We start from the raw sequence: 70891 nt of genomic DNA on the forward strand, positions 1-70891 counted from the left end.
GTGTGAACCTGAGTTTTGTTGTGCGTAATAACTTTATGGCTTAGCGTCTTTGTGCTGCCCTTCTGATCCCAGGCTCTCTGTTTTGTGCTTTTTAATTTCCTCTTTGTCCAAACACCTCCAACTCCAGAAATGCTAGAAATGCTCCTTGCTTCTGTCTCTGCCTCAGGGATCAGGAAATTTTTCACTGTCTGGCCAGCATCAGCCTTCCCATCAGGGCCTTTATTAGTGTGCTGTGTATGGAATTTCCAAAAGGCTTTTGAGGTTTTCAACAAAAGGTCCTAGAAGGAAGAAGGCCTCAGAAAAGCTGAATGGCTTAAGGTAGATTCCTACCTTTCTACCAAGCCTTGTCTCCCAAGGAAACATGTCAGAATTTGCTCAGCATCTGTGTGCATCAGAGCGCACCCACACAGCCCCGGCGCCTCCCCCTGCCCCCAGTGCAGACATTAATGTGCACCCCGCACAGGCACAAAAGCGAGTCACCTCCTCTCCCTGAGGGCTCTGTGCAGGGAGGAGCAGATCCCAGAGCGAGATCTGTCCTTGGAGGTGGCCCAGACTCCACTCCACTATTTCCCACCACTATCCTGCTGCTCCAGGGCCGGAGCCCATCTGATGGCTACGGAGTTTCCTTTTTGTGTGACTCTAAGTGGCTGGCCAGAATGGAGCTGGGAGGAAGGCTAAAGTCGTTGAAAATGGAGGATTAGCAAGAGCTTGTTTTATATTCAGAGGAGGGGAGAGGGCTGGAGCTGCTTTCTGCCCACAGCTATAGACCCTGATGGCAAGTGGTAAAGCTTTTGTCCCTGCCTGGGGAGGGGAAGAGATTGATAGCCAGTGCCCTGGCACTGTGAGATAGGAGAGAGCCACATTGCAATTATGGCGGCCCCTCGTACTGACATCGCAGCCCCAGGGCTTTGAGAACTAGGTCCTGCTGCTTCTGATTCTTGGGCCTGCTGCCCCTTCGTCTGCAGCCTCCAGCTCTGCCCCCATTTGGTGTTGGGCCCCTGCTTTCTATGACTTCGATGCTGTCAATATGACTTCATGTTTTCGTGACGCTGAATAATGCACAATCCATGTTTGCTTACGCAACAGGAGGTTGGCACGGCCTTAGGAATTCTGATTTCATAGATAAGAAAGCAAGGTCTTCAGCCAAGATGACCCAGACATTTATGGGCAGAGTTGGAACTTGAACGCTTGTCACCAGACACTGGAGCCTATGCCGTGTCTATGACTTTAAGTTGTCTCTCCCTGCCAGCATCCTGCTGTAAACCTGGTCTCACTCACCTGTCCACTGGCCGGCTCAGTTATGTTCAACAAACATTTATGGAGCATCTTCTTGGTGCCAGGCACTGTGCTAGATGTTGGAGATGCAGAGATAAAAAATACAGCTTTCACGTATGCAGTGTGCATAGATAATATACTATGCCTGGTATGCTGCTTGGCACTTAGGAGATACCTAAATGTTAGCTGAATAAATGTTTGAATGAATGAATGCATGAGTGAATGAATGAATGAATCCACTTTCTTGCCCTTGGTGGGTTTAGAGTCCAGTTAGGAGAAGAGAGTTGTGGGCACCTAATCACGGCATGTTCTGATGTAGAGAAGCATGTCTGGATCACAGAGACCAAAGACAATGAAAGTAGGAACCAGGGACCTTGGAGCAGAACATGGAGCAGAGCAGTACTAGTAAGGATGGAGAGGAGGGGACAGATGTGAGAACTGCCAGGGAGATTTAATCAGTGTGATTTGGTTAATTGGCTGACTCTAGGAGATGAGAGAAAAGGAGTCCTGTCTAATTACTTCCCTATTTCTGGCTTGAGTTACTCAGTGGATGGTGGTGTCAGAAACTGAGACCAGGAATTCCAGAGGAAGAAGATTTGTATGTGTGTGTGAGGTGACATGGGGCTGGGGGATAGAATGGGTCAGGAAAAGAAGGGACGATTGTGTTCTCGATTTTTATTTTTATTTTATTTATTTATTTTTTTAAAAGATTTTATTTATTTATTTGAGAGCAAGACAGTGAGAGAGAGCATGAGCGAGGAGAAGGTCAGAGGGAGAAGCAGACTCCCCATGGAGCTGGGAGCCCGATGTGGGACTCGATCCCGGGACTCCAGGATCATGACCTGAGCTGAAGGCAGTCGTCCAACCAACTGAGCCACCCAGGCATCCCGTGTTCTCGATTTTTAGATGAATGTGTATTTGTTGTGTCTGTAGGATACCTGAGGGGGTATGTTCAGCAATCCACGGGCCATAACAATTTATATAATTAGAAGACGGTCTGGAATTAGTGGAAAATATTCAGAAATGATCAGTATACCTGATACAGTGGGTCTCTGAGCAAGGATGAGATTGCTCAGGAGCATTTAAGGAGAAAAGTGCAGGAAACCAAGGCTGGAGGGCAGGAGAATGTCAGCATTATGGGGGAGCAGAGGGGGGGCCAGCAAAAGAGACCAACGGGAAGACCAGTTAGGAGAGTGTAAGGCTAAGGAGATCAAGGGGATGGAGGTACCTGGACTGAACAGTCACCATGACAAATGAAGCTAAGAGGTCCATAAGGGTAAGGACTCTTGGACCACTGAGCCTCACAATATAGAGGTCACTCTTTCAGCAAAATGGTAGGGATGGAAGTCAAAGTGTAAAGGTCTGATGAAAGGGTAGGAAGTAGGGAAACAGGAAATGTTCTTCGGTAGTTTTGCTGACAATATGAGGACCCCTCCCCTACACCCAGGGAGAATTTTTTTTAAATGAAAGTATTTTTATTTGTAAGTGTAGAATAGCACGGGGGAAGGACAGAGTAAAGATAAAGGGTTGGTGAAGCCAGGCAGGTGGGAAGAGGGGCTCAAGTCCAGAGGAGAAAGGATCTACCTGGAGTAGACACATCTGTGAGTGGTGGGTAGAAAGTAAGCTTGTGTGTAAATTTGGATAGACTCGCAGGAGAGGAGACAGGGAGAGAGGTTGAGATATTTCATACTTGAGGGCTTGATTATCTTGGTGAAACAGGTCAGGCTTGGGGTGTGTGAAGGATTGTGCTTGTTGCCCTCTCTTTCCCTGTACCGTGGCTTCCTGCCCTTCAGCTGCTGGCCTCTGGAAAGCTAGTTCATAAAAACCAAGTTTGCTGTTTAAGGCTCGATTACAACAGGAATGGGAAAAGTTTGGGGAGGTAAACAAACAGATCATCATTTGCAGCCTCGTCTGGGGTTGACTTACTGCCCTAGATTCCAGATGTGCGGGTGGGCAACTCAGGAGTGGGAAGAAAGGATGTAGTGGGATTCAATCCCTGGAGCTCCGGGCTGGAGTCCTGGCCATGCCTTAAGAAATGTGATCTTGGACAAATTCTTTAAAATTTAATTTCTGTAGGTGATATCTAAGAGTCATACCCATTCTAAACCTCTACGGATTTTGGCACCTGCTTCCTGGAAGTCAAATAAAAGGCTTTTCTGAAAATGGATTTATTCATGGGGAAGAAAACTTACAATACAGGAAATAAATACCCATTCAAATTGCCTCTTTCTATATTTCAGTTTCCTTACACTAAAAGTTTACACTTTGTAAGCTCATTTTACTGAAGCACATATTGTCAATGGTCACACTATTTATAACATTTTTATGCATAATTTCAAAATACACAAGTTAAGAAAATAGAACAATGAGCATCTGTGTACTACCTCCTGCCTCCCAGCCTAGATGATTTTGAAGCAATTTGCAGACAGCATAGCATTTCAACTCTAAATATTTCAGAATGTATCTCTAAGTAAAAAGTTGCTTAAGAAAAAAAATAACCTCAATGTTGATATCATACTAATAGCAATATCTAATCAGTGCTCAAATTTCCCCAAATTATCTCATGATATTTCTTATGGTTTTAAATTTGAATCAGGATCCAAAATATATTCCACATACTACATTTGGTTGATGTGTTTCTTTAAATACATAGATATATATCTAACACTGCTGACCACTGTTGGAGAGACAGTCCTGTAATTCCTATATTCCTATAATGTCTCCTGATTTTGTGTTGTTTTGCCCCATCTTCGTGTGCCATTTAATTTAGGAGGCCTAAGGAACAATTTCAGTTTAGAATCCAAAGTCTCTGAAGTTTAATTTTAAAATTCCTTCTAGACATACTTAAAAGGAGAAGCATAAAGATAGTAAAGAGAGAAAAGAGAGAGAAAAAAAATAAAAGGCTGCAATGAGTAGCAAGGAGACAAATGATGGATTGAGAGGAACAAAAGACAAGGAAGAAGGTATCAGAGACACATGTCACCCCCTCTACGCCTAGACGCCTAGACATTTGAAAATCCTCCCAAACGTGTTTCACTTTTGTTTCACCTCCGCTAGCAGATAGTAAACATGAATCTTTAAATAATAACATTGTTTTTATTTAGTACATTTTCCAAAGCAGTTTATCAACTAGTTGAGCAGGTGTCATCCAAATAATCTTCTATGGGAAGTAGGGAAGGAGCAGGAATTCTAATTCCCATTTTACAGATGACGAAGTTGATGAGATAGCTAATATGACTGGCTCACACGAAACACTCATTTGCCATTTGCCAACCATTGCTTGAATCCCTCAGTTAAGCTGTATAACAATCCTTTAACAAGCCTACGGCAGTGGCACCATAATCTTCCTCTTACCTGTGATGCAAATGACTCAAGGAGAGTAACCATAGTCACAGATCTGGAAGATTACAGAGTGGGGATTGAAACTCAGCCTAGTCATTCACTCTTCTTTTTTCCAGGTCAGTCTACTTACCACTAACTCAGCAATCTCTCTCTTTCTCTTTTTAAAATTTTTTTGCATATACTTGTTTGTTGGCAAAATTCCCTTTAAAGAGAAGCTCAGAGCATCACAAAACATAACAGAGATATTCCTCCATTTAGAATGGGGTTATGTCCCAAAGAACTCATCATAAGTTGAATATCCGAAGTTGAAATATCATAAGTTGAAAATGTGTTTAATGCACCTAACCTACCAAACATCATAGCTCAGCCTAGCCTACCTGAAACATGTTCAGAAAACTTACATTAGCTATCGATGGGTAAAATCAGCTAACAGAAAAGGCCATTTTAAAATAAAGTGTTGCATAGCTCCTGTAATTTATTGAGTATTGCACTGAAAGTGGAAAACAGCAGGGTTGTAAGTGTACAGGGTGGTTGTAAGGGTATCAATTGTTGACTCTGGTGATCAGGTGGCTGATTGGAGCTGGGGCTCGCTGCCACGGAGCAGTATCACAAGAGAGCATCCTGAGATCGCCACATATCACCAGCCTGGGAAATAGAGCAAAAGGCGAAATTCAAAGTGTAGTTTCCACTTAATGTGTATCACTTTCTCACCATGGTAAAGTCAGACAATCATAAGGGAACCCTGATAGGTGGAACGGTCATGAGTGGGGGACCGACCGTGGTAGGGTATACAGTGGACTAGAATTTGCAAGGCATTTTCCTTCCCAGAGACACTTTCATTACTTTCTTATAACCATTCTGAAAAATAGGCAGGTAATTGTAGGTTTTACAGAAGAGGAAATTGAAATTCAAAGCTCTTCATTATGTTAGTGATTGCATAGCTATCTAGTTAAGGTAGTGTCACAGAGCTAGTTAATGGCGGAGTTAGGACCGGAGGCCCTTTCTTCCCATTCCAGTTCCTGTGCTTGTTCAGTTCTCTTTGCAAACCTCATGGGCGGACACCTTTGACTGCTGACTTCTTTCCACTACCTCTCTGATGTTCCTTGTGAGAAGTTGAGCAGACTTATTACAAATTAAATATCCGGATGCTCGAACTGATGAGCAGGAAATGAGGCTGTTAATACTCAGAGGAATGAAATCGAGACTTTTTTTTTTTTTTAGTAGAATTTTGGGCCGAGTGGCCTCTTTCTGTCCTTCCTTTCCCTGTGTCCTTCCAGTCTCCATGGAAACCCCAAATCAATGCAGCATATGTTGATTCATGTTTCTGCTGTTACTAGGAAGCTACAAAGTGGAAATTGCTTTTAAAAGATTTGTGGAAGAGCTTTAGCATGCTGACCAGAATTCAAATCTAATATCTGAATGACTGTTTTATTAAAAGCTTTTAATATGGTACTGTCCTAGGTGGTATGTTGATTAAATAAACACACAGGGGGCGTTTGGCAATAAACCTCCACCTCTACTAACATGGCTTTTAAAAATATTATATTGCAGACTTTAATTCCCTTTATCTTCAATTTAATTACATTTTTGTGGCCTGTGTGACAATGCCAGGTGCTCCTTTTGCTCTTGATTAATTCTAGCCTGCCCTGACCGGGCTGTGGGGAACAATAGTTTCCAAATGCCTTAGGTACCCATGCTGCTGCTCCTGAGAGTCATTAGCATTAGACCGATTTCAGACTTGACCCAGAGACCGAGGAAGTCTAACATGTTTCCACCATAAGAAATCCTCAGTGATTTTTCAGATTTTTTTCATGAACTCAAAATCAAATGCAGCTGACATTTATTAAACACCTGCTTCATACAAGGCAATGAGAATTGATAGCAAGAGAGTAAGTCATAGAGTCTTTGTGGAACACGTAGTCATTTTGGGAGGATCAGAAAACATAAATCACAAGGATATCCTACACACTATGTCACGGGCTGTCAGAGAGTCACGCAGCAACGTGGTGGTATTAGGATGGAGGGATTCCTTCTGATTGAGACCGTTCTGAAAAGCTTTGGAAAGGAGAATTTTTATCTCGAAGGTATTAGGTTTAGAGAAGGAATTGGGAGTTAAGAGGCAGATCGGGGGGGCAGGGGGAACATTTTGGGCAGGGGGGCAATGGAGAATCAGGTGTGTGTGTGCATGGGTGTATGCACAATGGGATACAAGACTGGATAGCTAAATGGGACCAAATTGTTAGAATGTCAGGCAGGACAAATCGTTACCACGAAGTCCATCAAAAATTACTCTATGGACCATTTATGGTACCTGATCAGTGGGTAACTCTGGTAGTAGTGTAGTGTGCCAGGAGTTAATGGGGCTGGGGAGGCGATGACATGGGGGCAGGAAAACCAGCTACTTAGGAGGGGGTGGATGAGACCTACACCATGGGAGGTGCCCGGTAACCTCTGAGGGGCCGTGTCAATGGATGGGGGGGGGGGCGGATAAAATTGAGAAGTGTTTCAGAAATATAATGAAAAGTTTTAAAAATCAATTCAACAGGGCAATAGAGAAAAAGAAATCAGAAATACCTATACTTATTACCCGGAGGGACTAGGACAGTCATTTCATGATCAAGCAGAGGGAGCCCGGCAGGAAGGGAGGACTTGGAGGGAAAAGTGGGTGTTTCTGACACAGTTGCATCTGCAGAGTCTGAGAAGGATGGAATTGTCTAGCTGTCCTCTGGAAAAGCCAGTCCGGAGCTCATGAGAGGCAGGAATGAGCATCAGTGCCAGAGAGATGCAGCAGCCCAGGCCTGGGAAGGGTGGGTTTCCCAGGAGGAGCAAACCAAGAACGGGAAGTGCTGAGGTGTGCGGGGCAGCCTGGGAAGCGAGAGCAGGGCTCTTAATGCCTGCTTGGCTGGGAAAAACCATGTGTCACCGCCAGCGGAGATGTCCCGTGCCCAGTCTCCAGCCAGAAACTCAGGAGTAGTAACGAGAAAAGAATCTAGAGCTCTGTATTCCTGGGCCAGGGCTAGAAGCCCGGGGACACAGAATCCAAGGAGACGAGTGTGTTTCTCACTAGCATTCCAGCCTGCTTGCCTTTGCGTCTCTCTCTCCTTCGGGAAAGGAGACCACGCCAGAATGCTTACCCTCTCCGTTCTGCTTCATCCCAGCCTCCCCACCCCTCCCCTGCCCAGCCCCTCGAATTCCTTATGCACCTGCCTCTGTGGAAAGGAAGATTTAACTTAGAAGCCTCCCCTGAGAGGGGGCCAGTCCTAGGTCTGTGCTTCTCAAACACGGGTGCCGTGTGGTTACGCTTTGGTGTTCAGGAACATTTTGGTTAAAAAAAAAAGTCTTAATTTTTTCTTTCTACTCGTGCCGCATGCACGTCCACGTACTCTTGTCCCTCTGCTCTTCATATTCCTGCCCTTTCTTGAAACTTTGTTAATGATTTTATCTTTCCTTAAACATTCGGGTTGGTTTATTGACTTCCTATGACCATATTATTTCTCCAAAAGCTAATCGAAGATTCTAATACCTTAATATTAGTCAGCCTCCACCTGAGACTTGGGTCCCTCTGCAGCCCTGCCCTATCCCCTCAGCGCCTTTCAATCCTGGTTGCCAGATGGGACAGCATGAGCCTCGGAGGGGCCCTTTATCTCACCATTTCAGCACTGGACAAGGAGTCCCGTGAGGGTACCACCTTTGTGTTAAAGCGAAGGGCAGAGCAAGCGTTGGGAACAGGAAGCTTGGTAGCAGGCACCCGCTCTGCCACTGTAACTGGCTTGACGCTGTTTCTCCATCTGTAAAATGGGGTTGATAAAGATGTCAGTCTTGGAAGTTTGTTGCGAGAGTTAAGTAAACAGCAGTGCAACGTTTAGCCCAGTGCCTGGCACATAACGAGGGCTTGTTGGACAATGGCTCTGTGCATGAATTGGAGAGGCTCCACCTTACCGTAGAACCTAATCTTGGATTAGGGAAGTGCTTGTCAGTGGGCTTTCATTCCCCGTTTAACTCTGAACCTGTTTTGTACAGCGCAGTGTATGAATAAAATATCCAGAAGCAAAGGATTCGCTAACATCAGCATGCAAAGCAGGGGTTCCGAAGAATGGGAAACATTTCTTTGGCATCTCATTTCATAACGCTAAGTTCCCTTTACCTGACAGAGGCACACTGTGGACACTTTGCAAGAGAGACAATGAGTCACTGTGGAGGCAGCATCAGACTTTTTATTTCATCCCCTCATAACGCAATGTGGGGTTGCGGCAGACTCATGTCACTGCGGGAATACAGGTTATGCCACCAGTAGATCTGCCAGGAATTCTGGGTCCCGGCATGACGTGGTGGGAAGAGCTCCGCTGTAAGAGTTCTGAGAAAACAAGTCTGGTCCTTGAGTTGCCTCAATTTTCTCCTCTGTAACTCAGGGATAATAATAACCTCTCTGGCTCTGGAATAGAGTAGTTGATAACAATACGTGAATATGCTTTCTACGTTATAGGAGGTTAAACAAATGCAATCTAATATTTTTAGTATCAAGCCATCACTTTCCCTGGAGATTTCTGATGCCTCCAGCAAATGCCACCTTCTGGGTATCCAAAATGACTTGTGGTAAAGATTAGATGCATTCGGAGCTAGTTTCTGAGTGGGAGCAGGAGACTGGAGTGGAATGGGGAGAAGGGAAGCTTTGTCCCAGGGCAGGGATTTGCAAACTTCAGATGCATCAGAATCACCTGGGAGGCTGGGCTATGTCCCCTGAGTTTCTGATTCTCTAGGTCTGGGGGTGGGGCCCAAGAATTTGCATTTCTAACACATTCCCAGGTGATGCGGACGCTGCTGGTCCAGGGACCATACTCCGAGAACTACCGTACTAGGGCAAGCAGGAAGGGACAGTCCTCCTTCTGGAACTGAAACAGGCAGTGTCAAGATCCATGTGGGTAAGGTGGTTTGGAAGAAAAAATTGCGGAAGACAGAAAAATTAGGGATAATGTGCCGATTGGACAGAACAAAGGGAAAAGTCTCACTCCATCAGGAATGCAAGCAGGGGGAAGTTGCTAGGTGATGGATGAGGGAGAGAGGTGAATTTCCACTAGAGGAAAAGCCAGGAGCACAGAGTTGGAAATATACATGTTTTGAGGAGGCAGAGGAGGTGGAAATTTCTCATTAAGAAGTGAGGAGTGGTGTGTTTGGTGCTGGGGGGTGGGAGTAGAGACAGACTAGGGGAGAAATGCCTCGGTGGAGTCAGGGGGACAGCTGAGATGTGGCAGAGGGGGTAATTGCAGGGCTGTGTGGTTTGGCTTGGTAGTGAAGCACAATAGAAATTGGGAGAAAGGGGGTGGAATTTAGATGTGTGACCTGCCCCGTAGCTTTCTTGCTCTCTGCATTTATCACATCACATCACACCCAGCAAGACAGCCCCCCTCCTCCTGGCTCATTAGGAGATTTGATTCGGCTTGGCTCCTGCTGTCAGCAGCTGTCTGGGGCAAGATCTTTATGCTCCCTGCTCCCTGAGCAGCAACCAGCCTTCAGCCTTCAGCAGAGCTCATTAGAAGAGGGCCCCCTGGACACTTGATTTTCAGCTCATCGGTGGCCGGAAAGAGTTAATACCTACGGCTTCGCAGCCCCCTGCACAGCCTCTGGGTGCAGAGAGAGGCAGCTTTGGGCTGTGGGGACTTCTCCCTGAGCTGCAGCCCGAGAGCAAGGAAGCAGGTTAGTGAAGAGGAAGGTGCGGGAGGAGTGCCAGGCGAGCTCTGCTCAGGGGCACCTCCTGCATCCTGCCAATGAGCACGGGCGTGCAGACTGTGCCCGGGAGCTGAGCCACCGCCCGCTGGCTGTAGGCTGCCTCAGTATTTACTGGATGTGACAAGCAGAGAGAAGAGCTTTCTGCGGGGCCGCTTGCTGCCCAGCTCAAGTGGTGGGAGGTGTGTTGTGCATGCATGCGTGTGTGTATGTGTGTGTGCACGCACGAGTGTGCCCGTGCATTCGTGCACGCGTGTTCTTCACCCAGCAAGGATCTGACTGCTAAAAGATAGATCTACTCTTTCCCCAGAACTCCTTAACCCGCAGCCTCTCTGACCACCCAGTTGGCAAAGACCCGCAGGCCATGAGGACTGGTCAAAGACAGTGAGTATTGCATTTGTTTTTCTCTTTGCTCTTCAAGGTGCCCATGTGGGCTGATTGCATTATCCATATTTAATTAACCTGCCTCTCCATGCATATTGATTGCTTTCTCCCCGCTGAGACTCTTAGTTTCTCTTCCCCTCTTTAAAAATCTTTGCTCTTTGCTTTTAACCTTTGTTTTTTGTTTTTGTTTTTTTTTTCCTTGAGTACCCGCTTTCCATTATGTCCCATCCTGTCTGCCCCAGAGTCACCTGTCACCTGATGTCCACCTCACAGGGCACATTGCCATGGGCCTTCCCGGGTTCTGGGGACCCCAAACTCCATCCCCACCAAAAGTCAAGGGCCAGATGGAATTAGAGCCCCAAGGTGCTGGGATGAATGAGGAAGCTGGGGCCACAGTCTCCTGCAGATTCTGATTGAATTGAAGTCAAGGCAGAGCTAAGTGAAGGGATGGGGAATGGCCTGGGGGGCGGTGGTGGGCAGCACGGGATTCGGAGGGAGAGAAGCGGGCATGCAAGCAGTCCCGGCAAGCCAGGATGAGCTAGCCGTGGGAACGGGAAGAGCGACAAGGCAGTGACTGCAGGCCTGGTAATGCCTGCCCCAAATGACCTTGCCTGCTGTGTCTGTGGGGAGTCATCCGTGGTTCTGTTCAGCACCAGCGTGACGAAGGCCCCTGGCACGGGCTTCCCCTCCTTCGGGTGATAGACCACAAGCAAGAGAAAATGAGGCATAGGTGACCCAGTGATTTCTTGTAGCTGGAAGAGAACCTTAAAGCTGGGAAAAGCTTCGATTTCCTGACTCCTGGGCAGGCAGGTGGATGCCCCCTTAGGACAAAGGTTAAGGGAATGTCAGTCTGAGCTCAGTCTCCTTGAGGATGAGCTTTGACACAAAGTCTAACTATTTTTATGTATTTGTTTATCGATTTTTAGTTTTAACAAAGCAATCTTTTAATTTTACGAATTTTGGTATTATTAGAGAAGGTATTTAAAAAAAAAGCTTTTGTGAAACATTCCGTGTAATAGCAAAATAATTTAAACAGAGTAGATCGAGTAGGGGCCTTATCTATCTAAATTAGGTTTCTTTTAAAATGGATTCTATGTTTGGTGTCAGGGTTCCCCGGGGGAGCCCTTTACGGATAGGCTGCTCTCTTCATGTGTTTCTTCCTATCATTTCTGTGGAACAAAGGGTTTGAAGCACTGAGAAAGGGGACCCTCAGGAGAGACAGATGATCAGTCACCAAGCCCTCAACCTCAGTATCCCCTTTCCTGCTTCAGGTCAGGAATGGGCTAGTCCCCAGGCTGCGGAAGGAAGGTCGGTGGCCTCCATCTGGGCAGGAGAGAGTAGCTTGTATATTCATTTTTCCAGCCTGGGCCTGAGATCCTGCAAAGGAGCAGGCCTGTGCAGTGGCCAGGGGGCCTGACAAGTCTCCCTAGGAGTTACTCTACTCTTCCCCCCTACTCACACCCTCCCAACGCTCCAGGATGGGTTCCCTGAGAGGGAGGAGAGAATCAGAAGAGCAGCCAATCACGTAATTCTGGAGCAAGTGCTAACCCCCCTCCCCCATCCGTGGCTGGCTGGTCAATTGGGCCCCGCTGGAATGAGACAAAGAGAACAGTAATTTTTGGCTTGCCGGGCCCCAACCTTCCTCCCCTGGGGCACATGCCCCATTTCACTGTCCATGGCCAGTTCTTGGGGAACTAGATGCTCCTGCCCCACAGGCGGCAATGCGAATCCAGCCAGCAGGTCCTCCCGGCTCACCCTTAGCCAGTCACCCTCCCTTAGGACAAGCAGGCCCGTGTGGGGAGGGGCTGTGTCGGGGGAGGCATTCTGCCAGCAGCCGGCTGTCTGAGAGGATCTGTAGCACAGTCAGACCAGAGAGGGCCGCCCCCCTCTTACAGCAGATTCTTTGATTTTAGGTGAGAGGCCGCGAAAGGGTAAATCCCTGTGCCCCGCAGTCCTATCTCCCGCCCTGACGTCCCTGCACATCGGCCAGAGGGTTAACCGTAAGCGGGTGCCTGTATGGCCGCTTTACTGATGCCACGCAGGTAATGATGCTCACCTGTCTCCCCGCCCCTGCCCTTCCCCCTCCCCGCCCCTTCCCCCCCCCTTGCTGTGTGAGCCTGCCCCAGCCTTCCACTCCCTTGGGTGGTCCGTCCCCTCAGGCCATCGGTGTGGCTGATGCTCTCCTTCCTGGTGCCCTTCTTGCAAGGTTGTGGCCTTGCAAGCAGAACCTACGTCAGGGCCAAACCCCCCCATTGACTGCGGGACTCAGGGGGTGGCCCTGTGTGTGAGCTTGCATTGAACCATTTAGGGACGGCTGTAGGGTCCTGGAACAGGGAAGAAAGATGAGGGCAAGCTTACTTCTTTTTGCTTTCCCTTCCTCCCTCCCTCCTTCCTTCCTTCCTTCCTTCCCTCCTTTTGAAGTGACCTAAACCTTTGACTCTCACTTCTGCTCCCATTATTTCAAACCTAACTAACAAGGTTATAATTCAGATCTCAGCTACACAAGATGGAAAATCAAAACCATTGGGCCCCAAAGAATATTTTGTGGAAGATTTTTTCAAACTACTGGGGAGAACCACCGTTGTCTCGGTAACGAGTATACCCTTTACACTGGCCCCCGCTGAATGTTGTTAGATGGTGTGTGTGGATTTGCTGTTTTTTTGAAGTCCTCTTAATTGTTCTTGGGGGCCTCGACCTGACTATTATGTTATTGATGATCCTGGGGCACCAAGGAGTAAACTGGCTTACTGGAAGTTGGGTTTTGGCCTTGGTACAGCCCAAGCAAGACCTTGACTTGAATTCACGGAATGTGGTGACTCAAGGGCCCTTAATCAGTTGCTCATATGGCCTGGTGGTGGAGCGAGCACCTTGTGATTTATAAGAGTGAGTGGCCAGGAGGCTCACCATTGCAGGAGAGAGAATGGCTATCACCAATGTTTGGAAATGTCACAAAATCGATGGCTTCATCATGCGCTTGGCTGAGATAAGAGGTGGGAGCACAGGACGTGCAGGCCCGGTTTTCTGCAGGAGAGGGGATATTTCTGGGAACTTGGATGTTCCAGCTTTAAAAGGCGCTCAGAGATGGGCTGTGGAATACAAATGTTGTCCATTCTTGCCAAATATAATACCATCCCAGTAGACATTTCTTGGATAAGATTTCTGTGAATAACTAGCTTGGGTCGGGGATGAAAACCCACTTGGAGTGAGAGGAAGATATTTAATTGTGCGGCCTCTAGCGTCTCAGCCCAGGCCCAGGATTCACAAACCAGGGGAGGGGAAAGTCAGGCTGGAAGGACTTCCTTTCCACACGGAGAATAACATCTCTGGGACTATTTCCGTGGCACATTGTTCCCAGTGTGCACGTGGCAGTGCCCTTTTATAAGTCACGCTTCAGTCCTGGTTTGATTACACCCAACTCTTTCCACTTACCTTTGCTCTCCATGGGAGGAGCTGCCATGGTTAAAGGTCAGGGGTCAGTAAACTTACTCTAACAGGGGCCAGAGAGTAAATATTTTGAGTTCTATGGGCCCTCATGCTGGAAAGCAGCTTTAGACAGCATGTAAATAAATGGGTGTTGTTGTGTTCCAGTAAAACTTTATTTACACAAACGGGCATCTTGCATGGCCATAGTTTGCTGAACTCTGGTTAAAGGCAAAAAGGGGCTAATGTTGGAAGTCAGAAAGAGACAGTGTAATTCCTCATCGGACCTTCCATAACAGGTAACATGTAAATGTCTGGTCTTTAGGAAAATAAGAAAATATGAGAATTTTATAAACATACATGTTAGAGTTTTAAACATGCTGATTGAGAGAAGCCAAAATAGAAATAGGAATATGAGAGCTTCGTTAAGTAAATAAAAGAACGGAGAAAGGGGCCTGGTTCTTAACTGCTGATTGTATCAGCTGCTCGGGCCCTCACCTACAGGTGTTAGTCTGCTGCTCTGTAGCCGTTCATGCATCTTTATCCCCAGGTTTGGGGGATGAGTAGGGAGCACCTGAGCCACAATCAGTTCGCCTGAAAACTTCATTTGTGCTGGGAGAGGTTCTGTGATACGCGCCCCTGTATTACGCAGGCAACCCTCTACTCTCCGTGCGGGCGCCACTTTTGGGGCTTTGCAGTTAGGAGCTGCTGCTGCTGCTGCTACTCTGCCCTCCTGATGGGAGAGCGAAATGTGGATTGTTATTTTGTCTTCACTGTATTTCCTTTCCCTACAGAGAATCCTAATTTAGAAATTCTTCCAAGCTAACGACCTTCATTGACTTACTATCAACTTGAATGTGAGCTTTGAAAGAGCATGAGGCCTCTAGGGGCAGGGTACCTATTACTATTCCAGGAGTCGAGTTAGGGAGTGAGGATACATCCCTTGATCTTCTAGGTATTTCTCCTCTTGTTCATGAAACCTTTAGGGACCCCCCCCTGGGGAAGGATGGGGGGCGGGTCAGGGGAGGCGGCGCAGGCCCCTGCAGCAGCAGCTCCTGGGGCCCTTTATAGAGCTGACAGCCACGATCATGACAGTTCCCCGTCCTTCTGCCCCTGTGCTTGTTGCAGGAACAAAGGGATGAGGACCCGCCTGGGATGCCTGTCTCACAAGTCAGACTCCTGTAGCGATTTCACAGCTATTCTTCCCGACAAACCCAACCGTGCTCTAAAGTGAGTAGTTTGGCCACACGGCACTGCCAGGGCGCTCCCCATGGGGCGCCCACCGCTGGGCTGAGGACCTGTTCTTCTCTAGTGAGATGTTGGCCAGATGCGCAGAGTGACAGTAACCCCCCGCCCCTCTGCGGCTCCTTTTATATCCCCAAGTGCATGGATGAGAATTTTCCTTTTCAAAACAGGAACCCTCTTTTTTCCTTTCAAGAAAACCGTATTATCCACCACTCTTACAAAGCTGTGGTGAACGACGCTTCTTGGTTCTGCTTAGTTGTCAGTCTGAGCTCTCTGTTTGGAAACAAACACTCAAATACATTCTATAACTCTGCTTAGGTTCAGAGAATCTGGGTTCAGTGCCTATACTGGGCGAGGACTGGGTTCGATGAGGTCATAGATGCACCTCATTTAACCCTCACAGGGTTGGGGGATGGGGGCACCTCGATCCCCATTGCAAAGGTGAAGAGATTAAGGTCACAGTAAAATACGGAGTCAGGAGCTCAGCCCACCTTTTCTGACCCTAAGGCCAGCTTCTTTCTGTTGTTACTCTGACGTGTCTATAGCCTGTGCTTTTTCAGCTTGGTGTTTTAGACTGAAAGCCAATACACAAATACCCAGAGCTCCAGTGCTGAGGTCTGCCATCATTTCCTTGAGTGTACACGTTTCTGGCAACAGACTTGCAGGAATGTGGGTGGTTTTCATTGGCACCCTGCCCCCCGCCCATCATTGTTGAGATTTGTTTTCCGGAGCAAATCCCAGGGGTCTGCTGATGGAGAGGGAGGGGCATTTCAGAAATATTTAAGAGAGATGTTTCTTCTTTCCTAGGAGACTATCCACAGAAGAAGCCACGAGGTGGGCAGATTCCTTTGATGTGCTTCTGTCCCATAAGTGTAAGTAGAATTCAGGCTTTGTCGTGCCGCAGCCAATCATCCGTTTAGCCAAAGAGGCACCAAATACCCGCCATGATCCAGGTTCTATCCAGGTTCATGTCCGGGTCCCCCAGACAGCTCCAGTGTCTGCGCTCACAGAGCTTCCTGCTTAGGGCAGTATATAGATAACAAGATGTAATTTAAATGTAGTGGGAAGAGGGCCTTCTTTTCTGTGTTCTGGATTGAAAGGATGGTCCCAAGAAGCCTTCATGTTTTCAGCAGTTTCAGCAGGAAAGAATTTAGTTTGGGGAGTTGGAGTGATGGGCTCAGTGGAAATGATGGTCCAGTGCCCATCCTAGATCTTGTTTATAAAATTAAATGACTCCCCCCCGCCACCACCACATGTCTCTGGAAAGTCTTGGTTTACTCATCCATCAAATGAATAATATTCTGTGCATTTTGTTAGTCACTTGAGTTGGTATAGTTTTGTGTTTGTTTGTTACTTCTTACTTTGGGCGTTTACTACCCTGGCTGTAGCTCACTCCTCTGTTTCTGGCTGGCTGTGGGTTTTACTAGAATGCATTTCTGCTATCTCTCCTCTTCTGTTTTCCCAATACCCGCCCCCCCCCCAAATTGCAGAAATAATCATGCGTATTTTCCTGTGGGAAGGACACTTTGACACTGGCCAAACTTTTCAGTTCTTGCTTTTTTCTCATCACAAGCAAGTCTGAATTCATCGGGCTTTAAAATCCTAGTGCCATGAAATACATGGGAGAGGGAGAGCTGGGGCAAGGAAGAGAGAGGGTCTTTTGCAGAGTAAAGTTTTCACGCAGACCTTCAGTCCTCCTTTTAAATTCTCCCTGTCAATACTAGAAATCCTGATTGATCTGGGAGCTAAAGGGTTGCTTTTAGCTTGGAGTCTCATTTCTCCTTAATTGGGGACATGATTCTGTACAATGAGGTTAAGGGCATTGGCTGGTAGTCAGACCTATGTTCTTGATTTGGACCCAGCTCGGCTACTAGATAATTGAGTGGCCTTGATGGAGTCTCCCAATCTTCAGATGTCCTCAGAAGTGATTTTGCTTTCCGCTGGATCAGCACTTCCCTCTGACTAGGCCCCTGATCCTGATACCGGTTACCAAATGCTCTTGAATACATTTTAAAATGCAATACAAGATCTAAGAATAAGCATATATTTGCAGCATGTAGTTTTGCGAGACAAATAGTCATTTTAGTGTTCTGCGGATTACACTTAGGAAGGAAAACAAGGCAGCAGAAATACAGTGTGTGTGACATATGGCTTATGTCACAAACAGCAAGCTTATGTGGTGACTTTGCCAAGGTAATGGCATATGTACAATGATAGTTAGGGTTTCCCAGTAAGGCTTGTTCTTTATGGGGCCATTTTTGACTTCTTTTCTGGAGTCCCGGTAGGCTAAACAAGTGTCGTTATTAACTTAAGCCTTCTTTTCTGGCTGCATTTGCTTCAAGGTCATCTTGGAGTTTGGTTTTTATTTCAACCTCATGACTGACTCACTTAGTTCAAGTCCCTGAGGCTGTTTCCTCATTCTGAAATGGTGATAGAAATACCTGTGTGCTACCTGTCACCGGGGTCAGGGAATCTTCATAAGAGGACACCTTCAGATGATTTGGGGTTCTCTACTTAAAGGTGTTTTGTAAGAATATGGCCGTATTTAAGTGATGGTTTTATTTATAAAATGCAAAATAAACATGCCTGAAAAATAGGTTTGCAGGGACGCCTGGGTGGCTCAGTTGGTTAAGCGGCTGGCTTCGGCTCAGGTCGTGATCCCAGCATCCTGGGATCGAGTCCCACATCGGGCTCCTTGCTTGGCAGAGAACCTGCTTCTCCCTCTGCCTCTGCCTGCCACTCTGTCTGCCTGTGCTCGCTCTCTCTCTCTGACAAATAAATAAAGTCTTTAAAAAAAAATAGGTTTGCAAATTTCGCCAATTATTAATGCTGAGCCATTATAGACAGAGTTTACGGTGGGTCAATCAACAGATGCAATCTTGGGGTATATTTGGAGTGCTGCTCTGGCAAGACCTGGAGATCTAAGGGCTTCCATGTTATGTGATTCAGTGACTTGTGACCTGAAGAGGCTTGCTTCTGCTTCTGTGGGGGATGGCTTCAGTTTCCAGGACCTCTTCTGAGACGGGGATTCCACTAAGGGCTTACAAGCTGACACCAGATTGCTTCTTTGTCCCAGACCGCTGCAGAAATAGGTTTTTTGAACTGTGAGGTTCTGTGATCCGTCTTGGAGTCTGATGTTCTGTTTTGATTTCTGTTTCGTAAGGAAATAAAAAGCCAATGGAGTGCATGTGTTTGAGAAGAAAGGGACCTGTATTCATGGGTCACTGGCAGAATTTCAAGGTTTTAGAGCTTGACTGCTCTCTCCCTGTGAAGGCTAAGGGAGGAGTCAGAGCCAGGTTACCTTGAAGGGTGTTGACAACTTTCGTAAAGTCTAATTAATTTGGGCTAATATTGTGACTCAATTAGGGCTGATTAAGCTTTTCCAAAGGGATTGCATGTGTGCTGGTCCCTTAGGAGGGACAGTGGTTGATCAGAGGTGTGCAAGGCTTTCAATTAAGATAGCAAAATGTCCTAAAAAGTAAAGAAAGGAGAATCACTGAATGAGCTTCCAGAAAAAAAAAAAAAGAAAAGAAAAGAAAAAAAACGTGCATTAGTCTAGAAACCAACCCCCTGGTAATCCTTTATACCTAGGCAACTGTCCTCTCTGAGTTTTCCATTTCAGATAATTCAGATCATTATTTTTGTTCCCATTCTCAATTTATAGAGCATTTTTACCCTCCCTGCACTGCCTGGCTGTTTTGGGCCCTCATTTATTTAAAGAAAGGTGTATTAAGTGTTTATTATGTTCGAGGTCTGTGCGAAGCAGCTGGCTGGGGGCGGGGGCACCGAGAGGAACAGGAGAGCACCTCCCTGGTGGAGAATGCAGCCTTCGGAGACGCGGACATGCATACAAATAACATAAAAAATAACCCAGTGTGTTGCCTACAGATGAGGGAGCTTCAGGATTTCAAATAGAATCCCGACATTCGGTGCTCCTCTTTGGTCCCGTTCTGTGGGTATTAGAAGTCCTCACCGACCTGACGGCAGCAGGGCTGCTTTCGGTGTAGAGCCTGGTTTCTACTTAATTGGAGAAGATGCTTCTGTACAATTAAGTTACGAACGTTAGCTGGTTGTCAGACCTGCGCACGAACGATGCTAACCCCTCTGTTCCCAGATAGCTGGGTCGCCTTGACGGAATCCCTCAGTCTTCTGGAAAATCTGGTTCTTCATCTATGCAATGAAGGATCTGGAAGAGGATGTCTCAGGCACTGGATCCAGTCCTACCCTCTTATTCTAGGATGCTGAGACGGGGCCATTAGCAGACACCCAGGCAGGTGGTTTGAGTCAGCGCTGCTGCCTGCCGGGTTATGTAAAACCCCTTCAAAGCTGAGATGGTTCAAGCAACCAAATGAGGGGCGAAAGCACCTGTGTTGGGAAGCTTTCTCTCCTTGACAGGGTCCTGCTGTGTGGGGAACACTTCTCAGGCTCCAGCCTCAGGAAAAGAAGAAAACAAACTTGTTTTTTAAACTTGAGAGCGAAAAGAAATCTGGAAAGCAAATATTCAGAGCAGTTTGGTTTCCAGTCACATTTGCTTATAAAGCTGAAGAGGCATGCATGGAGGTCCGGGGGATAGCCACTTGCTGAGGGCTTTTTTTTTTAATTTTCTTTTTAAACTAAGAAATGAAAAATAAAATTGAAATTGCTGATGACTTTATTAGCTAGCGAAGGATTTCTAATGTGGGTTAAGTTGGCATCTTTCTCCTGCTCACCCAGGGACAGTTAGACTTGGTGTCTGAGCTGTGCACTTAGGCTGCTCCCTGGTGTGTGTGTGTGTGTGTGTGTGTGCACTCACCGAGAGGCCTTCCTGTGTCTGTAGCTTATACCCAGGAGAAGGAAGGCTCCCAGCTTACGGGAGATGTGTTTTCTGACAGGTTGCGGGTGAGTGGGCACAAAATTGTCTGTCTTCTGCTTCGATTTCCTCATGAGGCTCAGGCATATGCTTGTTATTTGTCCTGCTTTTAGTGGGACATTCAGTCCTGAACTCTGATCCAGTTCAAACTCTGAATCTCCCTCCTTCTGTCCTTCCTCCCTCCTTCCTTTGTGGGATTTTTTTTTTTTTTTTAAACATAAAAGTTAGATTATTCCAGTTTGAAGAGGAAGCTGTAGACAGGGTTCCTTCCCCTTCCTCTCCCTTCTTTCAGCCTGATCCCACACCTGGGTGACAGAGCACTTTCCCCTGGGCCTCCATTTGGTCCTTGGCTTTGTTTCATTGTTTGCACAGAGCATGGAGTTTCTATGCTGACCTGTCCCCACCAGGCCCAGGGACTCCAGATTAGTGGACTAGTACAACTGAAAGCTCTTTTGCACTCACAGAATTAGTATCCATCTCTGCGAAAAGGAGTCCAATAAGGAAGCTTTTAGTTTTTTAAAATTAGGGATAATGATTGAGATAGAGAAAAATATAACAACTTGATCTGGTCACACAGCAACCAAGCAGAAGACCTCAAGCAAGCAAAAACATGAAAGTTACGAGCAAATGAAATTCCTTAATTATTCATCCAAATGGTCGTTAGCTTTAGAATGTAGAGTTTCAACTATCTAGTTCCCACTCACTGCATAGCCCTCCCCACCTCCTTCGCCAAGCCCCCCAAATCCTAGAACAGTGTTAGTGCAAGTGTGATCCAAAGAAGCAGCAGCTGCTGGGAGCTTGTAAGAGATGAAAATTCTGGAGTTCTGTCTCAGACCTGCTGGGTCAGCATCTCCGTGGCCTAGGGGCACAGTAAATTTTTCTCAAGCCCTCCAGTAATATTAATGCCCACCGAAGCTTGAGAAGCACTGCTCTAAAACCTAAGGCAGTAACGCGATGAATCTGGAATATCTTGGTGAGGCAGGTGGACTGTGCTTTCCAAGAAACTCACTGAGCTCTGGATTACAGCCTTCCAAAGTCCTGAGGTGGCACGTCCCTTCGATGGCATGTCGTCCGGGTATTGCCAATACCGGCTATGTAGCAGGTATGGTGGACGGGGGTCACAGTAAAGAAACAAATAGAGCAAGTGTGTTTTCTGGATAAATGGAGGCTAAGGGTTAGAGAGATGGGAGGTCTACCCAGGTGGAAGAAGCTTCTCTTCCTCCTTGCCAACCTGTCTGCAGTGCTAGAATTTTTACTTGCCCCCAGGAATGTGGGTGCATTTAGCCTTTTAGAAGAAGTGCCTGGAATTGATAAGACAGTAACTCTTCCATGCCTGCTGCAAAATTGAATGGAAAGCAACTGGATGGGCCTCCAGCACCCATTCTGTCGCTTACCAGCCGTGTGACCTCCAGCCAATGACATCGCCTCTCTAAACCTTGCTTTCCTCCTCTGTAAAAGGGGCATGATAAGACTTGCCTTGCACAGTTGCTTTGAGGATTAAATGTGATTGTGGTTGTGAAATGTGAAGCATGATAACGTAACGGGGGGAGGGGAGGGCTCCATAAAGGAGACCGGTTTTGATGATTTTGGTTATAATCCAACATTAAATACACTGAGAAAACATGGATTCCTGTTTGCTGGAGGGCATCAGCTTCTTTCCCCAGGCAGCTGGATGTTGAACACAAGGGAGTGGGGACTGTGTCAGAATCACAGGGGGGCTTATTCAAATTCGATAATACCTCACCCCACTTTGCCTCAGGAGCTTTTGTCCTCCCTCCCTCATCCCTTTCCCATTGCCCCTCAGGCTATGTGAGAGACTCCCTCTGGGGATTCGGTTTTCAAAAGCTCTGCAGGCAAATCTGGTGTTCCCTCTTTGAACCTCCCTGCCATGTTCCTGTGTTAGACCAATTCAACAAATATTCCTGGACTTTTTAGAATCTTTTAGGTGATGGACTAGTGCACCTGGAGTTTTATAATACTTCTCTTGTATTGAAGGAGTCATTTGTGAATGCTTTTACTCTGCTAGGGACCCCTTCTCTTTTGTCTCCCCTTCAATAGAAAACTCCTTGCTAATTTCTCACGATAGCTGCAGATACAGATTCTAGTTTGACTTTTTGTGGTTGTTGTATGATAACATCTTCTGCTTGACAAAATAGAAACGAACATTGGAATAGGGGTTGTAAGACCCACGCTGTCCCCTGTCTGCTGCTACCATGTCCTAGGAATAAGAAGTCACCCAAACTTAGAGCCTTGTGTCCCGTGTAAGGCTTGATCCTAGGGTCTTTCATGTCCCTTCTGACTCAAAGAGCCTAACAGCTGTCAGGTCCTACAACTATTGTAACATACCATCTTGCTGTATGTACGCTAGCAAAGTGAAGATCATTGAAGAAAATTATGTTAATCATAAGACTGAAGTATAATTAGCATGGCAGTTGCTTCCAATAAATGTAACTGCAAATAGTTTATTCTCTAAATAACCTCCTTACCTAAACCTTGCTAAGCCCCTGTGATGTGTTTAAAAACCTTTATTTTATAGATAACACACACAAAAAAGACTTTGATCCTAATGCTGTTCTCATCACAAATTTCAAAGTGGTGAACTCAGTTCTGAATGAAAGAGATTTTTGGCTTCACCATCAGTATATGTAACCTGGGTTTTATAAATATATTTTCCTTTCCTATCCTCTGTCTGACCTTGGAACCAGTTTATTTTTTTCCTATCGATCAGGGATGCAAGAGGACTCTGGTCTTTTGGATAGCACTTTAGTAAACAGAGAGGTTTCCTGCCACCCCCCTCCCGCCAAATCTTTCCTGTGATCTGGTATTTTTCCAAGACTGGGAATTGAGCGAGACTCAAACCCACTCCCATGCCAGCTGAATCAGGGCTCCCGGACCTTGAACTGTTTACCTAAGCCACCCTCCCTGCTGCACCAGCTGCACTGCTCATTCATAGTGACCCAGTTTCTTCTCTTATGTAAGCACCCTGCATCCCAGAACCGAGAGGGAGAATGCCGGCGGCAGGCAGCATGTGCGGCCATGGGGATGTTCTTGGAGATTGTGTGCACGCTCAGGGGGATGCCAGGATTCTGCTGAGCGTTCCAGGAATTCTGGACACAAGCCTTTCCCTTCCAGTGACTAGATCGACACTAATTTCAAAAAATATGTAATGTTCATAGAGCCTTGACTTCTTAGCATGCCGTACAAAGAAAACCAAAGTGAACTGAAAGAATGAAACTAAAAAAAAAAAAAAAGAAAAAGAAAAAAAAGGCAGATCCTCCTGTCTCTCCCATCTCCCAAGAACCCTTCACCTACTACCTTTAAGTGACCAGGGTTGTTTCAGGCAATTAGGCATGTTTACTCTGAACGATGACTCCAGTAAGCCACCGAAGTCCCAAACATGCACGGAGCGCTCCCTGAGGGTTGGGCCCTGCGTGTATTAACTCATCTCACCCCCAAAGCCCCCCCAGAGCTGCTGGGATCTGCATTTCACAGATGACAGAACTGAGGCATGGAGAGGTTAAGCATGGTGCCCAAGGTGACACCGAGCTAGTTATGGGTCCAAGCCAGGACAGAAGAGCTTCAGGACAGAACCCCAGGCAGAATAGCATCAGGGATCAGAGACAGGTGACTCTTCCCAGCTTCTTGGAATCTGTGGAGGTGCTAAGGGGGGCCTCCAGTCCCCTAGGTATCTGGGAAGGAGCAGGTTCTGGGGCACCCAGGGGCCCAGGTGTTATGCCCCCCAAAATGGGTCCTTGATTAAAGGAGCGAGACTGGAGCAAAGCGAAGGTCAAGCAAAGCTTTATTTCACACCAAGCATCAAGAATCTAACCAAATGTTCGGGGCTGCGCCTCTTAAAAGAGAGAGGACCCTTCTCTCTTTCACAGACTCGCTTTTAAGGGCAAAGGCCGTGCGGTCGGGCCTGGCCAGCACAGGTGGCCAATGAGATTGTAACACACAGAGAAAGCTGCACAGTCATGCTAGGTGACCAATTGAATTACAATTTACCCTATAGTAGACATCTGACCCAGCCTATCACACCTTGGTTAGAATTGGCGCCCAAAAGGCTCCCAAAGGGCGTGGCCCATCCTCCTTGGTAGCTAGGAGACAGTATGCATCCCCCACCAATGATCGGATGTCTCCACCTGGCCTGACCCACCCTTGTATCTGGGCTTTGTTACCTGGGGCTGGTTTCCCCCGACTTGTTTTTAAGTACGTTCCCCGGGGGTGGGGGGGGGCAGAGTCAATTTAAGTTTTACAACAAAATGGCAGTTCCACCGGGTGGGGCGCTCTGGCTGAGTAGGCCTTACACGGGCAGAAGCGCGAGGCGGGTCGCAGGGAGAGAGAGGGAGACAGTGCTCACAGCCTTTCAGAAACAAATGAGCATCCTTCATTTTCAACCAGCCTCGGTGTATGCACAAGCAGAAGGGAAGAGAGGGTCCTGGTGGAGAGAAGGAAGGGGGAAGAGGGAAGCAGGGGCCAAAAGGGACGGAGGACCGAAGATAAGGATGAGGGTTGAGAGAGATGCTGACAGAGAGAACCAGACAGAAAGTTCCCTGGGAAGAGGTGGGAGGGGTTAGGAGGAGGAGGAAAGGATCTGGCCGAGAAGAAATGCCTGTGGTTCTGGTCCCCTGCGATTCCTTTGCTGGGTCCCCTAAGCAGGAAAGGGGGGGCCGGGTCTGGGCCAGGTGGTCTGTCTGCAAAGGCAGCTGCGGCCACCCGCTCTGGGAAGGGAGGGGCTCCTGCAGCCTGGGGGCGGGGGCTCCACCCGCTTCTCACTTCCATGTTCTCACGTGAAGTTTTTCTTTGCAGGGTGGCCCTCCCCACCCTGTTCCGCTGCAGGCCTGGGAATGTAGCAGACTGGGGAGCCAGGGGGACGAGAGGGCAGGGGGAACAGAGGAGAGGGCTGTGGACGGGCACGGTCTGTGTGGGGCTTTTGTGAGCTTTTTCTTTGCCACAATCTGCCCTCGAGATGCGGCGGCTTTTCAGGTGCGGACCTTCCCAGGCCTTCTCCCACCCACTTCCCCATCTCTCCTCAAGCCCTTCTTTTGAAATCCCTGACACATTTTCTGAAGCCAGCCGTGGAAATGCAGGTGACCACATCTTGGGTTGAGGCGCCTGAGAGAGCTCGAGGTCTTTACAGGGTCACTCAGCGATGCTTGGTTAGAGTGTCCCCAGGCCACCATTGGGGAATGCGCCAGTCTGCTTTGTGTGACACCCCTGTGCCTCAGGGAGGTGGCCCTGCCGTGGGAGAGAGGCAGAATCCAGGTTGTTGGTAGCACCTAGTGGCCTCAGTTGTCACCGCAGATGAGGTGATGGCAAGTGTCCTCTTGCAGGAGAAGCTCCAGCTCTGTAAGCCAGACGTCACATTTGCCCTACTGTGATGGGTTTTTAGTGTGATTGCTTGATTTGGGGTTTTCGTCCATCCTTCCTTTGGAGGGAGAGCTAAGGTGGGGCTCTCCGGTGATCACGAGGGGAGACACAGGCAGTGGGCTCTGAAGTCATCCGGATGTGTGTGCAAATCCACTGTCCACCTCTTACTGGCTGAGTGACCCCACACATTGAACTTGAGCTCTCCAAGTCACTTTCCCTCGTAGCGAAACAAATTTCTGTGAGAGCTAACATGTGTTGACTTCTCATAGTGAGCCACAGGGCACTTAAACGTGGACCGCTTCATTTCGGGCTCATAACAATCTGAGGGAGTAAGTCCCAGTATAATTCCCATTTTCCAGATGAGATGAGGCAGGCTTCAAGACATTAGGACCCTTTTCTGAGGTCACGCATATTCAGACCCAGGCTGTCTGACGCCAGGACCTCTGTCTTGACATTAGGTGGGTGTGAGGATGGAAGGAGTTGATACGCGTAGATTGGACAATAGAGAACTTGGCCCGGGGTAAGTCCTCCATGTGTGGCGTGACGATGTGGCTGGTGGGGAGGGTGGGAAGCAGTTGGCTGAGAGCTGTGTCTGATGCAGGCATGAGTTGGAAAGGGAGCACAGAGCAGAGCACTAATGTCCTCAGGGAGAATTAATCAGATCCATCCCCCTCACTTTGCAGTTGAGGCTGAGACCCAGGGAAGTTGAATGTGTTGTCCAAGGTCATTGAGCTAATTGTGGGTCTGACTCTGATCAGAACAGATGCTCCTAACTGGGACAGTGGTGCTTCTGTACCAGGTGGACCAGCAGGGTTCCATAGATTGCCTCAGTGAAGCCAACAGGTGATCATGAGCTGTGTATGAGTTTGCCACACATTTTACTTCAAAGCCCCACCCCCGCCTGAGTCAGTCTCCACTGCCTCCACGGTCATTCAGTTGAATTCTGTTGCCCATGTCCATCTTTGTCTCTAGGTTGTTCTGCTACCCCAAGATACTCCTCTGCCTTCCATGGTGACTTTCGATTTCTCCCCACCTCATCTGTTGTCATCATTTCTGGAAACATCTCCATCCGTGGAGTTACTCATGGCCCCCTAGTCTTGGGTTGAGACGGCACCCCCTGCCCTCCCCCTCCAGCCATTGCTGGTGTAAGCATCCTTTAGGCCCTGCTATCAGGCCCAGCCAGGGACTGGACCACCGACTCCTGTAAGAACGTTGGCTTTGTAGCTTGGTATCCACGCCACTTACTAACCATGTGACCTCGAGCGACTGATCTCACTTCTCTAAGCTTCCTTTATCTTCTACAAAATGGCAATAATTCAAGGCCTATTGTATAACGTTGCTATCCAGAGCAGATGCCTGTGGCTCACAGAGCATTTAGTGTGATGCGTGGCCCAAAGTATGCAGTCAAGGCCCGCAGTGGTTGTTTCCAAAATTCCTTCTCTAATGTCAACCGTTTTTTTTTTTTTTTTCAGCCTCCTGTTATCCTTCTCCCCTTTTCCCATGTTCCAACTTTTAGATCCTAAATCCCTGCTGTCTCTGGGTTCAAGCTTCATTTGCCAGCCTGAACCTGATGGTCCTTTCTTTGAACGTTGGGCGCATCCCCAGAGTAAAATGTCTTGCTCCATTCCTGGTGCATCGTAGCCTTGTCCAGGAGCTGGAACCTAAGACTTCACAAGTCTTTGCCTGTTTCTCACCCTATTCCTGCTCGTTCTTCCAGAGTAGCTGTTCTGCACCCTTCCCAAACCTCTCTAGCACACACTGGACTTAAAATAGCCAACTAAATATTTTTAAATTGTTCCTCAATGTCTGTGACAGTAGACTAGCTTTTGAGTTCTGTGAGGTGGTGACGTCATCTGATTTACTCATGCCATATCCTCAAGACTAGCGCATGGAGGTAGACCATCTTCACAGGGACTTCACCCCAAATTAATGAAGATCGAGGCTGTTCAGCTTTATACATCTCAGAGATGCCCCTTCCCTGAGCAGTTCTTTCTATCTTCATCCACCCCACTTTCTTTTTTTCTACTTTTGACTTTAAAGAAGACAAGTTCTCCTCCCTCTTCTTGGCCCCCTCCTTGTCTAGGATTTGCCCTCCCCAGATATATTCTTTTGATTCCTTCATCTTTTTCTTCCCTTGCTCTTTTCCTTCTGCCTGCAAATACGTCTGAAAAGATCTTGCTTTGGCGTCATATGGACCTGGTAGTGAAACTTGGCTCCTCTTGCCAGCTGTGGAACTGGGACACGTCTTCGACTTCTGTAGGTAAGACTTAATGTCTTCATTTGGAAAACCAGAGTGCTACTATGTATGGATCAGCATTGTTGTGAAGATAAATTGAGCTGGTGTTTGCAAAATCCCCAGCAAAAAGTATGGCATATAGTAAATAAATAAAATTTCCTGCCCCAAATCCTAAATAAATACATAAAAATAAAACCCTCCATCCCTAGGTCCCACCACCTTCTCCAGCTAAAACCAGGCAGGAACTCCTTCATTTTCCTGCACCCAAACTAGAAACTTCCCTGTATCAACATGTAGCCCTTTCTCTTCCTCTCCGTCATAATTCTCTTCTCAGGCTTATTTCTGTACTTTTTGAGGGGCAACATTTGATCAATTAAACTCTTTCTTTCCTTTAATTTCAACTCCTTCTAGTCGACCAGTCTTTCCTGATTAGATCAGCTTTCAAACACACTCAAGACCATCTTACAAAAGAACAAAACAAAACACAAACACACACAACAACAACAACAACAAAACCAGAAAACCCCAAAACCTTCTTTCCTGACTTCCTGTTTCCTTCCAGTTATGCTGTCTGATCTCTCTCCTCCCCATATTGCCAGAAACATCTAAATGGACTGTTTCTGCTTCCTTTCCTCTTATTCACGCCCACGTGCACCCCCGTGCCCAGGGCCCCCATCACACCACTAGAGCCTCAGCTGCCCATGGTTGCTGAACCTTATACCAAATCTGACAACCGTGTCTCAGACCATAGCTCGCTTGACCTCTGGGCAGCACTGGACACACGGCTGTTTCTTCCTTCCTGAAACCTTTGCTTTCCTGGCCTTTTGTAGTCCTGTGTTATCCTTCTGTCTCTCTGGCTCTTTCGCGGACCTCTTAATGTGTCTTGTAAGTAGGCTCGATCATTGTTTACACTAGTCTTCCTGAACTCTTTCTAACAACTCAGACATTCTTAATGACCGGCCTTCCCGGTGTGGCTCTCCCTTCCCGTGATTCTCTTCTCTGTCCCTCCCGTCCCTTCTTTCACAAAGCTTCCTGCTGCTCCACTTCACCTCCCAGCTGAGAAGCTTCTCTCCCTCCTGCAAGTCTTCCCTCCCATCCTTAGATCTGGCTCAGGCTTCCCCGCTGGGTGCTTTCACAGCAACCCGTGCTTCCCCTGCCGTCCCACTTATCACGTACACCATAACTACCAAATTATATTTTCTTGGCTCAAATGGCCCTTTCACTGCAAGTTCTGAGGGCTTCGTTGTGCCTGTTTCTAGCACATCTCGCAGAATGCCTGGGCCCCCTAATGGGTGTGTGAATGAGCAAATGAATGAACGGAGGTGGCGTCATGGCTATGTTGGGTTGGGAGTTTGTATACGTTGTATTTTTAATGCTACACAGTCTTACCTGTTCGAACTCTGTCAAGGTGTTCTCCAAGCATCAGCTTCTTCCCCTGCAAGACTGGGAGAAGTACAGCGACATTCCTGAGAGTGCTAGCAGGTGTTCTCTCTTTTTCAATCCTCACAAAGGCCCAACAAAGCGGAGACTTCGATGATGGGAGATCATGTCTGTCTCTTGTTTTACATGGGGTTGGAGAGTTGCCCTAGCGGTGTTACCGTCACCAGCACCATCAGGGGAGGCAGAAAAGTAGTTTTCTTGATCTGTAACTGGAGTCAGGTTGCTCACAAAGTGCCTGTTTCTGCTCGATGAAAACAACACAAAAATATGACACAAGCAACAAACTTCAGCTTTGCCATTAGGAGTATTTGCTCTCTTCCGGAGAGAGAGGACGTCCTGCCAAGTTACTCTTCCAAGCCACTTTGAATTTACTCTTTTCGATAAATGCACAGTGTTTTCGGGTTCTCCCCCTGCCCTTCCCACAAGAGAAGGCTTTTGGCCTGTGGTCCTCATGTCCTCCCTGCATTCACTGATCGCGTCCATTGGCTCTTGTCATGTGTGAACCGGTCACTGCTCAGAGACTGCCTTGCTGGACCAGCTCCGCATTGGCTCTCGTGGGCACTGAGTCTCCTTGGAGCTTGCACAGCTTTGGGTGGTGTTCCGTCCAGCCTCTGCCCTGTGGCCTCTGCTACAGGGGCCCCTTCTGCAGGCAATGGCAATCTCCTGGAGGGCAGGCGAGCTCTCAGATCTGAGTTCCTCAGAGCCTGTGGAAACTTCTGGAGTCCATCTGTAAGAACTTGGAGGAGAGAGGTGTGGCAAAAAAGAGCATCCACAGGGCATTTTTATGGGCAGATTTTTATGACCTGTTTTCTGATGTATTTGTATATTAGCAGTTAAAAAAAAAAGAGGTCGTTAAAACTGAGTGAATGATTCTCTGGTCATCTCTTTGCCTAATCATTGCCATGTTAGTGTTTTACGCTCTCTTCGATTCCCATTTTATCTTGGGTTTCTACTCCCTCCTCAGGGTTTTAAACCCAAGGTTGGAATGAGGGTACGTGTAGTCCTGGGCCAAACTCTCCTAATGGTCCGAACTGTGCTACTCTCCTCTTCCTTCCCTGGCACAGGAGCAATTTTATTTCCATCCTGCCTGATGGGAAACAACCTCACATCATGTTCTGCTTTCTCCATACTCCTTATCTTAGAGAACTATATGTCTTGTCTCAAGGTGATCATACGTCCTTGTTTTTGTCTGTGGTGAGCATGGTTTATGCTCCTTGTCTCTGTGTAATTAATAGGCACGCCCCCCTTCACTCTCAACAATGTACTGGCTTGGAGGGTAAACTTCATGGCTACCCTACTTATGTTAAAGACTTTAAACTCAGGCCTCCAAACTGAGATTTCTTTTCAATTTAAAGTTTAACTTTGGGAATTCCATCAAAACCCTTTTCTCTCAAGTTCCTGGCTCTTGCAACTAAGAGTCTTGGTTTTTTATGACGATTGTTCCAGTGTAGGGCACTACCACATCTATTTTGAAAGACAAAGATACCCAATGACTTTTTTTTTTTTTTTAAGATTTTACTTACTTATTTGACAGAGAGAGACACAGCGAGAGAGGGAACACAAGCAGGGGAGAGTGGGAGGGGGGAAAGCAGGCTTCCTGCCCAGCAGGGAGCCCGATGTGATGAGGGGCTTGATGGGGGGCTCGATCCCAGGACTCTGGGATCATGACCTGAGCTGAAGGCAGACACTTAATGACTGAGCCACCCAGGTGCCCCCCTCCCCATGACTTTCTAATTAGAAATGAAACTGGTTCACAAAGGTAAAGACAAACATTTAAATATGTTGATAGCAGGAGGCACCACGAATCCCTGGGTCGATCCTGGGCAGCTCGTTGTCCTGGGTCACACCTGTGGGCCTTGGATGCCCAGGTGATCCCCTCACTCAGAATTTAGAACTGTTGACATATTGTCCTCTTAACAAGTTTCAGAAAAGAAAAACAAAACAAAACAAAACAAACAACATTCTTGACAGAGTCATTTTTAACTTCCTTCTAGGCTGTGTCTTCCCATCCCCTGAGGACAGTCTGTAGAAAGAAATAGCTCTTATTTGAGTAGAGGAGAATGTGTTGAGGGTTAAGACAATTTAAAACCTATATTTTAATATAAAAACATTAGCTGAATGTATAGGCTATCAATGGATGTTGTTTTCCAAATCTACATGGTAACCCTGCTCACCTTATTCTGATTGGAAACTCTCCTTGGCAATATGCATGACATGGATTTTTAAAAAAAATGAAAAAGATGTGTTCATTGTTAAATCATTTGGGAGGAAAATTATAATTAATCTAAATTAAAACATGTAATTTGATAAGCAAGATCCTTTAAAACAAAGTATCCAGAGGCTAAACCATTAAAACATAGCACCTCAAAAGTTTTTTAGAAGAGGCTAGGAACCCTGTGAAGGTAACAGAATGGCTTTAGTGACTGAATTTCAGTGTGTACTTTCAGGCCTTCTTCTGGTGGTAGTGAAGGATTTGTCCTGAGGCATTCACCCCCTCCTGTAGTTAGTCTTATGACAGGTTGTTTTTTTCAGGGTGGTTAACGTGGATTAGGGTAGGAAATGCATTACAAATATTACTTTGGCCTAATTAGAAACACAGGTTCACCAGTGGACTCAGGGGACAGAGGACTCTGCATTAAAGGACAGGCCGTGACCACCAAAGGTTGATGAAGAGTGACCAGGGCCTCCTATAGTCATTATTACTATGGCTTCCTCAACATTTCTCCCTCCTATCACTGCAATCCTTGAGCCCCAAGTAGAGCTTGTCTCCAAGGGTACCTGTGTGTTTAAGAGGTAGGGTCTTCAAGCAGATGTGGGGCAGTGGGGCTTGGACAGTCAGGGCTGGTCTCACATTATGGCTGCCTTTCTCTCTTGCTTCTGCAGTTCATGAGCTTAAGCCCCTTCCTATCTGTCTTCCTTTCCCCCTCCACATCCACAGATGGGGTGGCTGCGTTCCGCGCCTTCTTGAAGACAGAGTTCAGCGAGGAGAACCTGGAATTCTGGCTGGCCTGTGAGGAATTCAAGAAGACCAGGTCAACTGCAAAGCTGGTCTCCAAGGCCCACAGGATCTTTGAGGAGTTTGTGGATGTGCAGGCTCCGAGGGAGGTGTGTTGGTGGTGGCAAGAGTCTTCTATCCATGGCTCCTGGCCATCCATTGTGCTCCTTGTGTGGGTTTGAGCCAGTCTTGATGAGTACTGTCTTCTAAACTGAGCCTTACCTCTCTGATGGCTCTTAATGGAGGGGAAAAAAAGGATCACTTTAAAGGTGCAAAGCCTGGGACTTCTAAAAAATAGTTCTGCAAGGGAGTGTTTTAGCTGTCAAGCGTGTGCCTGTAGGACCTGTGTTTCTATAAGGATTCTGCAAGGATAGATGCCGTTGAATCCATGTTAGTTTCCTAGTGGAAGGCAGCAAGCCTTAGTGGGAGGAGCATCCACTTGTTCCCAGCTGTGTGATCTTGGCCAAGTTAGCTAGTCTGTCTGAATCACATTTTCTCCAGTGTAGAAGTGTATAATACCCCGTATCATTCAAGACTACTCTGAGTATTAGGGATAAAGCACCTAGTCAACATTTGTCACTGCTCCTTAATGAGTAATTACAGTCATTTCTCTTATCTTATGATAACTTATTATAATAATAAAATGAATTTCTATGTATGGCTGCGCTGAGTTATAAAACAGAATTTTACTTGGGAAGGTTTTATAGAAGAAAAATATTTGCTATCTATGAGTTTTGGTGCATTATATCCCTGAAACTCTTCAATTATCCTTTGACTTGAGACGTAGGACGACTTTGGCCAGTGGCCAGGACTTTGTAGGCTCCTTATAATACTGCTTGGAACAGAGATGTCCATTATAACCATAGTCTCTCCTCTCAGTGCATTTGTTTCCTTAGTAGTTAAGAAAGAACAAGAGGGCAAGCTTACTTTAGGGAATCCACATTAATACTTACCTTCAGTGTTACTCTTTGCCTGGCATGGTGAAGACTCCTGGCTTAGGAATTAAGTGATTTGGGGTTTTGCCTTGGCTCTGTTACCAACTCTCTATAGTACTTTAACCAGCTTTTCAGTATCTCCTTTCTTCAGTGTCCTTATCTGTAAATTGGGATGAGGAATATTGGGTCTTCAGACCTCTCAGGATTCTTGCTGGGATCGAAGGGGATGACCTCTAAGAAAACAGTTTGAAAAGAATGAATAAGCTTACATGTGTAAGACACTGTCGTTAATAATTATTGCGTAGCTAGGAGCAGCTGCCAGGCATCTTGGCCCTTGAGGGCCTGTGACCATGCTTTCTGTTTGTGTCTCCAGGTAAACATAGACTTCCAGACCCGAGAAGCCACGAGGAAGAACATGCAAGAGCCATCCCTGACTTGCTTTGATCAAGCCCAGGGAAAAGTACACAGCCTCATGGAGAAAGACTCTTATCCCAGGTTCCTGAGGTCCAAAATGTACTTAGATTTGCTGTCCCAAAGCCAGAGGAGGCTCAGTTAGACCTCAGATGGGGACTCTTGGAGATCACTGGCTTTTCCCCTCCCTTTGCTGCCAAGACCATATTCTAACATGAAATGTCATAGGTGTTCAGAAAGCAATGGCACTTAGGTTGGGAGCCTGGGGATGAGAAATGGATGAAATGCCATTCCAAAGTAAGATCCAGTCACCAGAGCTTGGACTCTATTCCATTTACCCATGTTTGTGTTTCGGTTAGTGGTAGCACCTTGCTGCTGTTACCCTTTTATTGGGTCAGCAAATTGCCCTCCATAATGCCTTGGGTCATTGCCACTGAGAAGGCAGATTTGCTATGCTGGGCTATGTGTAAATAATGCAAATGCAATTTTCACCACTTCCACACCCTCCTCAGTTAGGATTCCTGACTCTAACGTGTACCATACCCCTGTGAGGAAGAGCTTAAAGACTCTGGCTCATGTTTGTGATTTGCTGTCACAATGTAATGGCCAGTCCTGGGTGCTGGGACCTCACAATGGAGAGAGGTCTCTGGGGAATCCCAGGTCTCTAGCACTGTCATTAATAGGTGGCCTTGGCAGAAGAGGCAAACTCCATGGCTATTTCTTCCATTTCCATTGGACCAGTATGAGAAGCTGTGATCACTGCCCATCTTAGCCTAGGAAATTCACAAGACTTTTTTACCCTCACAATTCCAGGGAGGGTCTTGGGAGATGTCTTTCATGAGTTCTGGTGTGGAGCTGCTTTTAAGAAGGATACAGCTTGCAAATCTTCTTCAATTCTACCAAGAAGTATTCCAGAAGTCAAATGACCAGGGAACATAGCACCAGTAGACTTTTGTGCAATTGGGCACCATATATCCTTTCCGTTGCTTACTGTATTCTCTGCCCTCACCTCCCTGAGGCATCACACATCATGATCTCTTAGACTGACAGACAGCTTGACAAAGGGAGGTGAATTCCCATAGCATGGACAGCTCTCATGGTGCCTAATACTTTCCTTGTCTCTCCCTGTCCCCCCTTCCATGCAGGTCATGTAATTATGATGGGGGAGAATGGGAATTTAGGCTGTAACTCTCCAGCTTGCTTCCTGGGAGCATGCTTTCTTAGAAAGGTCTCTCTCATGGGGGCCACCTTGGCTAATCAGCAACTTCCTTCTTGATCTCTGACCTTTTGGGATTGAACATGGAACAGGAGGTGAGGCTAAGATCACTGTGAACATCTGGCTGTGGAGAATCTTCCTAAAATGCTTTCACGGTACCCTGAGGCTGCTTTTGGAACTGTGTCAGGAAACTCTTCCTTGGAGGACGAGCATAAAGCTCTAGCTGACTGAGAAAAAGTGGACTTTGGCACAAGTCTGTAACGCCCAAGATGTGACTCCTCAGCAGAGAGACCAGAAAGTGGAAGAGGAGTCTAGAAGAGGTCAGTCTCCAGCTGGACCAAATCATGGAGAATATGGCGGAGGTACTATTGGGATAATTCACAGCCAATGGATTTGGATTCATTGCAGATCTCCAAAACTTTCAGCTTGACTAAATGAAAGAACTACGATTAGGCACAAGCTCTGGAGTTCCGGTGACTGAGAACTGGGCTGAAGCATTCTCCCCGTGTGGGGTGATGGGCTTTAGATGCAGCAGATTCCAGCATTTGCATTCCTTTCCAGACGCTCTGTGAAACTCTTTCTTCTTTGGCTGCAGCTAGACAAGGCCAAGGAGGCTCTTGAGTCGCCCTGGTTTTAGGGTCCATTGCCCTGCCATGACACATTATACCTGTAAGCGAGGGTTGGCGAGTCCGTCTGAACCACCAAGGAGAGCAAGAACAGACGCCACCGGGCCCTCACACTGAAGCATCCTGTGAAATCTCATGTTCAAGAACTCTGAAGCCTCGAACGGGTGTTCCTAGTTAGATCAGGTAGTGTCCCCCTGCCCCCACTGGTAAAAAACCATGCTTAGCTAAAGCTGCCAGAATTAATTTAATGATCGAATTCTTGAACAGGGTATTTTAAACATTGTTTACACATGAAATGTGCAACTTCTGCCAACTCTACTGTTGAATATGAGCTGCACGTAAGTCAGAATAGCACAGAGTTCCTGAAAAATGGAATGTCTAAGAGGGGCCTTTTTACCGCTTCCACTGTCCCCACAAGAGTGTTGGGCCGTGGCCTCCCCCGAGGCCTGGAGTTCTTGCCAATGGAATGAAGGCTGCAGATGGCAATGTCATGGCGCCCGGTGACTTCCCCCCAACAATGGGGAGGCGAGAAGGACCAAGCTAGGGTGTCCTGATTTTTGCCGCTATGGGAGGGTATGTGGGCGTGTGTCTGTGTGTAGAGGAACGTGATAGCTCTATTTATGGTACTCCCGTGGAGTGTCTGCGTGCGTGCGTGCTTATGTGACCACTGTGAGCGTGAGTCCAGTACCCCACAGAGATGGTCTTCCCATGCGGTGGAGCTGTCCTCACACCCTTTCTGTCCTGCTTTCCACAAAAGGCACGGAGCTCTCTGCTCCGATGCCTAAGTTCAGACACTTAGGTCATGCCAACCCAGATTTTGGTCTGTGATGAAACAAAGAAAAATGTTTACAACATCTAGAGCAATATCAAAGCATACCTCATCCCTGACCTTCCATGTCTCCCTGTCCTGCCCTCTCTCCTAGTTCCTCTTCCATGGGCCCTCGTCTGCCCCACTAGGTGGGCATTTGCAGGGGCCCCTTCCGTGTAAGGTCTTCCTTTGGTCCTCATGCCAGGCTCATGCTGTGGACTGCCTTCTGGGCTCAAGGCGTGCTCTGGGCCTGGGCACTTTGAAGACCCAGGGCAAGCCAGGGCAGGAGGCCAGGCAGAGCGGTGGATTTTAGGACTGCTCTCCACCCTGCAAGTGGCTTTTCAGCCCCACTTGAGTGTCAGCCTGTTTTTAAGCTAGTGTGAGATTACCTGTTGCCTTGGGCAAACCAAATAGAACCTAATCTATGACAACCCTTCGTAGTCCCAGGGTGCCTGTGGGGTAAGGACGCCCAGCATCCTCGGAGCGTGCCCAAGGCTTACTGGGAAAGCCTGTTACAAGTGCTAATTCTCAGGACGCACACCCAGAGATGCTGATCTGAAAGACTCGGGGGGGCACCCAGAAAACTGCAGTTTTAGTAAGTTCCCACGCAGTAGGCTTGGGAAGAAGATGGTCTAAGACAGTGGCTCGCAGCCCTGGCTGCTCCTTGGAATCCCCTGGTGACTTTTCAGACCTAAATGTCCAGGTCCCACCCCAGAACAGCTTGGGGATGGGACCCAAGGCAACAGTTGTTTGTTTAAAGCGACTCGGGTGATTCCGTGTGGATGAGGTCAGGAAGCACTGGCCTGGGGAGTGAGGAGGAGCACGGCCGAGATTAACGGGGGGGGGGGCTAGGCCTAGAGGGTAGAGCGCACGCAGAGGCAAACAGGCACCATAACGGGGAACCTGCGAGCCTTGAGTCAGACTCTGGGGGGCTGCACCATGTGCTGTCTCAGTCCGACGTGCTCCTTTGAGATAAAAATGTTTCTGCCCCAGCTGCACGGGGCGTGAGGCAGCGAGCCGGTCAGCTGATGACAGGGACCTCTGGAGGATGTCTGGAGGGAGCTCTGGAGGGTGTCTGATTCAGAGAGGTTTTGCCACGCAGCCAGCCGAGTCTCTCATTCGTAGTGCTTCCTCCAAGCTCGCCTCCTGGGCCTCTCCATCCCTCGTGAGTGTTCATGCCCTCTGGTCATTAGTCTTAGGTTGTGCCTCTGTGTCCAAGGCCATGTGACAGGGTAGTTGGAACTCAGGCAGTGGGCGAAGGGTGTGTCCCATCCTGGGACTGTCATGCTCTTTGGGGCTTTCTTTTCCAAGGCCACAGTGGGGTTTCAGTTCCTGCGCTAAGCCCTCACGATTCCCTCTTCGGTCTCAGGCTGGATGGGCAGCTAGAAGGTTCCCAGTGGATTTTCTTCTTTGGTGCTCGCCCCAGAACTTGCTGCTCTGAGCAAACCAAAGCTGTGAAATGGTGTTCTGCCCAGGCAGCCGGCCCAGCCTCTGGGTAGGGAGAGGGCCTGGGTTCTTTTCCTTGGCAGGGCCAGGGTGGCCCCATTCCCCTGGGGCCCTGGACTGTGAGGGAAAGACATGAACCCATTGTGTCAAGAGGGTAGGAGTGGGGAAGACTGAAGAGGAAGGAACAGGATGGGAAAGACAAGTGGCTGACGTGGCGTCCGCTTCTCCACGAAGCAGAAGGGACGGTGAAAAGCGGCACGTTCAGGGGCAAGACGACCCCCATCGACATGTGTGCCCAGAGCTCTCCTGACCCTGTGTGTGCCTACTCCCAAGCCAAGCAGAGGAATTCCATGTTCCATCTGACTCTGTCCTGTAGTCGGCCGAGGATCACCCTCTTTAAGTAGGTGTCTCTCCGGGTTAGAAGCAAGGGAGGCGGAGAGCCACCCCTGCCTCTAAGAACCTGTGCCACTTGGCATGAGATTGTGGAGGAAGCAGCCGAGAGCAGCCATGTCTTCCGGTCCCCCTGGCCTCTCAGGACCCCACAGGATGCTGTGGGCCGGGATGGGAGACTGCAGGACGGGGCCGCCAGCCTTCCCAGGCGTGAGGTCCAGGCCGACTCAGCGCACCGTGCCCTTGGTGGTGGTTCCTCCCTCCGGACCCTTCTGCTGCCGTCCCTCTGCTGCGTGCAGGGAGAGGCGGCCGCGTGGCCGGGTCACGCGGCGTGCACGGGAGATGCGTGGCAGCTCGTCTGCCGTATGAACCGCTTGGCTGATGGAGTCCTCATTGAGTTGTTTCATTCCTGTGCAAAGTGGAATCCTGTCATTCACCTCGACTATACACAAGGCTGTGAGAACATAATAAACAGAAAGCCTGAACACGCGGCCCTCCGCTCTCTGCCCACACTTCTGGCCCGCTGGTTCTTTGTGACGAGACAATCCACGTGACACGTGGACTCCCCGCCGGGGTGGGGGGGTGGGGGTGGAGGCCGGCATGGGGCTGCCCGGCGAGGAAAGCAGCCACGTGGGTGGAACTGGGGTGGCAATGGTTTGGGGTCGTGTGGGGGTGGAGGGTGACTTGGGGCCCACGAGGCTGGCCCTGGAACGATAAAGTGCCGTGCAAACACGAGGTGGTGTTTTTTTTTAGCACCACCTACTGCTTGACATGCAGGGAGAGAAAAGGCGGAGGGATGGTTTATGTATTTGTTCATCTGGAGCCGTCTGAAAACGGAGTGGGCTGCTCTTGCTTCTACGGCACTTGGCTTTCTACATCAGCGTGTCCCCGAGGAGTGTGCTTTAGTCATCAAGCCTTTGCATGTCTCTGGTGATCGGGTCCCGTGGAGAGGACTGGAGGAGAATGAGGTGTAGTGTCTGCCTGTCAGACTCATCTGTCAGGTGTGGGGTAACGTGGACATGCATCAAATCTTAGTGATCCAAATAAGTAAAATGCACCAGAGAAGGTCTATCTATAAAGGAAAGCTGATGATTCTTTTTTGTTTGTTTTTGTTTTTTTTTCAAAGTATTTATTTATCTGACAGAGAGAGATCACAAGTAGGCAGAGAGAGAGGGGGAAGCAGGCTCCCCGCCGAGCAGAGAGCCTGATGCGGGGCTCGATCCCAGGACCCTGAGACCATGACCCGAGCCGAAGGCAGAGGCTTAACCCACTGAGCCGCCCAGGCGCCCCTGTGATGTTTCTTCAAAGGTGAATGCTTTGGGTTAAATGATAAAGCCTCTTGCAACTCAGATGTTGGCTTCCGGATTCCAGCTTGGTAGACTGGGCTATGCACAAATGGTAGCAGCCTGGGTTGGTGCAGACAGGAGGCTGCCGGTGGGGTGGGCGTGGGACTGGTTCCTCTCTTTCCAGTGTTCCCCTTTGGTGACCCCCCCCCATTGCCACTTGGGTTTCTGACTCCTCCAGGACTGAGAAGAGCAGGGAAGAAGGAGAGGGAAGGGAGCAAGGGGCCCTCCCTGATGCATGCGCCTTCTGGGATAGGCCTCAGGCTTTCCGGGCCTGAGAGAACTCTGTTGGGTCCTTCCTGGGTGCACTGGATACCCTGTCTCTGAGGAGTCCTCCCCCTCTTGTCCCCAGCTCCCCCAAACAGGCTGAACTCTTTCCTACTCTGGCTGGTGGCTTGCCCCGCCTGTCCTGGGAAGTGCCCTACCTTCTCTCTGCCGCTGTCTGTTTTGGAGAGCTCCTCAGATGACCCCAGGCCAGTCTCCTCTCAGAGAGCCACAGCTGGTCCACTGGAAGCATCTGGGGCTTCCTTGTCCCCAGAATTACAAGGCCACAGCTGCTCTGTTTTTCCTCTGCAGCCAGGGCCCCCCAGCCAGCCCATATAGCTCATGTTTTTTATTTTTCAAGCTGGGATCAGGTTTCCAAGCCTCCCTCTCTGAGGGACCCACTGTACCACTCTCCCTGGGGGTTAGGTGAGAGGCAGGCCATTAGCCCCATGGGAGGGGGAGCTGGACTCACCCTGTGCTAAAAGCTCTTTCCAAAAACCTTCACAAATTCTCTCTAGCCCCTGACCTTTTCCTCTGTGGGACAGGTTTTATAGGCCCCTCACTGGTTTTCTACTCCCTCCCTGCAGTGTTTGCTTGGTCTGGAACCCTTTGGATCTGAGATCTGTCTCGAGGCCTTGACAGAGCCTTTTTCAGAGGAAAACACTTAACACTATGCTGAGCATCTCATTAAGCGCAGTAAATGTGGGGAAAACAAGCCCAATCCCTTCTGGTCCTATTGTCCACATCAACAAAGTGGCCAGAGGAAAACAAAAGAGTACTCATTGATGTAACTCCCTCCTGTGGTTGCATTTCTTTGTTGAGGTCTCTCCTTGTCTCCTGTCCAGTTGTTATGGGACAAAGCCATTCCGAAGGCTAGAAGAAAAGTGTGGGGACCCGTCATGGGTGCTGCCTCCCCTGTCCATGACTGATTCTAGAGCACAGAGCGGGGGCCCAAGTCCCCACCCCACATCACAGTGGCTGCGTGTCCAGACATGGAAACAGAAAACAACAAGCCTGCGAGAATTGTCTTTGACCGGTGTTCCATCAGCACACTCTTCCTGCTCATTTGGGCTCTGACGCTAGACTGCTTGAGTTGGAATCCCAGCTGTTAAGTCTTACACGTGGTTGGAGTCTAGGAAAGTTATTTCCTTGTGCCTCCATTTTCTCATCTGAAAAACTAAACTAAGAACAGAGTCAACCAGTTGGGGCTGTTGTGCCGGCAATGTACGTAGTAGGCACTTGGCAGGTGCTAGCTGCTGTCTCCTCTCTCCCCGGGCTCACAGGGACTCAAGCCAGCACCTTCATTCAGAGCTCACCTGCTTTTTGGTGGAAGCAAAAGGATACTACTCAAAGCAAGTGTTGGTACACGACCAGTGTCTCCTCCTTCCCTGCTAAATCATCAATGTCCTGAAGATCGTCTGCCTTGTTCCTTACTCCAGTCCCTAGCTATTTCTAGAATATTATATCTACATATTTACATATCTACATATCTACATTTACATATCTACATATCTACATTTACATATCTACATATCCACATTTACATATCTACATATCTACAATATTTCTAGAATATTATATCTACAAATATTTTTGAGCTGCCCTTATAGATTAGGCCCTTGGGTAGGTTGGAGCCAGAGACCAGAAATGTACCCCCGGGACCCTCAGAGAACTTCCTTAGCACTCCCATTAACTTACTCCTTCACAACATAGGCATAAGGCTTACCAAATTGGGGCTACAGAAAGCGAGGCCGTACTAACAGAAGTGGCCATACTAATAGAAGACCCTTAGGAGCTAGGAACTTTGCAGAGCAATTTAGATGCTCCATCTAGTCGGAAGCCCACAACAGTGCTTTGAGTTAGGGTGTGGATTTGCTAGGCTTCCTATCACACAATACCACAGACTGAGCAGCTTAAACAACAGAAAGGTGTTCCCTCCCCATTCTGCAGTCCAAGATCAAGGTGCAGGCAAGATTAAGTTCTTCTGAGGCTTCTCTCCTTTGCTTGTAGAAGGCCACCTTCTTGCTGTGCCTCACATGGACTTTCCCTGGAGACCCTACCCTTTGGTCTCTTCCTCTTGTAAAAACACCTGTCAGGTTGGATTTGGGCTGACCCCAACAGCCTCATTTTAATTAATCATCTCTCTGAAGGCCCATCTCCAAATTGAGTCATATTCTGAAATACTGGGGGGAGTTTAGGGCATCAACATACAAATCAGGGGAGACACAGTTCAGCCCATAACAGGTAGATACTGTTTGGGGGTTATTATCCCCATATACAGATGCAGAAACTGAAGCAGGAGAGCTCAAGTGCCAAAGGCAAGGTCATGCGACCTGCAGGTGGCAGAATCAGAGTTAGAATTCCAGCTCCCGCGAATCCGGGACAGGTCCTGCTTTGTAGAGGGGAATGCAGGGCTGGGGTGGGGTGCATAGGTGCAGGGGAGAGGAACAGGTGCCGGAGCTGAGTTCCCCCCGGTGTGGGAAGGATGCATGTCAATGTCAGCGCAGGCCGAGGGAGAGGTGCGGGGAGACGTGAAAACGAGGGTCAGTTCTTTATCTTTTGCTTGTTCAAAAATCTGGGCTCCTGGAGGAGCTGAAGGCCTGGTGGAAAGTGATGGTGGCTGACATGCACCGCCAAGCCGGCTGGAAATTGGATTAGCCAATTATCTGCCCGAGCTGTTCCCGAGCTGCACTCAGGTGCAGCTGGGCTAGTTTGTTTTGTTTCTGCCCTGCTCTTTGTAATCTCTCTCCATTAGGAGGGCGATCAGTTCACTGCCATCTCACAGGGCACCTTCTTCCAGGGGGAGGCTGAGTCACAGCCCCACCCCCAACCCCCAGACAAGCATGGTCTTTGTCTCTCACAGCTGCGGGAAGAGGGGGCGGGAGAGCTCATTCTTGGGGTTCAGGCTCCCGGGTTTTCCCCCCGAGGGACAAAGAGCCCCATCCCCCCAGACATTAAGACCCGTCTTGCAGGCACCCAAATGGGCAGGGGCTCTCCTCTTAATGCATGTGGCGGGAAAGAATATGGGGATTTGGATGCCTGAGATTGAATCCTGAAACTGTTACTTATTCTGGGTGTGTGACCCTGGGGAAGGAATTTGGCCTCTCCTAGTCTGTTTTCCTGTTAGCAAAAAGGGGATAATAGTATCCACGTTTCCAGGCAATGTGAGGTTTGGAGATGAGATGGGCAGAGCACCTGGGCAGGAGCTGGTCTGTGTAGTGTCCCCAGAATAGTAGTCACAACTATTGGAGATCCAAACTCCGGTTTGCTGTCATCCCAGAGCCTGTCCTGGGGCGGTTGGCAAGTTTATCACAGTAGGTTGAATGTAAGCTGTATTTGAAAAACAGGATCTCTGTCCCTAGAAAGAAAACAAAGTGCCTTTCATTCAACTGGGGGCTTGCCCCAGCCAGGGTACTAGGACCCCACCTTACATGCCCTATGACCTAAATAGAATACGGATCACTCTCACTTGTCATGCAGGCTTTCCAGTGAGACACACAAAATGCAAACAAATTAACTGAACTTTGAGTTGGAAGAGTCTAAAAACAAAATCCCATGCCGTGCAAAGCCAAATCAACTGCTTGGCCCTTTTGGTATGCTCTGACCTAGTTTATGCTGGAGCCAGGATTAGGCTTTTGACTTGTAGCCTTTGGAGAAACACGTGAAATGTAGCTGATGTTGGACGTTCTCAGTCAAGGTGCGGGGTAGTAGGTGGTGCTGGAGTAGATCAAATGGAGCCCGCCTCGAATACAGAAAGGCGGTGTGTGTGTCTGCTGGGATGTCAAGTGGAATTACTTTAATCCTGCGTTTTAAAAATGAAATGGTCAGGGTTTTCCAGGAGGTGCTTTCTCCGGTCAGTTGTAACCAATACGGAGGATGATTTAAGTCCCTAACTGTTCATGACCTAGGTTGGCAGCATCTCATGGGAAATGGCAAGGAAGGGGTGAGGAGCTAGGAAGGGAGCTTCTAGGACCTTCTGCATCATAATCACCTTCAAATCACAGAATCCCCCAGACGGTAACCTGCTGATAGGGCAAACTTCCTCTCCCTGCGTGGAGTTGAGTGTTGGGGAGATGAATAGACAGCAATTACCCGTGAGAACATATTGGTTTGCTTTCCTGACTCAGGGCTGGCAGTTGCTAAGAGAAAGGGGTCTTGTGGGAGAGGAGGGGAGATAGTGCCTGTGGGCAGCCAAGGGGAGCTGTGGGACTCAGCCCCTCCCCCTGGCAAATGGCCCTTTTCAGGCAGCTCTGCCGAGGGACTTGTCTCAGCCAGGAGGAAACATTCTCACGCAGAGGGGTGGCATCTGGGCCTGCTTTGTAGCCACGGAGACAGTCTTGCCCTGTTGAGGGAGCAGCTGTTGGCCACCTGCTCACCAGCCTGGGTTAAGCCCTCTTTTGAGGAGGAGTGAGTCCGGCCTCAAGAATAAAGGGTGCGTTCAGCATGGTCTGCCTGGGCCATTAGCTTTGGGAGGCGAGCCGTGAGCAGGGTGCGGCGGCCCAGATGCTCGTCACGTGCCCACCCACCCCCCACCCCGGCCCCACCTCAGGTCCCACCCACAGGGCCCCCTCCACCCTCTGGCACCTGGCCTGTCTGCCAGCCTTTTTGTCTTGGTAGCACCTGCCCCTGCTTCCACTTGCCTGTCCCCGGGGAAGCATCTGTCCCGGAGCCAGACAGTCCAGCAGCGGGCCAGGCAGAGGCCAGCCCTGCCAGGCTGCTGTGGAGACATTCAGGGACTTTGGCTTCCTGCCCTTGCCCTTGAACAGGGACCAGTCCAGCTTCCCCTCCAAGGCCCATCTTTGGGGGTGGCAGGGCTGGGGAGTGGGGAGTCGGTGCTTGAGGAGGGGGTGCTTGGCAGGGACAGGGGAGCAGAGAGATATTCTTTAAAGGTGTAAGGAAAAATGCTATCTGTACACATCCACAACCAATCAAGGAAGAGAGGAAAGAGACAGACAGTGAGGAAATAGAACGTGTCCGATAATCGCCCAGCTGGAGCGGAGAACTTGGTGTGGGCCCTCAGTTCTTTATGGAGGGATCAGTGCTATTCATGGAGTACTATAAGCCCGTGCCCTACGAACACTTTCTTTTTCCCCCTCATCATGACGAGGCAGGGCTATCCTTGTTTTGGCTTTTGTTTGTTTTTTTTTAAATTGAGATATTATTGGCATCTAATATTTTATTAGCTGCAGGTGTACACCCTCATGATTTGCTCTTTGTATATATTGCAAAATGGGCAAGAAAGGAGTCTAGTTAACACGCATCACCTCACATAGCGACACGTTTCTCTTCTTGCAATGAGAACTTTTTTTTTTTTTTTTTAAAGATTTTATTCATCTATCTGACAGAAAGAGAGAGAGAGATCACAAGTAGGCAGAGAGGCAGGCAGAGATAGGAGGAAGCAGGCTCACCGCTGAGCAGAGAGCCTGATGCAGGGCTCGATCCCAGGACCCTGAGATCATGACCAGAGCCGAAGGCAGAGGCTTAACCCACTGAGCCACCCAGGCACACCCTTGCAATGAGAACTTTTAAGATTGACTCTCAGAGACACCATTTTGTTAATTACAGTCACCCTGCCACACAGGCCAACCCCGGGACTTACTTTTTTTTATAGCTGGCACTTAAAAACATCTTATTGTTCAATCCTTACAGCTACCCCAGGGAGCAGGCATTATTGTCCCATTTTATAGAAAGGCACATGTGGCTCTGAGGGGTTATTGCCACGACCCCAGGTGAATGGCGGGATGGGACTGCAGACTGAACGCGTCCAATGAGCACCGAGCTCCTGGCCACGGCCTTCCGCTGCTCCCCGGGGCTGTGCTTTGCCTTCCTGAAGCAGAGACCTCTCTAGATCACTTCTTCTACAGGAGAGCTAAGCTATTTATTTAACTTTTCATCTGTCATTCATTTTCTTCCTCTTTTAACCCAGAGTATAAGCAAGGGCAAGAGTCAAGTTCGAACCTTCTTGGAAGGCAGCCTCTGCTGTCCAGGCCTCTTAAACGACACACAGTGAATGCCTGGATGCTCCCTGATGATCCAAGGTGACACGGGGCTGTCCTCCCTGTGCATAGATGTCCCTGACCCTCTATCTATAGGGCTTTGATAGGAATTTTTCAAATTCGAATCTTCCTTAAAACAGATTGCAAATTCCATTAGAAGTTGAAGGCGTGGGTGAGGGCAGGTCTGTGGGCTTGGGAAAGAGTGAGGCCTCTGTCCAGAACAGGATCTGTGCCTGGTGGCCCTCTGGGGAGTGGTTTTATAGGCCCTGCCATTACTTAAATACACGCAGATCTGGGAATCCTGTAAACCTGAGGCCTGCGGACAGCTGCTCTGCCAAGGGTGTATTTGCCTGGTAATTCTCATTTTTATTTGAATGCCCATCTGCCCCATCACTGACATCAGAGCACAGCTGCAGGTCCTGTTTTCCCTTCCGGGCCCCTTTGCCCTCGGTGTGGCCTTGCACTCAGGATGATTAAATGGCTCTGTGGGTGGCCTCACTCTGTAGTGTGTGTTTCAGGGTGGAGGGAGCAGGCGGGCGGCCCAGGGCTGCTGAGGATTGAGGCTTCCCATCAGGAAGGACAGGAGAGGCTCTGGCAGAGTCTGAGTGCCGTAGGGGAGGGCGGTGCTGGGCAGGGGCAGAGGTATGGGAGTGCCTTCTGTGGTAGGAGTGAGGAGGTGCCCTGGGAACAGGAGGCTTCTGAAACCCAGAAAGGTTTGCCACTTTAGTAACCAAGCAGTCAGCCCTGGGGATTAAAGGGCAAGTGACTTCACCCAAAACCAGGGCTCGCTCCAACCTCTGGAGCCTCCCAAGCCCAGCACAGGCCAAAGCCATGAGGACGGGTATGCAAAGTGCTGAAGACATTCAGTAACAATAAGTTCTGGTCTCACGATGACAAAATATAGTTTCCTTGTTATTCCGATTGCCCCCTACATCCCCTCTCTCCCAGCGCTTCCTCGCTTCTGTTCCTCATGGCAGTCCTGGATTCAGATCCTGGATCTGGTTATCAGCCAGTTGTGTGATCTTGAACAGTTTTCTGAACCTCTGTGAGCCTCAGTTTCCATATCTGGAAAATGGGCCCAGCTATTTCCATTCCTAGATATATAACCGTCAGAAATATTTTAATATGTGTACATCAAAAGAAGTGCCCAAGAGTGTTCTTAGTAGCACTAAGTAGCAACAGTAGCACTTAGTAGCAATAGCAAAAGATTGGACACCACACAGAAGGCTCTCAAAAGAAGAATGGATAAATTGTGGCACATTCACACAACGGAATTCATATAGCTGTGAAAATGGATGGCCTGCAGTTGTACTGTAGCAACAATATGGGTGAATCCTAGCAAAATAATGTTAAGCTAAAAAGCAAGTCCTTTTATTAAAATTTAAATATAATCAAAATAAACAATATATTTTAAGGTTCCCCTGTATATACGATAAAACTAAAAACGAACAAGGAAATGATAGGGGATAGGGTTGGCCTCTTGTACGGGGAGATAGGGAAGGATTTTTCTTAATCATGTAGAAAAATTTATTTTGTTATCGAGAGATAATGGACAAGACAGTCGAAGCCGGTCTTACTAGTCTCTTACGAAAATTAACTATAGGAGAGGGCTGGTACATTATTTTAATTTGTGACAATGTAGGCAAGGAACACATGAGTAGAGGTAAATTACCATTAGTATTCTAATTCTTGGGTTAGATGTAGGTTCAAGAGTGTTCTTCAGATCACTAAAGTAAATGATTGAAATAAAAATAATTAAGATCCAAGCATGGACCAATAAGGATAGTGTGAATGAATAAAGTATTATAAAGATTAGTTCAGTTTTATGCCCTGAAATCCTTTAAAAATATGATTGCAGAGATTACAGGATTGCATTAAATGAGGTAATGTTCATAACAACCTACTAATGCACTGTCTGGCATCCAGTAGGTACTCAAGAAATCAAGTTAATCTCAATGTTTCCAGCCAACCATGGACCTGGTCTTGCTCCCTATAAATCAGTATCCTTAGTGCTTTGGTCCTTTAAGAATGGATCCTAAATCATTCATTAATTTCCTTCAGCTTCCTTCCTCCTTCCCACTCCTCTCCTCTCCCCCACCAGAGCAAAGGAAGCTTGTCTATCCTGTGGTACAGAGGAATGCAGGCAATATGTATGAGAAGGCTTTGAGACTGTTAAGTGCTCCCAGGAAACGGTTGCTTTCCTACATGCCCTGCATCCTATCAGTGGATGGAAAGAACAAGACAAAACTCTGAGCCTGGGCAGCTTCTGCCGGTGAGATGAACATGTGGCCATGCTGCTGGTTCTGAGAGGTGAGAGGCTGATGTGGTCTGTAATATTCTAGGAGAATGCTAGGGGAGGTGGTCTGGGCTTGCAACCAGGAGCGGCACCAGGAGCGGTCTAATGGAAAGAACAGTGGATTTGGACCTGGGGCTGTAAACTTTGGTTAGAAAACTGACCTTTCCACTTGCTGCCTGTAGGTAGGCAAGTCCCTCAGTCTCACTGAGCCCCGCTTTCCTTATCTGTACTGTGCAACTGGGAATAGAAATTAAACACACACGCACACATACACACACACTACAGTGCTTACCTGACACGCAGCAGACATCCAAAAACTGTTTGCTGAGTCTGAAAGCTCTCCAGAGCTCCAGCTTTCCTCCAAGGGATGGATAGACTGACTCCAGTTAGAGTCGAAAATACCTGATTCAGACTTGACAAGAAAGTGTCATTTTGGGTTTCAGTGCTGTTAAGTTTGGTGGAAGAGCTGGGTGACATCTGTCATGGAGTTGGAAACAGTCCCCTGACTTCTATCCCCGCATCCTGAGCCTCCTATCTGTCAGAACAGGATGCCTGGAGATGTGGCAATCACACGTACTCCCCTTCTCTCAGCTCTTGTGTCTGATAGAACCGAGGGAAGGAGACAGCCACAGTGGTCCTGGAAAGGAAAAGAAGTCACTGGAAAGCAATTCTGGAGAACCCCAATGGTGATGGAAGTTGGACAGATGGTTTGGGGATACGGGTGATTTCACAACCCATGGGTCTTTTAAAAGTCATTGGGCTTGACCTGAGAAAGTTACCTCCTTTTCCCTCAAAAAAGTGACTTAACCCAACCCAGCAGCATGATTAGGTCTAGGTCTGTGAGACAGACCGGAAGCCCAGGGTGAACTCTGTACTTATTTTCAGAGGATGTATTGAACATTCATGATGTGCTAGGTCTGGTGCTGAGCTTTTTATATACTTAAGAAAAAATCTTCACAGTATCTAACCATCAGAATATCTCCAAGTACTCATTTTCTAGGTGTGAAACAGATTGGGACAGTTTCTTAGGTCAGATGGGGTTACCCCAAGATCAATAGTGAAAATGTGGGGGCAGAAACCAGGCATTGGGGTGGGGGAGACTGCCACAGACAGGAAGTAAGGGCATCCTGTATTTTAGGTCACACCTGCCTGTCTAGAGGTGGGGGTGGGGGCTGTGGGTTTCGACCAGAACACAGTTATAAGGCCCAGAAGGGAGACCCGGGAGGCCTTCAGCATCCCCACTGGAAATATGTCCCCCTATAGTCATTACTGACCTTCTCACACCACCCATCCTGCCTCAACACATCGAAACTGGAGGGTAATTAGAATTTGACTGGGATAAAGGCCTTCGCCTGAAGGGATAAAACTCTGGGAGATCTTGAGCATCATTGGGAATTTTGGGGAAGGGGGGGCTGCTTAAAAAGGGCCCTTTCGGTGTCCTCATCACTCTGAGGGGTCAGAATCTGTCCAACTTGTAAATGTGGCCAGCCTCCTCTCTCCCTGTACTCTCCCATGTATTTGAAACTCTGGGGGTATTTGCCAGTTTGGTTTTTTTTTTTAAAGATTTTATTTATTTATTTGACAGAGACAGAGATCACAAGTAGGCAGAGAGGCAGAGAGAGGGGGAGAGGCAGGCTCCCTGCTGAGCACAGAGCCCGATGCCGGGCTCGATCCCAGGACCCTGGGATCATGACCTGAGCTGAAGGCAGAGGCTTTAACCCACTGAGCCACCCAGGCACCCCTATTTGCCTGTCTTTACAAATAGGGAAAGGTCTTTCTTTTTTTGGAGGTAAGGTATATGAAGGTGTTTTATAAATAGTAAAAGTTACATAAGTGTAAGGCAATGCTTTTCTTGCTGCTTCCTATGGAGACTGCTGCAGGCAGAGGCCTCTGATCTCATTCCCACTGGGAGTCTTTCTCCCCTCATAGGAGCCTGGCCCAAATCTGAAGCCCAGGAGTACATATTATGTAAGATTTGGCTAAACTGAATAGAGTCTCTCTTCCCATTTCAAGTTTGGTTAGATTTATTTCAATTAAAAATTTGTTTTCAGTGTTCACAAGGTGCTCAAGTACTGTGCATAATTGAAGACATAACAGAGAGCAAAAGATTGTGTAGTTCCTGTACTCAAGGAATTTATAGTCCAGTGGAGTGGCCAGAAAGAGAAAGAAAGAAAGGAAGGAAGGAATTTATAGTCCAGTGGAATGGCCAGAAAGAGAAAGAAAGGAAGGAAGGAAGGAAAAGAGAGAAAGAGAACAAATCTTTCAGTTAAATTAAATTTTAATTAAAACCCCAGTACAGGGGCGCCTGGGTGGCTCAGTGGGTTAAGCATCTGCCTGTGGCTCAGGTCGTGATCTCAGGGTCCTGGGATTGAGCTTGGGCTCTGTGCTTAGTTGGGGGGGTGGTCCGCATCTCTCTCTCCCACTCTGCCCCCTCACTTGTGCTCTCTTTCTCTTTCTCAAATGAATAAATAAAATCTTAAAAAAACAAAAAACAAACAAACAAAAAAAACAAACCCCCAAAACCCAGTACATAAAATGCAGAGGGAAACCTGCTTTGATTGAGGTGGAGACAGAGGAAAGAGGAAGCAAAGGAGGAAGAATGTCTGGGTGAAGTTGGCTACACTTCGCCCTTTCCCCTCCAGGCCTTCCTAGGGCTTCTCAGAGGCCAGCTCAAAAAGCATAAACTTTCTAGACGAAAACAGGAGAATACTTTTCTGACTTGAAGATAGGTAAGGGCTTCTTAGGACACAAAAAAGCGCTAAGCATAGAAGAGGAAAATGATAAATGAGACTATATAAAAATTTAAAACTTCTGTTTATCAAATGACATTGTTAAAATGAACAGGGAAGCCAGGCTGAGAGAAGATATTCATATGCATTCTATGTATTTACAATACATACATTAGATAATAAACTTGTGGCCAGAATATGTAAAGAACTGCTACAACTCAACGCAAATCAAAGAACAATTTTAAAATTGGTCAAAGACTCACACAGACACTTCACAAAAGGATGTATATTAATGTCCAATAAACCAAATTGAAAAAACTGGCTGACACCATCAGTCATTAGGGAAATGCAAATCAAATGGTTTGCCCACAGCTAATTTGTAAACAGTGGTGCCAGCATTTGAGATAGCTTTGTGTCCTTAACAGTTTGGATGGACTCCCAAGTGTTTCTTCAAATCATAGTTATAAAACTTTTTCTTATATCCTTTCTCTGCCTCAAATTATTTTTATCCACAGCACTGAACCCATGAAGGTACAGCTAGATTTTTTTTATAGATGTCAATGGTTACATAATCTTTCACTTGTGGCCTCTGAAACCTCTTTTCTAAGTTCGCAAATGACATATGAATATTTCTCTTTGCCAAGGAACGATCTCTCAATGGACTGCAGTTACTGCCCTCTGTGAACACAGAAACCCATGCGACTTTTAGCATACTATCCTAATGATTCTCTCTTGCCCATAAACAGGCCCACTTGTGAAGGACAAATGACAACCCAAAAGAGGGCTCGGAGACCCCTGCCCAGAGCTCTAAGAGGCTCCCCTAGGGACTAGGGAACATTTGGAAAAATTATGCCAAAACCACCAGTGAGGATTCATTGCACACCCACTAGAATATGTAAAATGAAAATTCTAATCACAAGGTTTGGCAAGGATGGGGAATTACTGGAATTCTTATCCAGAGCTGGTAGGAACACAAGATGGTACAAAGCACTTCGGAAAGCAGTCTGACAGTTTCTTTAAAGCTAAATATGGATCTACTCTCTGGCCTGGCTGTTCCACTCATGGGTCTCAAAACATATCCACAAAAAGACAAGTACAGATGTTCATAACAGCTGTATTCACAATAGGCAAAAACTTAAAATGACCCAGATAAACAGGACGATGGATAAGCAAATCATGGTCTATCATATCGTAGGAAACACTACTCAGCAATGAAAAGGAACGTATTACTGATAAACATAATTTAAAAAAGAAGCCAGGTACAAAACACTGCATTCTCTATAATTCCACTTACATGAAATCCTACAACAGGCAAACTTATCTATGCTAAAACAATAATAAGAGCAAAAACAAAAGTTAAGTGCTTGCTTGCAGATGGGGTAGGATGGTAGCAGGAAACTGGGAAGAGATATGAGGAAACTATCTGGGGGTGAGGAGAATATTCTAGATCTTACTAGGGACATGGGATACATGGGTGATATGTTTGTTAAAACTCCTTGAACTAAAACAGGTAAGACCTGTGCATGTAGATGATATTTCCATAAAAAAGTGTTAGGCAAAGAATTCATTAGTTTTCAATGTCAAGAAAGCAGTGTAAGTAACTTTCTGGACCCTTCCTGTCTGGAGAACAGCTCACAAACAACTAGGAGAACAAGAAGCTTCAAAATAAACTTTAGCTTGGTGAAACTAGATAACCCACAACGATATGTGGAGACAGCAGATGGAGAAATGATGAATGACTTATGAGAGGATGGAGTCAAACCTGACCCCAAAGGGGAAAAGGTGAAGGAATGGGGTTGTTGACTGACAAAAGTTCATTGGCCTGCAAAATCCCAGAAGGGCTTGGGTACCAGAGGAATCAGGAGGGAGAAGGAGGGGTAGATGCTGTAGCAGAAGGACTGTTTGAGAACCTGGTTCTCTACACCCTCCCCACTACTTCCCTAAGCCACCATCATTATGAACCCACAAAGCTCTTCTTTTATTTTTCTGCAAACCCGTACCCTTCTCAAGGCTGAGAGTCCAGAAATCTAAAGCCAGATAGATCTGTAGACTGATTCTGTTTTCCCACTCTATACAATACTTCCCTGACAAAAGAAGGTACAGAGTCAGTTATTTGCTTGAAAAGAGGAAGGGGAAGAGGAGATTTTAGGTAGTGAAAAAAACCCCTCAAATTAATACTGTCAAATATCATCTAGCTACATACATGGGGTACGGAATATATCTTCTAGTATTGTACCTCATGTAGTCTTTCTACCATAAATGAATCTGTGAGGTAGTACAGACACTATTATTCCCTATATTATTGGTAAGGGAAATTGAGGCACAGAAGTGTTACATGACCTGTCCAAGGTCACACAGCCTGTTACTATCTACTCAGAACAAGAGCCCTGGTCCCTCGGTTCTATGATCAGTGTTCCTCCACCATTCAATGATAACTACTACCCCTCTTCAAAAATATGAGTGGACAGACAAAAAGAAGAATATGCTGTGATTCCCTTTATATTCAATCCTAGAAAATGTAATCTAATTCTTAGAGACGGAAGGCAGATCAGTGGCTGTCTGGGGACAGGAGAGCAGGGCCAAGTGGGAAGCAGAGATCACAAAGGGACTTGAAGGAATTTTGGGGGGGGTAATAGATTGCTCACTGATTTTTTGTTTTGGTATTGTTTTGTTTTTAAAGATTGTATTTACTTGAGAGAGAGAGAGCAAGAGCATGAGGGCTGGAAGTGCAGAGGGACAAGCAGACTCCCTGCTGAGCATAGAGAAGGGCTCCATCCTGGGACCCTGAGATCATGACCTGAACCAAAGTCAGACACTGAACTGACTTAACCACCCAGGCACCCTGATTGCTCACTCTTTTGTGATGATTTCTCTGGTGTTTACATAAGTCAGAACATCAGATTTTATACTTTAAATATGTACACTTTATTGTGTGTTGATTATCCACAATAAAGCTGTTTGAAACAATATGGCCAGAAATGAATCAGTTGCAGGGAAGCCCTCTGTTTACCATTTCCACTTTTCGAACTTCTACAAAACATCAAAAAACATGCTAGACCTACAGAATAATATAGACTCTGCCTTTGTAGGGATATGCCTATAGAAGAGGATGTCAAAAAAGAGAACCAACATTTATGTAGCATCTGTAAAGAACAGCTTGTTTTTGTCCCCTCCCCCAAATTCATATGTTGAAACTCTAGCCCCTACTGGGATGGTATTAGAAGGTGGGGGCTTTGGGAGATGATATGTAAAGATGATTCAAGGGGGCAGAGCCCCTATGATGGTGTTCGTGTCCTTATGAGAAGAGGAAGAGACCAGGGTACTCACTCTCTCTACCATGTGAGGCCAAGGTGGCCCTCTTGTAGAGGGAAAAGAGGCTGGCTCTCTGCAGAGAGTGATCTTGGACATCCCAGTCTCCAGAATAGTGAGAAATAAATGTTGTTTAAGTCACCTGGTCTATGATATCTTTGTTAATAGCAGACTGAACTAAGAAACATCTAATGTATTATCTTTGAGAATTTTCATTGAGCCCTATGTGATGGCCATTACCATCACATCCATCATATTGGTAAGAAATGCTCAAGCCAGTGATTGTTGGTGTCTCAGGGAGACAATAACTAACAGTCCTTCTCTCCACTCACTTCCTGACTTCTGAGCTCTGACTCAGGAGTCAGGCATACAATGATGAAAATGTCAACTTTATTACCGATAAAAGCTGGTTTGGAAGGCTTGGCTGAGGGGTACTGCCAAATGGGTCTGCAAATAGACTCTCCTGAACTGAACTGAACTCTGAAATTGCAAGCTTCCCCCCGGGTGCCCCACAAAACTTAGCACAGAGTAGGGTTTGCAGGCTTCCTAGAGACAAACCACTTTGAGCATGCCTAGTTCCTTTTTCCAAACTCATGGACCAGTGAGTTGCTACTTCCATGGGTAGGACTGGGTAAAGTTGGGGAACAAGTTGGGGGGAGAATCTGTAAGTATAACTTTAGGGCAGTCGCTTCACAAGAAAACACAAGGAATCAGAAAAAAGTATACTCCCAACAGTAAAGAGGGATTCAGACATAGGTCTACACTCCAAAGCATTTACTATGTCAGTGGGTTTCATGCTAAAAGTTGTGTGCAAAAATAATTTCTGTGCACTAGGTCCTAAATTAAATGGACTGATTTCTGTGCATCTATTCTGCATAGGTGAGCCCATGATGAAACAGGCTAAGCTAAATGTCATGGTCCTTGTCCTTGAGGAGTTCAAGGACTGATCAGCCATTCTTGAGTTACAGCTTTGGCCTCAACTTGCCTCTTTAATATGTCTTCCACAGATCCATTGTGGCCTCATATGGCCACAAACAGGACTACTGTTCATTGCTCCAATATATATAGCTCCAACCCTTGCCTTTATTATGTTATCCCTTTTGCCTAGAATCCAACTTAATTAAGTACATAGTTTTTGAGCATCTTCTGTGTTAGGACTGCAGGAGGTGGAGCTGCAGAGAGGAATCCTACCTAGTGACTGGATATTGCAAACCTTGGTCTTTGATGTCTAAATTCTATAGATCTTTCTAGGTCCACTTCCTTTAGGAAGGCTTCTCAGCTTTTCCAGTCAGGCATGATCTCTGATCTTTGCTTCTTTGGAGTATTTGAATTGTAGATTTGAGTGGTGTCTCTGACTGCTCATCAGTGACTCCTCAGCCATGCCTACAAAGGGACACACAAAGGAAACTCTCCATAATTCCATGACTCATCTCCACAGTAGAGTCTTGAAAAGCTGGTCTTTCATTCCTTTGTCCCCAAATTTTGCTGCCTAGTTTACAATGGGCAGAAGAGGAATAGTTAATGGGTGACAAGGGTACCACTTATCGGTCTGCACTTGAATCTTGCTTTGTCACCTCCTCCTCTAATTCACCTTTGCCTTAGTAGCTACTGACCCTCCTTCTCACCTTTCTGTTGCTGTGGTTACTGGTCCTCTTTGCCTTCCCCTGTCAGTCCTCCAACCTCTGCCTCTGACTTCAAGTGCAAGCGAACCTCAGCCAGATGGCCTTGGCTTCTCCCACAGCCCACAGTCTCTGTTCACTCTTTGTTTTGAGCCCATGCCATTGTCCAAGTCCATCCCAGGAAGCAGAGCTGCTCTGGCCTGGGCCCAGAGCCAGATTCTATCTCAGTGAAACCCTCAGGACTCCTTTGGGTTTTTCCAGGTTTAGATTTACCAAATGTCTCACCAGACCAAGGAATATGGTCATATCTTTTTTTTTTTTTTTCTGCCTGTACAGGAGCAAGGAGTGGGAAGACCTCCTCTATTACTAAAGAAATTTTGGTTTGCAATATAAATTCAATTCAAACAAACATTAATAAAAGGGGGCTTTGGGGGGCCCCATGGATGACTCAGTGGGTTAAGCCTCTGCCTTCAGCTCGGGTCATGATCTCAGGGTCCTAGGATTGAGCCTCACATCGGGCTCTCTGCTCGGTGGGGAGCCTGCTTCCCCCTCTCTCTCTTCCTGCCTCTCTGACTACTTGTGATCTCTCTATCAAATAAATAAATAAAATTTTTTAAAGATTTTATTTATTATTTGACAGAGAGAGATACAGTGAGCGAGAGAGGGAACACAAGCAGGGGAAGTGGGAGAGGAAGAAGCAGGCTTCCCACTGAGCAGAGAGCCTGATGTGGGGCTTGATCCCAGGACCCTGGGATCATGACCTGAGCTGAAGGCAGACGCTTAACAAGTGAGCCACCCAGGTGCCCCAAATAAATAAAATTTTTAAAAAGAGGGGGGGCATTGGCCGGAGTACTGGGGCATCCCATGGAATCTAGACAGGGCTGTAACCTGGTTGGGATCAGAAACAGTGAGCAAAACCTCAGGAATCCAGAAGCCCTGTCTCTCTTCCCGCTTTGGTTTCTCTCTGTGTATCTGCCACACTGTTTTCTCTGCTTACAGACTGATTTTCTGTTTCCTTGTTCCCAGTTCCCATGGCAAAAAATGGCCAATAGCTTTCATGTTTACATATAAGTCCTAACACAAAGAAATCAAGAGAGAAAACATTCTATCCCTCAGTCTTGGGTCCAAAATTCTCAGGTAAGAGCCTCACTGGCTCAGCTTGATTTGGGTGTGTTTCCTGGGTCAAGGAGGCAAGGAGGCAGGACATAGCAGCTTCTGCTGCTACTGCATGGAGGCGAGAGGGGAAGGCAAATTCCTAGAGAAAGGGGTACTTGCTGAAAAGTGTATGAAGAGGCATCTAAAAAGTGTCTCCTAGGGGCGCCTGGGTGGCTCAGTGGGTTAAAGCCTCTGCCTTTGGCTCAGGTCGTGATCCCAGGGTCCTGGGATTGAGCCCCACATTGGGCTCTCTGCTCAGCACGGAGCCTGCTTCCCCCTCTCTCTCTTCCTGCCTCTCTGACTACTTGTGATCTCTCTCTCTCTGTCATATAAATAAATAAAGTCTTTAAAAAAAAAAAAAAAGGAAAAAATAAAAAGTGTCTCCTAGACCCTCCCATGGAGTGGAGCACATATCGACAGCCACCGTCTCTAGGAAACAAGCCCCCCACCCCCATTCTGCATGGTGCTGCTGGTCATTATTGCTGATAATATGCTTATTTATAGGTGTTCCCTCTTCCCCAAACCCTACCCCCTCCTTAAGCTCCTGGAGGGCAGGGATAGGCTTAGAGCTCTTTGTAATCCACATGCCCTTAACATACACCCCCAACACATGTGCACGCGCGCGCGCACGCGCACTGCTTACCCGGTGCCCGCATTCAGCGGATTCACCTGGTGGCTGCTGAGAGAATACGGAGATGTACCAATAATCGTTCTGAGCCCCTTATACATTAACTCATTTAACCCTCGAAATAATCCTGTGGGGTAGAAACACTTGAGGAGACTGAGGAGCATAAGTAGATTGTCCAAAACGATGTAACAAGTAGGTGGTAGAGACAGGATTCGAACTCAGGCAGTGTGAAGCTCGGGTTTGGAGTATTAACCTCAGACCGTTCCACCTTTCCAGGAACGTTTGATGAGTTTCTACCTTGCTTCTCAGGTTTTTTCGAGTGAGCCACCTCTGTATATGCACATAGGCAGCAGTGTCCCTGAGTAAGATGGAAAAGCAGAAGTCAGGACTTAATTGGCCTTCCTCCCTTTGGTGGAATGATCTTCTCTCTCTTGTATGTCCACACCATACACCTTGTGTATGGGTAGGACCTGTAATTCTTTTCTCTACTGATCTGTTTATGCATCTGTTTTGTGTACATGACCAGTGGGGTTCATTTTTATTATTTACTTAATATACTTTTATTTTAAATAAAAACATTATTGGGTAATTAGTTTTAAGTTATAGATGTCAGGAAAAAAACATAATAAAAATTAGCGATTTCTTATTCCTCTCCCTCTGTCCCGCTTCCTTTTCCAAAGGGAAAGTCACTTTCAACTCCAAGTTATTCATCTGTTATGTCCCCTATATTTCCAACTCACAGAGTTTGCTGTTTGCTTATCAATTTTAGACATTAGTTATAGATTTCTGATAATGGTAATGAGGGTTTTAAACTCATGTACATTCCCTCCTTCTCTTCTTCTAGCCCTCCCCTATTTCTGGTTAACAATGCTTTTGTTATAATTGTATAAATATTGTTTACTATTAAACCAATTAATGTATTTTAATTACATATCAATTCTAGCACATTTTTTTTTGTTTTTCCTGGGGTTAATAATTGCCTTTAATTTTCTTTTATGTAGTTTTATGTCAACACTTGACTAAGTTCTCTTACATATTCTCATAGCTTTGTGAAACTCTGCTCAATAACATTTCCACGTTGTTAAGACTGTCAGTTATCCCACATCCAGATGGCTCTCCTGGAGTTCTCTGACTCCCTTATTAGAAGTTGGTTGATCTTCTGGCTGTCTATCTGTTGTAACCCTTTTCTTTGCTGACTTCCTGAGAATTCCTTTCACCTCTCTCTTGTCTCCTAATTCTCCAACCCGTCCTCTGTTTTTATTTCAACAGAGCATATTTTCCAGAAGTAGCTTTCTAAGAAAGAGTACATTGGAGATCATTTTTTTTTTTTTGAGACCTTGCTCACTGAGAATCTATTTCTCTGCCTATTCTTGACTTGGGTGGTATAGAATTCCAGGCTGGAAATGGTCTACACTTAGAATTTTGGAGGCATTACTATTGTCTTCCATTTTCAATATTGTGATTGAGAAAACTGATGTCATCCTGATCCCTAGTCATCATTTTTGGTCTGTCCCCCAGTCCCCCTCACTATGTTCTCTCAACTTTTAGGATCCCCTTTTTGTTTCAGAGTCTGAATTTATAAGGATGTAAGGTTTGATGTGGGGCTTTTTACATTTTATATGAACACGTGGTAGGCCTTGTCAGTTTGGAGATTTATGCTTGACTTTGGGGAAAATTTGCTTGTATTATTTCTTTGATAATTTCTTTCCCACTGTTTTCTCTGTCCCCCCCACTTCCTCCTTGCATTCCTACTAGTTAGAAATAAGGCCCCTAGTCTTTATACTCTAATTCATTTTCTTTTTTGCTAACATATTTTTAACGTCCAAGAGCTTGTACTTTTTCTCTGATTATTTTTTACAAAACAAAACTCTGTTCTTGTTTCACAAATGCAATATTTTCTCCTACTTCTCTAAGGATACTAATGATGGATTTTGTTTTGTTTTAGTTTGTTTACTTTTTATTCTGTTCCCTCCATTGTTTGTTTCTCCCAGGTTCCTTTTTACCATTGTTTTGGTCTCTTTCATGTTTGAGATTTTAGCTCTAAATTCTGTCAGTCCTTAGTTGTTCACTCATATTTAAGAGCAAAACTCTAAGAGTGTCATTGGAGGCTCTTTGTGCATGAACAGGGCTTTTAGAACAATTTTGTTTGTTTGTTTCTTTTTTTTTTCCATGGGGAGCCCCAAATGTCGGCATCTATAAGTCTCCTTTTTGGAGGAGTTTGGTCTTACCATTCAAAAGAGATTCTCCTGGGGCTTGGGCAGGAAGGAGTAAACAGCTTCTTGGTTATCAAAGCAGAGGGGGCCTGTGATCTGTTTTCCAGGGATGCCTCCAGGGAGCAGCAAGATGCTAGAAAGGAAGGGCTGGGAGGGCAAGGAGTCCATAAGACAATACTGTAAAAGGTTCTTGTTCAGCAAGAAAAGTAGCACAGTAGCAGGGGGCTGCTGGACCTAATCACAGATAGGGATTGTAGCTGTCTGAGCAGAAACCTGAGTGGACACAGGCTCAAAGAGGGCTACTCATTCCCACTGCTTCATGTCTTGGTGCTACAGAAAGTTTCATAACACTGATATCATTTTGCAGAGAGGTACCTTAGGTAGATCTGATTCTTATTTTGTTTTTTTTGCTTCTCAAGCAGTCTGTGGAATAGATGCTCAAACTGAAAAGATTAGGTTAAGCTATAGGAAGTAAAGAAAATAGTTTATGGACTGGGATTCATAGCTGCTACATGTACATTTGCATATAAACTAATGCCAAGTGTCCCAAATACTATTGACATAAAATAAATTCCCAGGCCTCGGGTGCAGGAGTTCTGGATAGGCTTCCATTGGCTCCCTGGCTGCCCCCAGCTTCTACATCCACCACTGGAGGATGCTGTAGAACATGTCTTCCTGCTTGCATGTCATCAGGGGATTTGCCAGCCCTCCAAAGGGAAGACAAATGAATGCAGCTGAAGCCGCTGACATTGCTGGAGAGAATTTTGGTCCTTTAGCTTAGGAATCACACATGTGTGTGCACACAGGTACACATGTATCCACACATGGATTAGATTCCTAACTCAGGTAATCAGGGGACAGATGGGGGAACCAAGCTCACTTCTAGCCTGATTCCGGCCCAGGGGTCTCCGGGCGGAGCCCCCGTGCCTCCAGAGATGTCATCACCAAGTGTCTCGGGTAACTGGGGGCCTGCTCAGCTTAGAGCTTCTTAGAGAGCAGAGATGGCATCAGGGCATGGAGGCATAGGGGAGGACGCTAATAGGGGCTGCCTCACTCCTGAGCACTAGTGCGGAGCAACCCTCCCTCCTCCCCTCCATCTCCCCGAGAGTCCTCATGCTGAGGCAAGGTGTCACCATATTTTCAGCAATTCTGCTAAGTTGTGTCTCGGAGAAGTGAAAGACAAATCTCCAGAGGTTTACATGTTTGATTCACACCTAACGCGGCAGCTGTCTGCTGTCAGGGGAAACACTGCTGTGCTGCTTTCCAGCGGCAGCCAGAGACTAAGTCTTCAACCTTCCAGCCATTTTGCTTGTCTTGTTGTTGGGGCCTTGAAGAAAAAAGCGAACAATGCTGTCCCAACCCTCCTTGCTAGGAACAATTCAGACACCAGCACTTTGGGAAGGTAGAAACCTGGTCAGGGGTGGGGGACACTTAGCAAGCAGTGGCAGGAACCTCTTCATCATCCCCATAAGGTGAGATGCTGCTCTCTTAATAGATGCATACCGATTGCATTCTAATAATACTCTGTGCTTATTGCAAAGGACCTTGACCAGAGAGCCTCATTAAAATCTCATGACAGCCTCATGAAATATACAAAAGATTCTGTGTTCCGTGTGTCAAGGAGAGAAACTGAGTCTTGAATGACCGGCTGTGTGACCCACGATTAACCTGTAACAAAAAGGCCCAGAAATCCATATTTTATTCTCACTGCCTCTCTCTCTTTCTTCATTGTCTTTGAGCAAATTATCCATTTAATAGTATGTTTTATTACTAGACCACTAAGTATATACATGGAATCTGATGCATTAAAACCAAGGGGGGAAAAAAGCCCAATTCGTAATACGAATGTCTTAGGGGATGATCTTTCTTATCAAGGAGTAATTTTTTCACTTTAAGATGATTCCCCTTGGGGGCGCCTGGTGGCTGGTGGCTCAGTCATTAAGCATAAGGCAGATCATGATCCCAGGGTCCCGGGATCAGGCTCTCTGCTCAGCAGGAAGCCTGCTTCTCCCTCTCCCGCTCCCCCTGCTTGTGTTCCCTCCCTCATTGTGTCTCTCTCTGTCAAATAAATAAAAATAAAATCTTAAAAATAAAAAAAGATGATTCCCCTTGGAAGTCCATTAATGGTAAGCTTCCCTGGTACATTTGAATATTGGCTGCTGGATCTTTTCACAGAAAAGTAGAGAAGGCAGAGGGGGATGCTATCTGAAGCTGAAGTACCTGGTTGTCAATGAGCAGCAGAGAGCAGTTGGAGATTAACAACGATTTCTGAAATGATGGTGTAAGCCGATGAGTATATAGAATTGATTCATAAAAATGCAACTTACGTACAGTTTCAGGGCCATATGCATTTTATGAAAGTGAGCCTTGCCTGTAGCGGTATAAACCAAGAAGTGTGGAACCCCAGAGGGGCTTGGAGGCTTTGTGGGGTAAGGCTCAGCGAGGTGGAGGGTTCTCTCTTGATAAAGAAGACACCAGAGATCCCAGCCAAACGGCCTTATAGAACCTGGCTGCCTGAGAGGCTGGGAAAGCTGCAGTCCTCGAGTGTCGAGATGGCCATAGGTGATGGGCAGGTAAAGGGCTGTAAAGCTTCTGGTCCTAAATCCAGATGGAGTTTACTGGTCCTTCCCCCCATGTAGGATGTCTTGGATTCAGAAATGCAGGATCGCTTCAGTGCTGAAAATTTGCCCGAATTTTAATCCCCTTGGGAGGTAGCGTGTGCTCCTGAGAACGTAACAGACCAGCGTTCGAATACGGGCTCAGCCACTTGCCCACGAGATTTCTCACTTCCCCAAGCCTTCGATCCTGCATCTGAAAACGGAGAGCGTAATTAACTACCTTGCAAAGAGGTGGTAAGCCTTAGAGATGATGTCTGTGAAGGATTTGCATTGAACAGGCCCTCAAAATTGGTAGCTATTACTTTTCTTGGAAGAGAGGCTGAAATCCCATGGCGGCAGGGGGAGGTGGTGCAGAAAGGCTGCCTCAGCCACACTGGGTTGGGAGAGGAACTTCAGTAAAGAATGGATGGGTAGTCAGCACCCCCTCGCATCTCCCCCTCCCCGTGCCTTAAGTGCAGGCCTGCACAACCAGCAGCACTGGGGCCGGTGCCAGAAGCTGCCCATGCCTGGCAGGCACAGCTTGGAACTTTGCATCAGAAGCAGCATGGTGCCAATCAGACACACCCCTCTGGGACCTTGAGTCAGGTGCCAGTGATACAAAGACATGGGGTGGTGGAGAATCCACTTTGGGGTTCGCGGTGGCGGCTGCATCCGGTTTCCAGGCTGGGTCTGGGGAGTTCCAGCTGTGGTGCAGAGCAAACTGAGGCTTGTAGCCCTCAACCCTGGTACGTGCTGGGCGTTCATCAGAGTGGTTTTGGGGAGGGATTTTTGGCTGCTGAGCCTCCCTTTGTTGTGATCTGTGTTCTGAGACTGCCTGAAAATTCTGCGGGTTACCCCAAACACCCTTCAAAATTTTTTTCTCTCTTTAAGTCAGAGAAAGTTCATTTCTGTCCTTAGCAACAGGAACTTGACTCGTATGCCTTTCAAAACCCCCTGACTTAAAGTAGTTCCCCCTGTTTCTAGTTCCTTGATCGTGTTAAGCACTATTGGCAATGATTTTTTACCAATTTGATATTTGTTCATGACCTGTTTTCCTTCCCTGAAAGTCAGCTGCCTGAGGGACCTTGTCCCCATATTCCCCCGGGGCCCCTCAACTGCCAGGGGCCCAGCAGCTGCTTGGCCTAGTGTATCGGTGATACCCATGGGCTCTGGCACCAGACTCACTGGGTTTGAATCATGGTGCTGCCACTGGGCGATTGTGGACCTCTGTGTCTCTCAGCTTCCCCATCCGTAAAGCAAGGGTGAGGACGGTTCCTGTATACAGTTGTGACAATTAAATGAATGCATGTATGTGATCAGTTGCCTGGCACCGATCATTTATGAATGAATGGAACTTAGGAGAAATTAAATTAGAATAACAGTTGCTTTTCAGGATTTTATGACTCCTGTCTCATCACCTCAACCTTCACACTCCGGAAGGACCCTCTCCCTAGGATCAGGCTGAAAGTTTACCAGATGAGTTTGTTGGGTCTGTTGGGTCACAGAGCTGAGGGTCTAGTCTTGGAGGCATCTCTCCACACCAGAGTCTGCCCATGTTTTGTTACATAAGCATCCCCAATTTAAGCATTCACAGCCTGGGAAGTCAAGTTTTTCTGAAACCGGTGAGTCATGGAGCCTCTTCCCCAGAGGCCTCTCATTGTCTTTCCCCAGCCTGCTACTGCTAGCAGGACTGCCACTGCTTCCAGGAAGAGCTGGTCCGTGGGGGAGCCCCTGGCCTTAGAGGATACAGGAGCATCAGGGCAAAGCATCTCATCCGGACGGAGGGAGCTGGGTTGGGCAGCCATCCAAAATGCTGCATTCCTGGATGACCGCTTTTCTCTGGAATCAGTGAGTGACTTTTCCATGGCCTCGGTCTTCTGGCTCAGGGGGCTGGGTGCCGCGTGAGCCGATTTCTCTCTGTGTGTGCTGTGTAAGTTGAGTGATGGTGCAACCGAGCCTGGGGCAGAGAGTTCAAACATTTGCTGTTCTATTTTAAGGTCCCCAGTTCTGTCTGTTTCCCAGCAATCATCACTTGGTCAGAAGAAAGGGAGAGTGGGGTGGGGAAAAGGAGGCCCAAACCACAGTTGCTCATTACTTCCAGCTGGGTGGAAATTCCCATTCTTGACAGACAAAAAGCATCTCCCCTGCCCTAAAACCCAGTGACTCAGAATTCTTCACCGGTCAAGGTCAGGACAAAGTCTTGCTCAGTTTAATAACAAAAAATCAGGATAGCACTGCATTCTTTGCATGTATCTTAGATTTCTCAGACCTGATTCACACACTTTCCTCCCACTTGTTGGGCAAGACAGACAGACATCACTACCCCCTGTTTACAAGTGAGAAAACTGAGACACAGAGAAGTCGGTGATTGCCCATGGTCACACAGCTTGCTTAGTCATAGAACCAGTCACAGGGACTAGCTCTCCTGAGTTTTAAATTACATTCTGTCAATCCCAATAAATGGTCCTTTATTATCTTCTCTCCATAGCAAGGTGCCTTCCCTGTGCTCATGATCAAACACGTGATGGAGAGCGAAGCATGGGAGGGCGGCTGGAGGATGGTAACTTCCTGTTCCTATGGCTTCTAGCTCCTACAGGAGAGGACAGTCACTACACAAATAAACAGTGTCCGTTGTGTGCAGCAACTGTGGCTTTGTAGGTTCACAATCCACGGAAGAGAAAGTTGCTAAACACAATCCATGCAAAGAGAAAATTATAGGAAAATGTAGTGAGATGCTGTACTGTTGCGAACACAGAGTGTTATGGGAATAGAGAGAAAGGGTCAATTCATTTTGTCAGAGGCAAGGAGGAAACTATCAGGGATGAGGTCATTTTTTTCCCCTCCAACTTATAATCATGAATTTTTTCAAGCATATGGAGGAACTGAAAGATGATGACCACCGCCATCTAGATTCAACCATGATTTGCCATATTGTCTTTGTCTTTTAATACACAGATCATTGGACACAGACACGTGGATACTTAGGTGTTGACGGAGGCATATAGCTGAATCCTTTGACAGTAAGTAGGAGGTGTCGTGACATCCACTCCCGAGCAGTTCAGCAAGCATCTTCTAAGAATGAGGACATTCACAGAGGTGAATTTTGAGTTGGGTCTTGTCAGATAAATAGGAGTTTTTCAGACAAATGAGGAATGTCATTCCAGGTAGCAATAACGATGCAAGCAAAAGCAAGTGGGTGAGCCACGCACACGGAGTAGTATCTGGTGGGAAGGTTGAGGGTGACCAGAGCTGAGGGGGTGTGGGAGCCGGTAGAAGAGGAGGTTGGAGCAACTGATGGGAACCAGACTGTGGAGGAACTGGGATGTCCTGGTAAGGAGTTTCAGGGTGACACTGGGGAAGGTGGGAGACACTGAAGGCTTTGAAAGAGAGAGATGCCATGCTCTGATTTATCTTTGTCTGGCACCAGAGTAGGTGGAACAGGTAGGATGGAGAAGACTGGTTAGCCCTCGAAAGGGTGGGGACAAAGGTAGTGAAAATGGAAGGAGAAGATTCCAGAGATCAGATCAGAGTAGACAGGATTTGGAGACTGGAATTAGGAGGGATGGAGGAGAGGGATCACTGATGGTGAGTGAGATTTCTTTCAAAGGGAACTGAATAGATGCTTTACTGCCATTAATTAACGTCATTAATCTAGTCAAATGCGGTGGTATGTGCATAATACGGAATCCGTCTTGGACAAGTTAAGTATGAAGGCAACTAACTTGCCTTAAACTCTAGCAGGGGCCAGAGAGATAGGTTTGGGGGGTCATCAGCACACAAGACGTGGTTACAGCAATAACAACTTAGTGTGGAAGAGGCTATCATACAAGAGGAGAGGCGGGTCAAGGCCACAGCCCTGGACAGCACCTGAACTGGATGGACAGAGAGAAAGCGAGAGGAGCTGCCACTGAGCTGGGAGATGGGCCACCGCGGCCACCCCACCTGGCAGGTTCACAGTGAGCGTTACATGAGCTCATATGCGTGAAATTCCAAACTCCAGGTGAGTTGCTTGGTAAGTGAAGAACCATTTCTAGAGTGGAGGGACGTTCTAGATGAACAGCATGACCCCAGGGTCAAAAGCTGCTGGGGGTCCCAAGGCTGGCCTCTACAAACTGAGTCTTGGAAGCAGAACGTTCTTTTCCTGTGCCTCCTCTTCCCTCCCCAAAAGGTGAAGACCAGACTGAACTATGAGAGAAGATAAATCTTCATCTCTCAAATCCTCCTGGAGCTGGAGAAATGTGCGTTTTGAAACCCAGGGCAGAAAAGAGCTTTCTGCAACTCTGGAGGAGGCGGGGGCAGTGTGTGGAGTGAGTGGCTAATGCACGGGGGCTGGAGTCAGATGACCCCATCCCAGGCCATTGCTCTGCCTTCCGTTCCTTCCTCAGTTAACCTCTCAGTGCCTCAGTTTCCCCACCTGTAAAACAACAGGAGAATACCTTCTCCGGAAGTTAGTGCGAGGATTAAACGAGATGAAGACCAGAATCACCGTAAACGGAGAGCACAGAAAATGTTCATTGAAGGCTAGCGATGATCACCGTTTTTACTGCAGCCCGGGGGTTCGGCAAGCCCGGGGGTTCAGCAAGCCCGGGGATTTGGATCTGGCAAGCTCCCCTGGGGCCACACTTGGAGCAGCACAGCCAGATGGCTGGTGGAGAAGGAGGGGCTCCGCCCGGCTCAGTCACACAGCTCGCCGCGTGTCTCCCCATGCTCAGATGTGTGGGGCCCATTAGGGAGAGCTCATTTCTTTCTCTGCAAAACATCACGGACCCCCCACTGTGCTCTTCCCTCTGTCCACCTGGGCCTGTTTCTAGGACAGCTGCTGTGTCAGGGGCTGATGGCCTGGGAGCTTGTGAAAGGACCACCTGTTCCCATGGCTGCCCTTGCCCCCTCCCCGCCCACCCCAACCACGCCAGCGCCAGCCTCCAACCGCTCACACAACACAGCACGTTTCTCCCTCTGCTCAGGTGCTGCGGGCACACTGTAAGAGGCACGTTTCCTTGCAACTTGGCCGGCGCTCGCAGCCAGTGTCGCTGCTCCTCGAGCCTCCTGAGTTTCCCACGAAACTGCTTCTCCTCTGCTTCCCTGCAATGGCCCTCTGCACCCTCACCCACTCCTCTCTACAGACACGGGGGTGCGTGGAAGGTGACTCAAAGGATGGGGAGAGGCCGCACGGACAGCAGGTCCTTAACTCCCAGGAGACGGGCTAAAGCCCTCCTAGGGCTCCAACCTAACATCTCTGCACGTGTGTGTGATTTCACGTGTTGGGTCTGCTGTCCCATGGGCCTGCCATCTCATCTGCAGCTTACGTAAGCACCCAGAAATCCCTAAGTAGGGCATGTGGACACAGGGCCTGAAGTAGCACCTGCCTGTGGTGGGAAAGCCACTCACAAGCAAGAGGACAAGCTTAGAGTAGCCCGTTGGGACCTGGGATCCCAGTCCTAGCACCTCTGTTTACTAGGTGTGTCCCTTTGGTTGGATTACTTAGCCAGGGCCATCTGGTTCTCTGTCTGTGGCCGTGTCTATACGGCACTGAGCTCAGCATTAGATCGAGCTGAGGCCTCCAGATGGCAGTTACCCTTCCTCCTAGGTGGGGTTTAGAGCAGGGCCAGGTGTCAGCCAAGCAGCTGAAGTCTGTTCCCACTGCGTCCAGCCCCCAGCTTCTTCCCAGCACGTGCCTCTCCGAAATGCTGACGAGAGGGGGAGATGAGGACCAGGTGGGCTGGGGTGTCCTTGCTCAAGATCTTCAGAGAAGAAGGACGAGGTGGCACAGATTCCATGCCTGTTTGGTGCCCTGTTTCCAACTTAAGCTGGGCTCTGGAGCCGTTCATTCTGGCCCGACCCTTCCCTGGCTCAGTGCCAGTTTGCCTGCACTGGGGGACTGAGAAGCCACCGTGGGAGGCATGACTGGGAGGTGCTCCGTCATGTTTCCCTGCATGATCCGGCCTGTGTGTGACCCATTTCCAGAAAGCTGTCTTGTTGAAGTTTAGCCAAGAATGTCTGTGATCCCCAAGATCCTGGGAAGCTGGGTTGACAAGGTCCCTGAAGACGTTCGCCACATCTAGAGCGGGATGCGTTTCCTTCCTTCCTTCCTCATTTGCCATTTAATGAGTCTCCGTGCACTGGGCTGGGCACCAAGATTCAGGGGGCCAAGCCTCCCTGAGGCCGGTTTAGATCTGCCCCACGCAGGCACCCAGATCGCAAAGGTGGCGATCTTTGTGTGTCTTTGAAATCAGGGAACATCTGGTGTGCGGACGTTTCCTGAGAAAGGAGTGAGGTGGGTAGGAGTGAGGCGGGTTGGGGCTGAAATTGATACAGCCGAGGCTTCCCTCTGGGGGGCGGTTTCCAGTCCCCTGCCCTACACACACACTCACACTCACACTCACTCGGTGTGAAAGCAAAAAAAAAGGTGCTTCCTCTTCACCTACTCTGTACCCCTCTCCCCCTTGAATCAACAATCAGACTGTTGTCAGAGTCTTCCCAGATAGCCCTATGCCTTCTCCTTATTCATTTCAAACACAGGCTGTGTTTGTCCTGTGGCTGTCCTGGTTGAGGAATATGGCAGAATGAGTTGGTCAGAATCCCCCTTTCCTCCCCAACTAGGGGGTGGCGTCTGTTAGAATTCCCCCCTCCCTGTCCCCACCCCCCCCCCGGGGGGCTTGTTTCCCACCTGGAAAGAGGCCCATTCCAGCAAGCAGCACCTGCCAGACTTTCCAGTTCTGGAATCCACAAGTCCTCACTCAGCCTGGGAAGGAGCAGGGAGCTGGAATTGTAAACAACACCTTTCAGTGATATGCAGATCCCAGACCTCCCTTTTTGTGCCTCTGCTCTCTCAACCTAAGTGGTTCCTTGGGGCCTTGAAAAATTATAAAATGAGAAAAATTCACATCGCGATAAACGTGTTTCTATGTCTCAGGGAGTAGAAGTGCAGTGCTCTCAGGAAGGGACATTCATGACAGAAGTGAACAAAGGGATGAGGAGAGAGGGCGAGAAAGGGGAAGACATTTAGACACCCAGGGTGCTTGAGTACTTCTCCTATTTTCAGTCTTAGGATGAGCCAGGGCTCATTCGTTGTCGTGAATTTAGTTGGTATTTTCGGGAATGCATCAAAATGATGGCAGAAGCATTTGTAGCTGAGAGCAGAGGCAGCAAGGGATGAGTGTGCAGACAGGCCGGGGACAGGCGTGCTGTGCGGGGGACACTGGGCACTGGCAGTCACGGAGAATTCAGGAGTCAGAGGCGGGCTAGCTGTTACGATTTGCGTCGAATCAAGCTTCCTGTCTAGCCAACATTTATTTAGAACATACTCCGAACTGCGTGTGACGCTATGGGCTGAAGATGAAAAGGTGACCAAGGGAATGGTCCCTACCCTCCAGGAGCTATAAGCAAACAGGCTGGAAATCAAAATTAGCCCTCAAAATTAAGTTAAAAAGTTAAGAAGAGTCAACACTGGTCCCATGGTTCTAAGAGCAAGAATAGCGGTTGCCTCTGATGGAGGCTAGGGAGGACTGGCTGGAAGGAGCAGGAAGGACATTTCTTTTAAACAAGTAGTACAGAGAGGAAAGGGATATTTCGGCCAAGAGAACCTCAGGCTCAGGGCTTTGTACATGCAAGGCAGGGTGGAGCCTGCCAACTGCCAAGTTTGGTGGGGATTTAGTGTAAAAAGATGACGGATATGACATCAGGTGGTCAGAGCCATCTATGCCATACAGAGGAGTCTAGACATGCTCCCATAAGCCATGGGTACCACTGACAATTTTCAGCCTCCTCCCCAAGTGGCTGAGGCTGCCCTGTCTTGGAAGCTAGGGGTTGGTGGCCTGGCTAGGGAGAGAAAAGCAGGCCTCCCAAACTCCCATTCCCAACAGGAGGGAGGAAAGAGGAAGAGAATTGGGAGAAGCATAAAACAGCCATCACAGTGAGATGTACCCAGTGCGCTGAAGGATTATGGGGGGGGGGGTGAGGGAAGCAATTGTTTCTTGTATCCAGGCTGAATTCCTGCAACTCCTCCCCCTGCCCAGGAGGGACAGTGCCTGGAGTTTTTGTCGTGACCCTCCAGGACGATGGTCCCTCTTTCCCGTCTTCAGGAGGGATCTCTCTCTTTCATGAGCTGCCTCACGATATGTGTTGCTCCTGCTGTTTTTTTGCTTCTAACAAACAGTGGCATCCAGGTGTGCAACCTACATGCCTGAGAGCCTCTGCTGTATATAGGGAATTCCTAAGTCTTTCTGCGCCGCCAAACTACAACTGGCTTTTGTTGTTATTTCTCCCACGTGGAGCATCCTCCTTCCTACCTGTCCAGCATGTTCCGGATGTATTCCATCCTGCTCAAATCCCACTCACTCGTCGTTCAACATGGCAGACCCTCCCTGATCTCGCCCCTTCCAGGACTTCCATTGCAACTCCTGCCAATAACTTCCTTTTACCTCTCCTTCCCCGCCATGCTAGGTCCATTTCCTCCACGAGGAGGAAATAGAAGGTCATTAAACTCAGCAAAGAGCCTAAAAGCTGTGTGATTTCCCCACCGGCTAGGGAACATAATAAATTCTTAATAAATATTTATCAGTGGATCGATGATTGAATTGGGAACATCCAGACCCCTGTGGGGGACCATCCGTGCCAAATCAGAAGTCGAGAAA

At 47.6% G+C, this 70891-nt stretch overlaps 1 protein-coding gene across 4 annotated transcripts; it reads left to right on the forward strand.

The window, feature by feature from the left end:
* The first annotated feature begins 9474 nt into the window (after positions 1-9474).
* On the forward strand, positions 9475-35346 carry RGS8 (regulator of G protein signaling 8). 4 transcript variants are annotated; one of them, XM_032862687.1, is made up of 7 exons: positions 9747-9769; positions 10649-10722; positions 12636-12764; positions 15271-15372; positions 16195-16259; positions 32221-32387; positions 33586-35346. In XM_032862687.1, the coding sequence occupies exons 3-7, from the start codon at positions 12739-12741 to the stop codon at positions 33766-33768; spliced, it is 543 nt and encodes a 180-aa protein (XP_032718578.1). In that variant the 5' UTR covers positions 9747-9769; positions 10649-10722; positions 12636-12738; the 3' UTR covers positions 33769-35346. The 4 variants fall into 4 exon arrangements, with proteins under 4 accessions (XP_032718576.1, XP_032718578.1, XP_032718577.1 ...); XM_032862686.1 differs by lacking the exon at positions 9747-9769 and adding an exon at positions 10058-10308; XM_032862685.1 differs by lacking the exons at positions 9747-9769; positions 12636-12764 and adding an exon at positions 9475-9536.
* Positions 35347-70891: the final 35545 nt, after the last annotated feature.

The sequence above is a fragment of the Lontra canadensis genome, unplaced genomic scaffold, assembly GCF_010015895.1.
Source record: "Lontra canadensis isolate GAN:19392208 unplaced genomic scaffold, GSC_riverotter_1.0 scaffold24, whole genome shotgun sequence".
NCBI lineage: Eukaryota > Metazoa > Chordata > Mammalia > Carnivora > Mustelidae > Lontra > Lontra canadensis.

What these genes read in the sequence shown, in the direction of transcription:
- RGS8 (XM_032862685.1), top strand. An exon ending in TGTGCTTCTGTCCCATAAGT is followed by an intron (nt 16,260 to 32,220) that starts GTAAGTAGAATT and finishes CCACATCCACAG; the next exon opens with ATGGGGTGGCTGCGTTCCGC. An exon ending in ATGTGCAGGCTCCGAGGGAG is followed by an intron (nt 32,388 to 33,585) that starts GTGTGTTGGTGG and finishes TTGTGTCTCCAG; the next exon opens with GTAAACATAGACTTCCAGAC.